General features: G+C 51.6%; 1 protein-coding gene and 2 long non-coding RNA genes across 11 annotated transcripts; 2 read left to right on the top strand and 1 right to left on the bottom strand.

Moving 5' to 3' along the window:
* Positions 1 to 34,966: 34,966 nt before the first annotated feature.
* Positions 34,967 to 36,210, bottom strand: LOC121059356. The gene is made up of 2 exons (XR_005814549.1): positions 35,826 to 36,210; positions 34,967 to 35,554 (listed from the first exon to the last, which is right to left on the bottom strand). It is a non-coding gene; the product is annotated as an uncharacterized LOC121059356 (long non-coding RNA).
* A 317-nt stretch (positions 36,211 to 36,527) lies between these two features.
* Positions 36,528 to 57,760, top strand: CTTNBP2NL (CTTNBP2 N-terminal like). Of its 4 annotated transcripts, none has more exons than XM_040536272.1 (5): positions 36,528 to 36,574; positions 40,260 to 40,367; positions 50,326 to 50,556; positions 52,725 to 52,832; positions 53,673 to 57,760. In XM_040536272.1, exons 2-5 carry the CDS (start codon positions 40,269 to 40,271, stop codon positions 55,152 to 55,154), a joined length of 1,920 nt encoding a protein of 639 aa, XP_040392206.1. In that variant the 5' UTR covers positions 36,528 to 36,574; positions 40,260 to 40,268; the 3' UTR covers positions 55,155 to 57,760. The 4 variants fall into 4 exon arrangements, with proteins under 4 accessions (XP_040392206.1, XP_040392204.1, XP_040392207.1 ...); XM_040536270.1 differs by having other exon boundaries at positions 36,563 to 36,608; XM_040536273.1 differs by lacking the exon at positions 36,528 to 36,574 and adding an exon at positions 36,683 to 36,702.
* A 1,278-nt stretch (positions 57,761 to 59,038) lies between these two features.
* LOC121059421 lies at positions 59,039 to 67,477 on the top strand. 6 transcript variants are annotated; one of them, XR_005814563.1, is made up of 5 exons: positions 59,039 to 59,302; positions 60,526 to 60,714; positions 61,305 to 61,529; positions 63,405 to 65,333; positions 65,419 to 67,473. It is a non-coding gene; the product is annotated as an uncharacterized LOC121059421 (long non-coding RNA). The 6 variants fall into 6 exon arrangements; XR_005814565.1 differs by lacking the exon at positions 59,039 to 59,302 and adding an exon at positions 59,877 to 59,989; XR_005814566.1 differs by lacking the exon at positions 59,039 to 59,302 and adding an exon at positions 60,007 to 60,134 and having other exon boundaries at positions 65,259 to 65,333; positions 65,419 to 67,477.
* The last annotated feature ends 1,702 nt before the right edge of the window (positions 67,478 to 69,179 follow it).

Genomic DNA, 69,179 nt, shown 5'->3' with positions numbered 1-69,179 from the left:
AAATATATATATTTTCATCACAGAGAACCCTTAGAAACACAACAACGTTCCCTGGCAAGTTCGTCCTTTACTTTTGTTTTTTGTAAATAGCTCTGGGAATTCACAAGCTGGTCCGGAGGTGGCGCTGGAGATGGAAACAGCCGAGTGCCGGGGTTTGTGATGGCTCTCTAGGTCTGCCCAAGCATCCCCGGGGAACGGCTGCTTGTGAGCAGGAGGGCTCCCCGGCAGAGGAGGCACTCACGTAGTAGGAAGTGGCGATTAAAATCTCAGCCGTGCTATGTGTAGGGCTATTCTGGGGAGCCCAGGGAAGTTCCGCATATGTATGTGAGGTGCTGTGTGTGTTCGGGAAGGGGAGTGACTGCTGCTGGGCGCAGCTGCTGCGAATTGCTGATCAGCCTGCACTCAGAGCCTGCAGTTCAGAAATATACACAGCAGGAACTCTTACACGATGGGGAAAAAGAAGGCAAAGTCAGATGTGAGTTGTTATCCGTGGGGACCAAAACCACTGACGAGCTTGGGTGTGCTGAGTTTGGCCATCCTTCCCCTCCCTGAGCCACAGCCTGCAGCTTGCAGCAGTTGTGGCAGCTGTGCTGGATGTTTTACCACTAACCTGGCACCCTCCTTCCCCCGGCCGTCAACACACAGCCGCAGCTCGGTGACAGATTCCTTTCCACCCTGTAACGTGTCTCCGGAGAGCTCTCTGCTGAGCATGCAATCTCCCTGGAGTCTCGTTGGCAAAAGTGGAGATTTCTCAAATGAGAGCTGAGTCCAGGTGACGTTGCAGAGAGAAAACAAGGAGGGATTGTCTTGGAAATTATGCTAGACACGCTCATCCTTCCACCACCCTGAAGTTGGAAGTTTTCCCAAAAGGCAGAGAATTCTTCTGGTGCCCAGTCATAGAAGGTCACTGCTGCCCAAAACACGAAGCGATGTTCAGTTCTCCATGAGCACAGCAAGATGGTTTTGAAGGTTGTCAGTTTGGTTTTTTTTTGTCCTTTCTTTCTTGAAGTCTTACCCACCAATAGAACCTTTTTGAAGTCCTTCCCCCACATGCTCCCCAGTGGAAACAAAAGCTCTCGAAGGCACTAGGGAAGCGGTATCTTCTGCAGTGCTTCCCAGCCTGAGGTCCTGCTCCTTCCTTTGGCTGCCTGGGCACAGGGGACCGGGGCCAGCACCCTGGGGGCTCGGCTGGGGTGCACCAGGCGTGGCTCTGCGAGGGAGGGCAGCCACTCGCTGCAGGTGCTGCCTGGCGGTGCCACCACTGCTGTTGGCCCTGAGATGGGGAAAACCCCAGGTTCTGTATCTCAGCTGTAGTCCAGAATGAGTTGAGCTTTAGTGTCGGTGTCTCTGGAGCAGTGCAAAGAAAAGAGGGAAGTGTGTGTGTGAGCTGCCCTGGGCTCACCAACACAGGGCAGTGGGGACACGAGGAGAGGCGCTGCTTAGTGCAGCACGATGGAGCACTCCGTGTGCGTTCCTGCTCCATGCCCATCCAGCTCAGCATTTATCACGGTAATTATGGCGTGTGTTTCCGCATAAACACTTGTCCTTGAAGGGCATTCTTGCTGCTCATACCTTCGTTTGTTTGCTGCGGGACGAGACATGAGTGATGACTCTAGGAGGGAAGCAGCCTTCCCTGAGACGGCTGGGGAAGCCAGAGGCATGCGTTACCAAGGTGCTCTGCAGTGCCTTCTGTTTCATTATTATTTCTGTGTATGTTCATTTTGCATCCGATTTTTGTCTGCGGAGTGTTTTGTTCTCTGAGGTCACCAATGTCAGCAATGCAAGCCTGTTTTTTCAGGCTTTAGACCTTGTTCAGATACCTCCTGAGTAAATGCTTCACATCAGGAAGCTCCCTCAATTCTACCAATAAAAGATTTATTATTAATAGCAATGTTTGGGCTGCAGCAGCCTGCAAAGGCCCCTGGCAGAGACCCGTCACACCAGCCAGCATCATCCCAGGCCATGCCCTCCTGAGAGCAGTGCCTGAGCAGATGGAAAAGGCAAGTGGTGGGTCCTGGAAAGACCTTGGGAAGGATGGAGGGTCAGTTTGCACGTTCCTCTCAGGCTGTGTCCACTTTTTTTTTTTTTCTCTGAGAAAGTTAAAAGCTGATGGAGGTCAGTCTGGCTCAGCTAAATGCAGAGATCCCTCTGTCTGTTGTGCATTTATCTATCATGGGTCTATCTGTCTTAGGAGCTATTCTGCACGTCGCTCAGAGGCAGAGCAAGGAAATAACTGTGTTACTCTGAGGGTGAAAATAACTCTCGACTTGGTAGTACAAGAAGCACTTTGGAATCCTTTGGAAATGACGGAGAGGGAGCAATTCATGGTATTGTTTTAGCAGAAGGTTTTCAGTGATTCCTTTCTGAGGTGAGGCATCTGAACTAAGTAGTTATTTCTTTCCCTTAAACAAAGCTGCTGGGGCTCCAGGAGCGTACTACAGAGGTAACAAAACGAGTGCTGTAGTGGTGACAAAATGGGACCTGCACTTGCTGCACGGCAGGCAGGGAGCAGAAGGGGTGATGCTGCGCTGTCAGCTGAGCGCAGGCTCCAGAAAGGAAAAATGTGCAATCTCTTCATGGACCACAGGACCAATTCCCTTTCCACTTACGGCGATGCAAATGAATAGCAGTGTCTCTGCAGAAAACAGTAACACCAATGTAAAAAAAAAAAAAAAAAAAAAAAAAAAAAAAATCTGCTGCAGGCAGGTTTGCAGAGCTGGGAACAGCTCTCAGAGTACTGCCAGGAAGGACAGTGCCGGAACAAGCCTTGGTCTGGTGAGAATCAATTGCATCGACCTCTTGAAGCACCGCGTTTTCCGTGCTGCCCGGAGAGCGGCTCTGCGAGCAGGTGGTGCTGGGACGACCCGGTCAGTCCCACGCTGCCGCGGCTCGAGGCAGTGTTCTGCAGCGGGGTGTGATCACAGGGGGGCATTTCTCTGGAAGATGTTTGGGGAAGGGGCAGCAAAGGAGATAAACCAGCGTTTTACAAAAGGTTAAACTCAAAACAAGAAAAGGATTAAGTTTTAACGCAAGCTGCTTGGGCAGCAGCAGCCTAATTTGTGCATGCAGCTGGGTATAAAACTGGGAAGCTGAGTGTGCAGATGTGCAATTGGCTTGCAGAAGTAAGCGCATATGTAAATTTGCTGGCTGCGTAACTATTTGTTCTCTAAAACCAGGTCTTTGTCAGGGCTTTAGGTCAAGATGTTTTGCAATGCAGCGCTGGTAACTGCTTCATCTAAACTCTGTTTTAAATACTAACAATAGAAGTTATTGTGGGCTATGCACCAGAGAACTGGTACGGTTTATGCAAATATCTAACATTGCAAATGGAGCTCTGCTACTGAATACACAAATTAGTCTTAAAATTAGCAAATTAGCCACTTAGTTTCTACTTGCATACATTCAAGCATACCCTATAGTCATTAATCAGGGAAAATCCTCATTGAAGCCACTCTGCTTGGAGCTGCGTGGCTAGCCTTTCACCCCCAGCAGTGCTCTTGCAAAAGAGCAAAATTAGCAGATAAATGCTCCCCCTCTTCCGTCCCTGAAACTTCTGCCAGCAGAAATGTCAACACAGCGTGCAAAATTATTCAGAAAACACTTGTTCCTACTGCAGCTGTAAGTTCTGTTATTAATGCTGCATCCCAAGCTCACACCTATGTATGTCCAACAGACCATTGTAGCTTGAAATCAAAATTAATTAAACCTTGTTTACCATTTCGAATTAGTGAGCTAATGAATATCATACCTCTGAGGCATCCATCTTGGTCAAATACATTGTGTCTCACAGCTGTTGTTTTTCTCTAGATTAGATTTGCTCCCGTTTTTATGAAGACGTCTACAAAGTAATAAGCCCTACATTTATCTGACTCAAAATTATAAAATTTTTATTAGCTTCCAAGGAATTGGGCTTTCTACTTTTTACTTGGCAATAAAAGTTGATTTGTTCTATAGCTGCCTGATAGAATACTTGGGTGCTGGCTATTACTTAAATCTAATGACTCTTCTTAAAAGACATTAAGGTTGTCTCCTGTGAGCAAACATACCGGGTTTGTGAAATTACATACTGATTACTCTGTTATAAATGTGGTCACACCTCTGCTATTAAATCTTACCTGCATAAACAATTCCAGCAGACAGACACACTGCTCTACAGTTATTTATACCCACTTTATTAAGGTTATTTTTTCAGCAATAGCACTGCTTTTAAATCTGCCGTGGTTTATTTAGTACCAAGTGACACAGAAATCAGTATGTCAAGTGGAAGCATCACTTTCACCCCTCTATCTCTAGCCACCTGACTTTATTTAGTGCTGTGGGTGATGACAGAGAGCAGAGAGATGCGAGGTAGCAGTCTGTCTTCCCAGAAACCTTTCAGCCGCTGCTGTTTCCAGCAGTGCATGTTTTCCCAGCAGCCTACAGTGCTGGCTGGGAGCAGCACGAGCACCCACCTTGCTGCCAGACCCCCACCTTCCTTCTCGCCCCGCAGCATCCCGTTGTGCGCCGAGCGGCAGGGAGCTGTGGAGGGGCCCTGCTGCAGCCCTGGTCAGGGTGACGGGGACCAAAGCGGGCTGCCCTTGCGCATGGGCTGCCCTTACATACAGCCTGCCAGAGCGCGGCTCCATCTTTTCCAGATGAGCATCCACCTTGAGCAGGCTCAGATGAAGCTCTGCCACCAGCCCTGCAGAGGGGCAGCGCCTCGGCCAGGCCTGGAGCCCGGGTCCCCCCAGCCCACACCGGCTGCACACTCGCGTTGCCTGGTGCCTGTTGCCACGCTACCGGCGATCCCAGTGCCCAGGCGTCCCAGCGCTGTGCGTCACGCTGGTGCTGCGCTGAGGAAAACTGCCTGGATTTGGAGCAAACGGGCTGGTTTGAACAGCACAGAGGGAGCCAGAGCGAGAAGCGCAGGTGGAAATTCACTCCTGGTGCTTCCCAGACCCGGGGAGCGGGAGGGGAGGAGCGGTGCACCGTGTCAGGGATGTGCTTAACTGTGGATGTGACCTTGCTGTGGTTCATCTTTCCCTTTGAGCTCCCCAATAAATCAGACACTTATCTCTGCTTATTGCTTATTTATGACTTCATTTCGCCAGCAGTACCAGGGATGTGCAGGGTCGGGGGGGGTTCTGCTGCCCCTTGTAGTTGCGCGTAGCTCAGCTGCTGAGCGTGCACGTGCGTCTGCGCGTCTCCGCACCACCCTGACTAATCGCAAGAACAGTAGATGATAACAGAAAGGCCCTGCTGGGGACCTGCGGGGTCAGGCAGCAAATGTTACTCAGCCATCTGCTCAAACCAGTTGAACTCCTGTCCTTTCGTGCGTTTTGAGCAGACTTCACGCCCTGGCAGGCAGCTGGTGCTGACAGCACGCGCCCCGCGGCCCCCTGGGCTGCACAGTGGCTGCAGACCCACTCCTGAGGGTCTTTGCCCTCTGTGATCCGTGCGTTGGGCTGTGTGCTTGGGTGGCTGCATCCGGCTCCTCCAGCCCCCTTGGATGTGAGCCGCCCCATCCTGCAGGGTCGGCAGAGAGCAGCGAGGTGCTGCGGCTGTGTTGGGATGCTCGTGGCGGCTGTGGGCGCTCCTGCAGCATGCGGCTCCATCCGCATCCCACAGCAGCTCCGCGTGCCACCACCACATGCAGCCCATGGCACATGAATTCAACACTACTGAACCTCCTGGGACCAGGGAGCCTGGACCCAGGCCAGGCAGGGCCCTGGGCCAGGCAAGCAATTAAACTGGGACACTATAGAAGTCACAGAATGGTTCCTTTTTGTCCAGGGCTCTAAATAGGCATGTGCCCCCCTAATGCCCCAGTACCTCTTGGTGGAGTCAGGGCCGAATGCTGTGTGTATGAGCAGCACTTTGCTCCCCTGGCAGCCGAGCTGTGTGCTGGTGGCGTGGCTGTGTGCGAAGTGACAACCTCGGCAAGCTCAGGCTCTGATTTTGACTTTAAGAGTGCAGTTTGTCCAGACAGGAATTAATTCCAGCAGTCCTCTGCCTGCCTCGTGTGGGAGAGCAGACTAGATGATTGCAGTGGTACTTTCTGGCTTTAAAATCTATGACTTTCTCAGTTCCCTTTATGCTGGATGTAAAGCTGATGAAGCACTGCGGGATGCACAGACCTGTGGATAACTGCTGGGTGGAAGCAGATGGAGGCAGGCTCTGTGCTGCTGTCTGTGTTGCTGTAGCTCAGGGTAGGAATACACATGTCCTCGTATTGATTTTCTGTCCCAAACGTTTCATCTGGAGTTCACAGCACTGCCTAAAATATATATCTGGAGTCTTGCATGCTTCCTAAAGAAGAGAAAATACAAATCACCCCTACGCAGCTGTCTGACTCACAGCCAGCGTAAGAGCCAGCCCTCGGTCTGTGATGAAAGACGCTCTGTAATCATGTCACCGAGCAAGCTGGCCATGAGCCCTCCTAGCCTCAGCAGCACATCTGCTGGCATGGCTCTGCCCCCCAGTCCTGCGCCCGCTGTCCGTGCCTGGCCCTGCTGCCGGCTGTGGGGCTGGTGGGAGCCACTCCTGCGGCGTTACCAGCACCAGATCAGTCAAAGTGCTTTCTTCCCTGAACCCCTTTGGGATTTAGCCTGAGCAGTGGAGGAGACAAGCTATGTGTGGTGAAGGAGCCAGGCTAGCTGGCCCTGGGCGAGCACAACATGACAAAGCTCTGGGTCAGGCACCAAAGGCTGGTGCCTGCGCTGCTGGCTGAGGGACGCCAGCCCCACGTCACCTCCAGCCCGAGCAGCGTCCCCTGGGCTCCAGCTGATGCCGGTCAGGGACGGGCAGGGCACCTGACCCGGGGTGTCTGGAGAGGCTGGAGCACCTCCAGGTTCTGGTACGAGAGTGTGAACCTCTTTGCTGGGTGGCTTTCTCCTTTGCTGTGGTTGGGAAGGAAACCACACAGGGCCTGCTTGGGCTGGGATCTGTGGGGGTCTCTGGTGGATTCTGCGCACTTGTGCTGGCACGGTTCTCAAATCTCCTCTTCATCTACATGCCTAGCCTCCTTTTTGGCATCATGCTTACCATAAAATGTTTTAAAGAGCAAAGGTGAGGTGCGGTGTCAGCAGAGCGCCCGTCGGGGGGTGCCGCTCCTCTGCCACAGCCAGGGCTGCCTGGGGGCTGCTCCTTGTGTGGGAGATTTATCCAAGGGCTGCGGGAGCAATCCACAGAAGTGCAAGAACCAAGCTTCCATTTAAATCCTAAAGCATCACTTTTATGATCATTATTATTTCAAACTCCCTCAGCTTTTCCTGGACTCATTTCCATCCAGAATAATGAGGGCCATATTAGCAGAAGGTGATTTAATTGCAAGAACTTTTGCGAAGCGGGGAGTCTCGTTTTCTTTAATCCAGAGCGCTAGCAATTCCCCACATGCTTATGTTCATTTTAAGAATCAATAAAACACAAACATGTCTAATTACCCTAAAATATTTTGCAAAATCAGAAGTCAGATTAGATTTTGCTTAAGCATCAAATAGAAATTTTAATGTCCACCAGAACTGATATGTTACCCACGGGTCCTAGGATTTTCACTTACATGCTTGATCATACATTATAATGAAGGTTTGTAATAACATTAAAATCTTCTTGACTGTATTTTCTGTATAATTTACTTTTCCCCTCTCTGTACCATAGAGAGTCAAATATAATTACTTGGAAAAAATAATGCACAGCTACTTTTCTTGTCCTGTATTTTGAACTTACTTGCTGATGAATGTCAGCCTGAAATATTTTGACTATTTCATTAAGGTCTTACTAAAAACACCTTAGCTGTATTGTAATTCTTCCGTAAAGGAGGAGAATCACACGCCTGGCCTACCGTTCCGTGCAGGGAGGGTGGCTCTCGGGAGTTATCTCCCTCTGTCCTTGAAAACGACATTGCTGACACTGCCGATCTCTGGCCAGCATTACAGTCCTCTGGACCCCCTCGTCCTGCAGTGGCCCGCGTTCAGAGATGTGGGAGAGATGGGGAAGCTCGTGGCACCTCTTGGATACCCACCTTTGTGAATCCTGTGCATGCCACCAGCAGCAGTGTTGGCTGCAGCTGGGTTCAAGCCCAAGCGCCGGTGGAGCCCTGGGTCAGGGGCGGGTGGGGGCTTTCCCCCTAACCTAGAAAATCCCCACAAGTGTTTTGCTGTCTGTGATAAGGGGTCATGTGTGCATCTCTGTTGCTAGAGGACAGAGCGACATTTTCACTGCCTCCAATGCGCCGTTGTTCCTTCATCCCATCTTGTCATCCAGCTGTGACCTTCATTAGGGCAGTCGGGGACCTGGGGCAGTGAGCTCAGGGCAGACTCCTGCGTCGTGGACCAGGCTCTCGGTGAGGGCGACTGCTGCCAGCCGGGGATGCTGGTGCTCGGCAGGGCTCTGGCAGTCCAGGGTACAGCACCTGCAGCACTCGCTGCTCCCCATCCTGCCCCCCTGTGCAGCCACAGCTCCTGGTGTGGGAGAGCGCTGCCTCGGGCATGCACCAGTCACCTTGCCTTTGCAACCTGTGTTGTTTTCCCTTGAATGCTCTGCCTGCTTCTGCTTGACGTTATTAATCAGAGAACCATATGGCTCTGCTCAGCGCCTGTGATCCCTTTGGTGTCTCTGTATATGGCATGTGACATAAAAATGCTAATTATTTAAATTTGGTACACTTGTTAATAAAGGACTAGTGATTTTGGTTTAACCCTTCCTTGGGGATCTTCCTTCCAGGAGGCTGCGCATGGCCGGGTGGGCGAGGAGCCTCCAGCAGGCCTAGGAGCAGGCTGGGGCTGGAGAAAAGGGAGGGCTTGATTTTTGTGTGGCAAACAGTTTCAAGCAAAGAAGAAAAAGCAGCAAACAGGAAGGGAAAGAAGATAGACTAGAAGCTTTCACTCTCAAATCTGACCCCTCCTACTCCACGAAATAGCAGCGGTTTGGGACCAGGACAGAGAGGCAGATCCAGCGAGCCCAGCACAGCCTGAGCTCCAGCCTGGCCCGGGAGCGCCCTGCAGGCGGCGGCACCTTGGGCTGGAGCCAGGCCTGCAAGCACAAAAGCTTCTCTAGCACAAGGTGGAAAAAGTTGGCAAGTGGTTTCCTCCATCCTGGTGGAAGGAGCTGTCCCTGCCTGCTCTTCTCCCCACAGGCAGCCATCCCTGCTATGAGGTCTGAAGCTTCTTAAGCGTCACTGAGAGTGGACTCACAAGCAGTTTTTTCCAAACAGTGCAAATGAGCCATGAACACCGCTAATCCTGAGGTCGTTTTTACCCTGCACACAAATAATGAGAAGCTGAAGAAGTCACCAAATGGCTCCATGGACACTTACTTCCAGCCAAGACTGGAATCTGCAGCCGTGTGAATTTATGGGGTAGCTCAGTTCCCCACTAAAATTTTTATGAGTCGGTATCTTCTGGAAAAGTAATGGGGAAATGAAGCCCGAGAGGCCCAGAGCCTCGTCCTGCTGCAGCCGGAGGAGCTGGGACCTGCAGGGACGTGGCCGAGGAGCAGCTGGCAGGGACAGAAAACAGGAAAGTGGCTCCTGACGGATGCAACCAGCACAGACTTGTGTTTCAGGGTGCTTCGTTAATGCTGCCGAGTACCTGAGTGTGAGTCAAATTTGTCACGTTGCTATTAGTCTTGGGGAGCAGAAGGTTGTGATTCATGTCTCCTGAATTTTTGCTCTGAATAAGATTAGTGCAGCCCAATTATCACCTAATGAGTTGTAAGCAGCTCTTCCAGCCTGATGCACAAGCCCATAAACTTTCAGGGCTAAAGCTGCAGCCACAAGTGTTTTCTGTCATCACCCTCAACATCATTCCCAGAAGGAAAATATAAGCAGTCACGTCCAGGGAGCCTTTGCCTCGCTGTCCTTAGGACTCACTAAGCCCTGAGATAACTGGCTGAAGAGATAACCAAATGTTGTGCTGGGTTTCTATAAAGCGCGGGTGACCCTCATTTCCTCATGCCTCCATCCCCTTAATTGCTTCATTCTCCTCCAACCTCTGAGCTTGTTAAGCCCAGTGGTTTTGCTCTGCACATCACAAGCTGTTCCTGTTCTTGAAAAGATTCAGTTAAATGCCTTTTGCTGCTTTTGTATTGGAAATTTATGCAAAATTTATAAACAAAAAAAGTCCTGAACAGAAATCTCACTTTTTTCTTCTAAAAATATTCAGAGCAGGACTTGTGGAACATCAGGAATAATGACTCAATCCAGCTACATTTTCAACAGTAAGGAGAAAAAAAGAACCTCTTGAGAACGGCACGTTGAGAAATGACTATATTAAATATAAAAAAGAAAAAGAGTGTGTAAAACTTCCTAACTTATTAAATTTCCTGCCACGGGCCTATTAAATGGGATGGAAGGGAGCCGCAGAGCCCTCGCGAATGCCGAGCAGGGCCCTCCTCCCGCTGCCCGGCCCCGTGGTGGGGATGTGACATGTGACAGGGACCTGCGTGTCCCTGCCATGGGGCCTTGTTCTGCACCCATCGCAGATCAGCCACAGGGAAGCTCGTACCGGCCAGAGGGGAGAAGTGCAGGAAGGGAAACTTGGAGGAAAACTCCGCTTTGGTGCGGGGCCAGCGCCCAGGAGCGCCGAGACACGCAGCAGCCTGACGGGGGAGCGAGCTTTCTCGGCTGCTGAGTGCTGGGCTTGGCATCACGAGCCATGCATCGCATGCTCGCTCTGTGCTCAGGGCTTCTCACTACAGGCTCAGTTAAAGCAAAGGATGCCTTTGCATTGCTCAGAGCACCTCACGTCCATCACACCGAAGAGAAACACAGCTAGTTGTGTCATTTCTGAGGAGAGGAAGGCCTTAGAGAGTTGGTGCACTAGGAACACTTGTTAATTCTACTTTGGATTTTTTTTTTCTTTATTTTTTTGCTTCAAATTTTCGTTGGCATTTACAACCTTTGCCAAGATCAGGACATATTTCTGAGCCTGCCCATCGCTGAAGATCCCCCGCTCCATCCCGGTGTGCATCGTGCAGAAGCATCACTCCACAGCTCGGTGTAGAGGGCACCAGGAGAGGACGCAGCCGCAGCCAGCAGAGCGGCCACGCCGGGGGCTGAACAGCAGCACACCTGGGAACCACGTCTGGACACCGAGCGTGCCAGGAGCGGCACCGCGGGGCCGGGCCAGGAGCTTCCCTGCACGGAGCGGGCTTCGCTCTGCTCTGTTTGCCGTTCTCCTGCAAAACAGGCTGCCTTGTCAATATTCCCAGCAGGTGCCACGCGCGGGATACGGCAGGTTATTTATAGCCAGTTCATTTTCATTTTCCTCCTAGCAGGGATGAGATCCTACACAAAGATTTCGCTCCTCAGGGAATCTGTCTCATTTCCACCCCAGGAGAGCTCAGCGCCTCCCGCCAGCGAGCGCCTTACAGAGACGTGAGCCGGCAGCGGCCTGGGGCTCATGGCCCACTGAGGGTTTGTGCTGCTGCCGCTCCTGCCTCTCCTGCAGCTCCACTCCAGTTCCCACCACTGCTACACTACACTCCAGTGCCACCAGATGTGTTGTGGTGGCACCACTCGTGTCCCTGTAGCCGCTGGGGACGTGCAGCTGGGCAGTGCCAAAGAGCTGGGCCCTGGCCACTCGCTGCAGTGCGGCACCCAGAGAGCATCCTGCACGCTCTCTCAGAAAGGTCCTCCATGAGGATTTGGGACTTCTTCACCTTTTAGTGGCCGGCATGAGGCCACCCGGGCTATTCACTGAGCATCTCCAGCTGCCTCTCTCCTGGCCAAGGTCTGCAGCAGCCGGCAGCGATGCCCGAAGGAAAAGGGACCCAACTTTCTGCTGCCCGACCGCAGCGGCGGCACCAGTGTGCCCGCACTGGAGGGGTGCCCAGCGCCCCCAGCACCTCCACCAGTGGTTCCTCTGCAGTTACTATTAATCTGTTAATTGAGTACATTATTTACAGAAAATATGGCAGTAATGGCTTATTAATTACATGTAATGTCTCTCAATGGCAAATTATTTTATAGCCTGTAATGTGGGGGAGATGTTTTTCAAACATTTTAAAGGTCTGATTCCAGTTTTAATCCCAAGGCCCATTTAGGTTTTAAAGGGCTGATGCTAAAACAGGCAAAACATGCAAAAATAGGAGCAGGATTGCAGAAAAGCTGGTTAAATCCTTCATAAGTAAAAGACTGACTGCAAAATCAAATGTCAGCAATCAATTAGATGTTCTTTGAAAACCCGGGCTCTTGCAGTGACTCGGAGGTGACGCCCAGCAGTCCCCATCTTCCCTCCCCATCCTCTGACCTCCAAGCAACCTCCTCAACCACAAGGGCGAGGGCCGGGCCTGATCCTGCAAAGCCTCTGGGCAGGGGCAGAGCCAGCCACAGGATCAAGCCCGAGCTTTGTAGACCAGCCCGGCCCAAGCTCCGTGTTTGCTGGGCGAAGGGACCGGAGGCTTTCACCCTCCTGAAGAGCTTGGCTGCCTTCAGCCACACAAGGGGTGCCTCGAGCTGAGCCCCTCGAACGTCAGAGATCTCAGCCATCAACCTGAGCAGTGCCCTGAACAGCTCCACCAGGGGGTTCAGGAGCTGCAGGACTTTCTCCTCTATGGTAAAGTATTGCCTGGGACCAGATTTTTAAACTTCAGAAGATGCAGACAGGCACCTAATGGAGTTTTCAGAAGTCCCTGACTCTCATTGATTTCATGCCTATCTGCACCTTTCAGGGCTTAAACATTTAGGAATCTGGCTTCAGGATCTCTGTTGCAGCATATTTTGCCAAGGCTTTTATTCGAGTTGTTGGGCCAAATCCTCAGATAACATAAATCACTGACACAAGTGGAACTATGCTGATTTGCACCAGTCACAGACTTTAAATTAAAATTTAATTGAAAACTTAAACTGTCATTAATTTTCAATGAATGGCTTTTGCAAGAATGCAGCCAGATCTCCACCGGTTCAGTCTCCTGTGCAGCAGGCTCTAACAAAGGAATAAAGGGATGCTTATTACAACAGCCATGTGTGGTGTACTCTGATCCTCTGTCTTTACCTTTCCCTTCAGTAACTGTCTGCTGGCACATTCTGTGTGATCCTTCATATCAGGAGATCAGTTATTTCCATGCAAATCTCATTAGTTATCGTCATCCTCTCCTACAGTGTAATTGACTTTCTGGCACCTTGGCTCTATCATGGCTTCCCCAGCTGGCTTTCTATTAGGTTGCATCTTCTATTAAATGTTGCCCTAGAAATGCAAGCAAAAAGCAGTAATTTACAAGATATGTGTGCGTATGTGTGTGTGTGTGCATATGCCTGTATGAAGACACACACACAAATATGTTTGTATATACCAGTGTATTTGTTTTAATAGTTTAATGAATTGATGTTGACCTTGGACAAGGACTTCTCACTGCTTGTAGCAGGTAAATATTTTGCTTGGATTTCTTTTAGAAGTAGCTTGCAATTCTGAAGAATTCCCGAGTACAAGTAACATAACGTCTGCACCTGCTTGCCAGGCTGACTCACTATAAAAATTGGGTTGTTTGTCTGGAACTCGTAGTACAGTATGGGATACTTTTATTCTATAGGCATATGATTTCCTGACTCTTTAAACTGAAGCAGAATCACATAATACAACATCCCCACACACTAAAAAATAGCAGAATACTGAGCGTCATTATTAATTGGCTTTGATTTAAACCAGCTGCCAAACGAGAAGCAAGAGTCAACAAACTGAATGCCAGCAGTAACACCTGGTGATGGTCATGGAGAGCCTTTGGGGTCATTGGGCTGCAGCAGCTCTGCCAAGACCTATGCTGGTTTGGACTGCAAAAAAAAGTAAGTTTTGGGCTCAAAAGTATTTAAAGAAAGATTTATGTTGAATCCGTACCTGTGCTGAAAGTATGATAAGACTTTTCTGTGGTTCTAAAGTTTTCCAAAATTGTTGCATTTGTCTATGCATACTTTGTATTTCTGTGCTGAGAGCATACTAGTGAACCAGTTTGCTAGCAGGAGCGTTAATGGTAACAGAGACTATTTTTTGTGAGGATCATTTGCAAGTGATTACATAGGTGGCTATCTTCACTGAGTCTCAAGAAATTACTCTTCTAGGTAAAGTTTACCTAGGCAAGTAAGAAAATACAGTCCTAGGAACTAGGATCATCTAAAAGGGAAGAGGAACGTGTCATGCAATAGAAGTGTTTCCTGTTTAAAACACTGAGATTGAGCAGCTGAGCAAGTGTATGTAAATTATAGAAGAGAATTGTGAACTGAAATAACTTAAAAACCACAGTCATTGCTGGAGGAAAGCTCTGGTTGTTAGCAGGTAGTCTCCGAACAGAAAGCTTCAGGGTTCAAACTGTTTGCTGCTGTCCTGCCAGCACCGCTCCCTGTGCCCTGGTGCCTGCCTCTTGCCGCCCCTCTGCAGTGCAGCTATCTGGAGCATAAAGGCACACGGAGCGTGGGATGATTGATGTAACAAATGATCTAATTTCCCGATCGGTTAATCCCAAATTAAAATCCTTGTGGTAAAATTTAGGTCTTTGCATAGCATGAAGCTGTGTTTTAAAGAAGAGCCCTTCATTATAATGAACTGACTCCCATTAGCAGGGGAAGTCAGCACACAGCACCCCTCATTAAGCACTACCACTGCTCCTGCAAATGAAGAAAAATGCTTTAGCCAGCATGTAACCGGACAAGGGAGGGGAAGCACAGCAAGGGCGGCAAAGCTGGGATGACTTCAGAGCAGTGCAATTCAGTGCAGCAGCACCCAGCAACTACGCTGATGAGGCTTTAAAATAACACAGATAAATTTGAGCTGAAATTTTCCTAGGCAGGAAGTATTTCTCACCTTCAAAGTCTGTGCAGGACTAACTTGGTATAAGCTCCCGAGGAAGGATGGATGTTGAGAGGCAGAGGTCACAGGGAAGAGCTCCGAGATGTGCACTCCGGCGATAATTGGCGGCGGGGGGAGCAGGGCCCTGAGTAGAGGCTGCAGGTGAGAAGGGCTGGGGCTGCCTGCTCAGGGGGGCAGCAGGTACAGGGAGGTGAGGATCCTGTACTGGCTTGTAAATGTAAATGCTGAATTATTTAATTATTAACAACATGTTGATTTGCCTGGAATGGCTTCCCAACAGCTGCATTTACAAACAGCAGGCTTGGTCTCTGCCGTATAGTTCTGTCAGTGGTTTTGGCCCATAGAGGCAGGTTTTAGGATGATCTTGAGATGATGCATTTGTGGGGAGCCAGGGCAGACCAGCTGCAGTGTGAAGGCAGCTGGCAATGTCCTGTTAGAGGCTCAGTGTTCCGTGAGAGCCTGGTCAAATCCTGTCAGGTGGGCTGTGCTGCTATGGATTGTCACCTTGATTCATACTAAATGCAGAGTAATCAAACATAATAATACCTTTAGAAAATGGCATCTCACAAACTGTTTTAAACACGTTTCCTTTGGGTTCATTTTCATGCTCTGCCAGTATTAGGGTCAGCACTTTGAAGCCAGGCAGCAGCAGGGTTTGCTGACCTTTCAGGCTGCTCTGCTTCTCGCCGGCTGCAGCACCAGTTCCAGAGGAGCTGCAGTGATCGTCCCCACCACCAAGTGCGTGAGGCTTCAGCCCCTGCACCCAGCAAATGCTCAAGCACAGGAATTATTTCTGTCTTCCAGCTCAAGCTGGCTTGTCCATGCAATCTGTTCTCTGCTGGTACCCGCTCCAGGAGACAGCTTTAGGATCTTCATCATCAGAGACAAACTGTGCCGAAGTATAGCTGAGAGAGATAAAATGCAGTTGTCTCTCTCTTTGATCATCTTAAAGGGACTGAACTCTGTTTGTAAACTGCCACTCACTTTTGCTGCTTGAAAAATCCTGATAAAATGCCTGGAGGTGCTACCAGAGAGATGATGAATGTAGGAAGCCAGTAGTTTGACTGCTTTTAATGCAGGGGATGAATTAGGACCTGGTGAATTAATGCCTATTTCTGGGGGTAAAAAATAAAAATAGAAAAGTAGAGAATGAGAAAGCATTTTCATGCTCAACAGTATGTTATGAATGTTACTTGCCTGTATTTCAGCATGGCCTGGGCGCTCTGTCCAGGCTGCCTGGCCCAAGTGAAGGCTTGTCCTTGCTCCAGGCTCCTGCTGTGTCGCTGCAGCCCCCCCAGCTGTGTGGGACATCCTGTCCAGCCCTGCTCTGCTCGTGCCTGGCAAAACACAGCATTGAGGGGACTGGTCCCAGCTCACGGGTCCTCCTGCCCTTCATCACAGAGCCTGGAAGCCCTCTGTGCTGCAGCGCTCAGCCTTGCTCTTCCTCTTTTAGATTCACTGAGGCATTTTAGCTGTATTTCTAGTGATTTGACTGTCGGTTTTAATAAACAGATTAAACAAACAGGCATGTGCCAGCCACCCTTAGAGCCTATCACTTGCTCGAACAGTTGGCAGATTTAAATACTGGGTGATGAATTCAAGTAAAGCATTTCTGCTGATTTGTTAATCACAGTTGTTCCTGAAGTAGTGGGGCTGGAGCAGCAGGGCAATGTGAGGGCTCTGGCAGGCTCCTCGGTCTCGTTAGCTGCAATCAATAAAGCAAATCACCCCCAGGGATGGATCACTGTTCCTTGTGCAGACCGGGGCTGGCTGTGCTGGTGCTTGTGGCAGGAGGAGCAGGGAGCCCCTTGGGCTGGGGAGGGAAATGGGGTCCGGGGTCACAGCCAGAGCCCACGGGGAGTTGGGGTGTCAGGACTGTGTAGGAACTGCTCATGGACTTCAGGGGTGAGGCCTGTCCAGCTCATTCTGCATAACCTCGGGTAGTTAAAAGGCAGCAAACACACATCCTGTGAGCTCAAGGTGAATATTTGAGTCCACTGGCAAAGAGGACTGGGAGAAGCAGGTCAGGGTGGGACAAGAGCACGTCTGCTCATGCAGCAGTCGCTGTGCCTCTTCCTCGTAAGACTAGTGGCTTGTTTGCTTTTTGAATAAAACAAGCCTTAAATTTCTTATTTGTCTTCTGCAATAAATTCATAAATTGTACTTCAGAATTTCTTTTGAATAATTTATAGAAAGTGCAAATCTCATTAAGCGGTAATCACCTGTGTGTTAGGAAACTGCATGCGGAGCAGCAGGCTGAAGTACAGCAGCGGTTACAGAGGCTCTTTCGGAGCCCACATGAACCTTGTGGGGTGCTACAAATGTGGCTTTGTGTAGCCCAAGGCATGTTTCTCTCCTGATGTGTGAGTAAGAAGGCCAAAAGTTCCTGGAATTCCTTCAGTTGGCCTGAATATCTCCTTTAATAAAATAAATGACCGAACCCACAGATACATAAGCCATTATTCTCTTGAAGCACTGTGTGTCTGGCAGCACCTCTAGGTAAAGAGGTGGGTGAGCCTGTAGTAACCCCATGTTGTAATATGAATTACGGCAGATTTTTGGAGGGCTGGCCTAACGTTTGGTCTTCACATCCCTCTCGTAGTGCTTGTGCGAAGGGGCTGGCTGCTGAAGGCCCTGCCCCCCTAGACCAGCAGTGAGGGGAAGGGCTGGAGGGGTGGCAGCGCACGTACGTGCCCTCTGCAAAAAGGAGGGTGGAATTAGATGATCTTTAAGGTCCCTTCCAACCCAGACCATTCTGTGATTCTCTGATATTTGGTTAAGTTCTGTTTTAGCCTGCTTTTAGTCTTCTGTTTTAGCCCTTAGAGGAGAAAAAGGCCTTCCTCCACGCCGGGACAGGGGCTGCTGATGTGTGGGGATGGGGACTTCTTGCTCCAGCCCGTCCTGCCTGGGCCCTTGCTCCAGCGCTTCTAGGCAGGCTGAGCCTGGGTCTGTGCAGTGTGCCGCTTGTGCGAGCCCCTTCGCAGGCAGAAGTGCCCCCCCCAGCGTGAGGCTGTGATAACCTTTTGGATGCCACACTTAGCAAGCTTAGAACATAACCCGAGCTGGAGTGCAGCTTCCCCTTCAGACCACTGATTTTGGCAGTCCTCAGCACAAACGTGAACAAACCCCAATCCAAAGGCTTCCAGTGTAAGGTCTGTTCTGTATTTCCCAGTGCCTGCACACGCTCATTACTCACCCCAGCTCGTTCAGAGCAGCAGTGGTGCGGATGGATTGTGCAGTGAAGTCAAGGGCAGGTCAATGGGCCCCCCACCACCGAGCGTGCCCATCACCTGCCTGCCCGTGGTCGTTAGCAAGGAGATCGTTACTGCCCTCTCCTCAGGCTTCCAATTCTTACCCAAACTGTCCAGTTATATTTAAATTGCTTTAAAGCCATTAGAGATAATCAATTGGCGTTAAAGATCTGCAATTCTCAGCAATCAATGTGCTTGTCTGTCTGCAAAGTTTTCCTGTGCTGAGGAAGTTTCTCTGTGCCTGTGTGCAGGGTGGCGGCTGTCATTGTCGCTGTCACTGGGCTCCAGACTTGAGTCCCTGGTGAAAGGCGCTCTGCCCACTAGGTGGAGAAAACAGGTCTCTGAATCCCTGAGAGAGAAAAAGAGGGTGAGAGCTGATTTACACATCCAGCAGGTAGGGATATGAGGAAAAAAAAAAAATCAAATTGATCAAAAAATTAAATATTCATAGGACATTATTCATTAAGATTCATCTTGCCAAGTGGGTGAAATGAGGCAAGGGAAGAAATTAGCTTGCTTGAGAGTGTCAAAGTGATTATGTGATTAAATTGCAATTTATAATTTCTCCTTCAAAAATGTTACTCCTTGATTTGTGTTTCTGCCCCCTCTCTATTTTTCTTGAAGTCTCCTTTTATGTGTGTATGATCAGTAAATGTGAAGGGCTTGTCCGAAACAAAAGCACTCAACTGTTGCTGCACATACATGTGTGTGCAGGGCCAGCAGCCCCTGTTCAGGTGCCCGCCTGTCGGGTCCTGCGGCTGGCCCCATGCACCCCTGGTGTCACCCCCTCGGTTTGTGTGCTCATCTCTGCAGCCGCGGAAGAGAAGCGAGCCCCCAGCTCCTCATCCTATTCCATAGCATAGCCCAGCCTCACGCTGGGTGCACAAGGAGTTTCGGTGCAAAGAGAAATGGTTTCGGGGCTGGGGGCTGCAGCTCCTTCCACGTGCGCAGAGCTCACCCCTTTGGCATGTGCCTGCCCGTGGCGGGCAGCCAGAGCAGGAGAGAAACCTGCACTTCATTCTGATCCAAACAAGTCAGCTGCTGCTTCTTGTTGTTGCTTCTAATCTAGAAAGGGAAGCAATTTCTTTTTTGCTGCCCAATAAAGATTTAGTGGCGTACGTTGGTGGTTTGGAGGAAAAACAAACAAACAAAAACGTATTAATTCCTGGCTTGTTTATGAACAGCACAAGGCTTTCATAGGTTAATTAGTTCAGGCAGGCTTTTCTTCAAGTGAATGAGCAGGCATGGTTTTATAGCTCTCTCACCCCATTTATTTGTTCACTTTCTGTTTTATTTGGAAATACACTTACACAACAATAAATAAAATCAACCATGACAAGGCTTATGTCTGCACAAACATTTAGGTCCTGCCAAGGCGGTAACCTGCAGAGCGCTTGCAGCCCTCACCTCAGCAGCATCTGGGTGTAGTGGAGCAGGGGGCAAGGGGTGGACAGGACCAGTGGTAGGGCAGCATGGTCAGAGGGGGCTCTCCTGCACGGGGAAAGCCCCAAAATGCAGAGGCTGCTGCTTGTGGTGAGAAACTCTCCTCTCTGAGCCTCCCGTGTGGGCTCTGCCCGGCTCTGCTGCTGGCAGTTCATCTTTGCTCGCAGCTCCCCTGCTCTGATTGAACTGTTAGCGGCTGCTCTGCTCCGAGGAAATGAAAAGGAGTTAACCTTGGCTATTGTGCCAAGCATCCAGCTCATGACGAAACTAAACACTTCACTGCTCACAGGGCAAACATCGGGATGAGAGCAGGAGCACGGAGCCAGAGGAGGCTGTGGTGAGGAGAGCGGGAGGGAATGCAGCAGGCTTCCGGGAGGGCTGTCCCCTGCAGGTGTTGTAGGGCTCCCAGTAGCTGCTTTTCCAAAAGAAACTGAGATGGGAAGGGGTATAAAATATCTCTGAGGCTTGCTTGCTGCTGGCAGGAGCGCCTCTGGCTCATGGGCCTGGCTGTTTCCCTGCCCCTCATTAATAGCATTGCTCTTGTAATTGCTTTTGCTTTAATCATTACTCTGAGTCCCAAGAGCATCCCACATTTATTGCCAAGCCATCGAACTGCCAAATCCTGACAGAGGAATGTGTTTTTCTGAAGGAGTCCGTGCCCTAGTACAACAACATATGGCACTGACCTTTTGCAATCACAGTCATAAGAAAAACTATTAACTGCTAACCTAAAGGCTGTGTTCTTGGACTGGGAGGATGACAGAGCTCTGCCTGAACCAACACAGCATGAAAACACACAGGCTGGTGCCCTGCAGTCAGGATATGGACACAATCAGTGAGCAGAGACCTGGAAAGGAGGAGGAAATCCAGCGGTGCTGGGGGGGCTGGCATCGCTTTTAGAAGCACAGTCACAGAGGTGTCAGTGTCTTCTGCTGGGTTTCCCCTTCTCTTACTTTTTCTGATGCACACAGACAGCTACAGTATGAGGAAGGTGACTGAGGAACAGCTTGGGCTGGAAGCATCTGGAATCAATGCCCCGTGTCATTTTGGGGACTGTGTATAACTCGTGTATCCCTTGCAGCCCCTTCTCTCACCCCTGTGATGGTGGAGGAAAAAAGTCACTTCTGCCTACCAGAAACCTGAGGCCAAACACGGTTCTGACCGTGGTGGGGCTGGGAGGCACCCTGGTGCCGACACTCAGCAACAGCATTCACAGTTGAAAGTGGAGGCACAGCAGAAAGAGGTGACAGGAGAGAGGGAGAGGAATAAGCCTGATATATCGCTGAATCAAAAGCAGAACGCTCCCTGAGTCCCCAGCACAGAAACCTAATGAGACTCTCTAATAAAGCATAGGTTCAGGCTGAGAAAGTTAGAAGTAGAACAGTGGGAACAGAGCTCAAGGAAAACTCAGCCCGATTAAGCTGCTCTAAATCAGTTTACTTGGTTGTTTCTGCTTCACTTGCAAGACATCGTTATAATTACTTGGCATTGGCAAGCCATTACTCAAAGGTTCTAGGCCAGGGTAGCAGAAGACATGATTGTCTCATAAACCTAATGAGCCATATTGATTACCAGAGGATAAGGACCGAGCTATAAACAGCCTATATTCTTTATTTGTCTAGTTGTTAGATCTGTATTTGCAGCCTGGACCTGACAGTGAGTTATGCAGGGATGCGTGCCGTTACATTGCTTCTCAAATAATGCAAGGTTTAGCATGTGCTTTGCCTTCTCTTGTAACCAAAATCGATAATGGATGGAGAGTGAATTTAGACCCGGCTTTGATTGCTGTCTCCGTTTAAGAAAATGCTGGTGGAAAGCACAGCCCAGTGCATTCACAAGCTATTGTTGGTGGCAGTTTAGGAGTTATAATACTCATAAAGTAATCTTCAAAATGAAGGTCCATTACCAGTTTATAGGAAGGCAGCTCTGCCTGCCTCTGCCCATTATAGGAGGAAGTATTTGTGGTGTGAGCGAGTGCCACGTCCCTGCTTTGAAATTCGATGTCTGCTTTCAGGATCAAAATAAATCAGTAGAAAATTGGAATTGGTTCAGTTATTGAGATCAGCTAGATCTGTCTGAAGAACACATGCCACGGTTGCACAGAGCAGCTTTGGCACCAAACCGGTTGCTTCATTTGGAGCTACTGGGCAGCTGCCTGGGCTGGGGCCTTCCAATGCTCCCAGTGAGACAGCCCCAGTGCTCAGCGGGGCTCAGTGCCTCCAGCTGGTGCTGCCTGGCACCCTCTGGGCATCAGCCTCCGCTCCTCCACCAGCCGGAGCTATTCGGACATGGGCTGCCTGCTGCCCCGTGCTGTCGATGATCCCACACGAACACAGAGCAATGAGAAATGGGTTTTCTGAGCGCAGGCAGGCGGCACACTTGTGCGTGCGACGTGTGGATCAGCCCTGTTCCTGCTGCCCCCCCGCCGGCCTCTCGAGCGTTTTGCTGTGCATTTGGGGCTGGGGGGCTTTTCCCCTCACCCCCTCCTGGTGCTGCAGTTCCAGGTACAGAGGCTGTCCCAGCAAAAGTAGTGCAGGTGTGGGTGTGCTGCTGGTTCTGTAGCCAGCACAATTCGGCCTCTGGGCTCTGAGGGAGGCACGCTGCATTTGTTGCTGGAAATTACTTTTTTAGTTTGTTTGTTGTGTGGTGTTTTTTTTTAAGCTGAATGGGAATTGAAAGACATGAACTCTTCTTTGCTGGGCTGTGCAGGAGCATAGCTGTGCATGAGCCCCCCCCAGAGGGGGCTGCAACGCTGACGGACACAAACCAGCTCCATTACCCTGCAGAAGGTGCAGTCCTGCACCCCTGTTGGGAGCTGGGCGCTGCGTGGAAGCATGTTGGCTTTGTGATGTACACTATCCTTGTCTGTGTCCATGCACAGCCCAGCCACCAGATGAGGCGGTTCCTGCAAAACCTCGGACTGGGGATCCTGGGCTGGCACTGCATGAGACTTCTCAGGCCCCTGATGTGGTGCTGGTGCCATTCCCTGTGACAAGGAAGAGAGAAAAACAGGATTTCTCCAGCTTCAAGGGACGCTGCAGTTGTATTTTATAGATAACAAGCAGTCAGCATTGTTGCTTCTTGCAGGCAGGTTAATCCCCTAAACTTGAAATGTGTTTAATCTGGAAGTAGGTATATTTGATCATACAAGGAGGGAGAAAAAATAGGAGCCCCATGCAAATAGGAAATTATGCAAATTACCCTATATATTAGACTGATAAAGTTTGTGGTTACTATTTCAAGTCACGTTTCCTGAATGCAAATTCTAAAGTAATCCACTAAATGTGCGCAAGCCTGACTTGCATGACAATACCAGGCCAGTCCCCACAGCACTTGGTGCTGTGGGGCTGAATCTTTGCTCCTGGCAGAAGCGTCGGGACATTTATCCGAATGGCCTCCGCACCCCGCCCCAGCCTCCTTTCTTCTTGCTGAGTAAACTTTCATCAGAGAGACCATGAAGCCAAGCCTGGAGGGTAACTTCTTTTTATCCAACAAATAGAAAGGGTGAAGCCATCAAGACAGCAGCTTTCCATTTGTATTCTCCCTGTTCCCATCGAGGATCACAGGCTGATGGAGAGAACGCCCTCCAGCTCCCATTATTATATTTTATATATACACATTTGGGGCTTTTTCCTTACCTGTCCTCCTCCTCCTCACCGTGTCCAGGAGGGGGTGACATGGGGAGAGGTGATGTGCTGCATCACACAGACCATGGGCTGCCTTGGCAATGGCCCTGAGATTTACCTGTGTTGACTTTATGGAAATTTGACCTCTGAGCTCCCTTTTGCATTGGTGTTTTTTCAGGAAGATCTTTTAGGTGGCTGCCGGAATAATTACGCATGCATGCTGGCAAGCCCTGGGACTTTCAGCACTGAATTAGCAAGGACTCGAGCAGGCTGGCCTGGAATTAATAGGGGTGGCCACACAAGTGTCCTCTCATTATTAAACTGAATGAGTCATTTTTTTTCAATGAACTATTATATGTTCTAGAGAAAGGGTTTCCTGTGGGTAATAAAAACTCAGCTGCATTTTCTCAGCAGATGTAATAAAATGAGAACTTGACCAAGTTCTGGAGCAGCGTCCAGGCTGCCATCCATCACTTGTGAAGAGTTTTGAGCTTCTGGTGCATGGCAGAATTTGATGCTGCAGTTTCCTTCCCCACGAACCAGTGATTTCCTGAACCATGTGAAAGGTTTGAGAGCCTGACTCCCCTCTCACTGATTTAATGTGATTGTGACTTTGCTGAAGTGCAAGGTAATTTATGCTTTCTGGGAAAGGAATATTCACTTACTGAGAGTTTTAAACCTTATAGCTACCAAATTGAAACAGTCACCCCTTATCTTTCCCAGGTATTTCTCATGAGTACCTATAATGCATTAGCCCATTCCCTGTGTTGTTCATATTTTAACAAGGACTTGCCCTTACATTCCATCTCCTGCAGACGTCTTGTACAGCCATCCTGCTGCACCTCTGCTTCTCTGCCTGAAAAATGGAAGTAATCATAGCCAGTCCCCATATTAATTTTTTAAGATCTAAAACCAAAGATTAAGAAATATTCTTTAATGCTTGGCCCTGCTGCTTCCTTCTGTATTTGAGTTACTGAATGTGCTAGGGAGAAAATACCAGCCTTGAGTTTTACTGCTACTCAGGCTTTATTTGGGTTTGTTTGTGTTCAGGAATGTTCTTTTTTCCGCCCTCTCATTGCCTTTGTGAAAATAGCAAGTGCCTGAGAGAGGGAAAACTAAATATGTTCCTGGTGGTTATATGCTCTGTTGTTTGTCTTGCATTTTAGTCTTTGTGGAGCGTGCATGTGAAAGGGCTCTCGATTTCCCTCCCGGCGACGTCTGACAGCTCTTTGCACTGGTTGTGCCGTTCTGTGCTACGCTTGCTGGGTCTCATTTCCGAACTGGAAATGGCTGAAGGCGAGCAGCCCGTGCCGCTTGGTGGCACACCTCTGGGCTGGGGGAGCTGCTCCTGCCAGGGAGCAGGGATGGGTGTGCCAAGGGCGAGGCCTTAACATCCACGCTGCACAGCGTCAGCAGCAGGTTGGAGCCCTGACGTAGCACCCGTGTGCAGAAGTGAGTGACATTTCCTGCCCCGCGCAGCTTGCGCTGGGTGTTACTGTCATTGCTTATTGATAGTGCTCAGCTCTGAGGCTTGGTTGGCAGAGGGACAGGGAGCAGGTTCCTCAGATCCTGGCCCGGTGTGGTGATGTCTCCTCTGCAGAGAGGCGAAGCTGCAGGTACAGCTCGCTCCTCAGCACATCACCTCCAGCACCGGCTGCTGGGGGTGTGGGACGGCTGCCATAAAACAGGCAATTTTCATACACAAAATGCTCTGCCAAGCTCTCTGATACAGTGCATTTCCACCTGAACTCATCTCTGGGGGAAGCAGCCTTTCCGGTTAATGGAGGAGAGGTTTGATGAGAGCACAGCCAATTTGCATGGATCAGAACACGAGGCCATGGTGTTAAAAAGGATCTGTCTGTCCTCTGCTGCACATCCCTCATGCCGTGGTTTCCTCGCAGTGCTGGGGAGGGCTCGTGGCTGGAGCACCGGCTGCGTGGTGGGGTCATGGGACTGGGCTCCCGGCTCCGCTGCTTCTCAGTCTGGTCCCACATCCACTGCTGAGCCCTGACTGGGGATTGCCCGTGGTCTGCCGGGACGTCCCGGTACCCGGGCATGGTGATGCACAGGGTTGGGATAGCAGCGGCATGCAGCTTCCTGGGCTGGGGGCTGCACTCCAAGGTCATATAAAGAGCAGACTATCTGTATTGGCAATTTGAGAACAAACTGCACTTGGACTCCTTCCCAGTGAGAGCAGAGCATGTGAATGTCAAAGGTTTCTGAAAGCCAATAACCAGGGAAGCGTGTGCTCTCGGCCCTCCCTGCAAACTGGGGGAGGAGAGGCAGAAATGTCAGATGAGCAGCTCTGATCTCGCTTCCCACATTCACGTCAAACTAATCCCTAATTGCCTCTCACCTGCATGAGCCCACGCTGCGGGACTGCCAGGCTGGGACAGCTTGTGCTGGCAGAGGTCTCAGTTAAAGAAGGAAAAAAAAAAAATCCTGTGAAAATTCACTTCTTGTTTTCTGCATTGCTGAAGGGCTGAGAGCAGGAGGGTCAGTCCCTCTCTTCCACTGGCGGAGCAGTGCCGGAGGTACCCGTGCTGTGAGCGGTGCTGGGTGCAGGGATGCTGAGCATGGTGCGTGGTGCTGGCCGGGCAGGGCTGGGGGACGAGGGGCCCCGGGGAGCCCCCACCTCACTGCCAGCCCCCATGGGCCAGCTCCTGAATGGCGTAATGTGGAAGGGGTACGTGTGGTCAGAGGGTTTGAGGGGAGCAGGGCCTCCAGAAATCGCACTTCTCAGCAGCCCCCGGTCTCTGAGAGCTGCGGTTTAATCGTGTATGAAATCACATTGATCTCATAGCTGCCTTCCATAAGTTATTTATAAATGGAGTCCTAACACAGGCTGGGGCTGCTATTATTCCTCCTGACTGGCCTCATTGCCTGTGGCCTTTAAAATGTTCCTTTCCCATCCTCCTCCTCCTCTTTTTTCATTCCCCCTTCACAGCTCAGATGTAATCAAAGCCCCTGCAGCAGCAGGACCCGCGCTCTCGGTGACTTTTGCTCCTCTGTCAGAGCTGTACTAGCACTGCCTGATGTCTGTCGTGTTCCTTGGAAAAACAGGGGTCTTTGAGGCTCTTGGGATGAGAGATGTGCTGGGAGCAAAGGAGGGGAGGGCGCCAGGCGTTAAGTGGCTCGTCGATGCCACGTGTTTGCTTTAACCTCTGGGGCCCAGACTCGCAGGGAAATGTCTAACCGGTCCTGCAGCGCTCCTCCGTGTCCTCCCTCCGCTCAGAGGATGCTGCTGTGAAACATTCAGAAAATTCTCCCAGGCAGAAGCGAAGTCTGTGTGTTCTCACCATCCCAGACAGCTGCTCGTGGTGTGGCTGAAGCCGCAGCTTTATAAAGAAATGTCTTGGGACGAGGAGGCTGGCTTGGCAGGGCAGAAGTGCCATGTCCCTGCTGTGTCCCATCGCTCTTTGTGCTCCTGGATGCACACAGCCGCTCTGCAATTCTGTCAGAGGGCTATTTTGTTGCAGGACATACTTGTTGCATATATATATATATGTGAATGCTGCTCACCAAGTAGTGCTGAAGTTGATTACAAACAACATCGCAGGCCATGACTGCTGTGCAGGGCTGGAGGGCGCTGTGAGATGCCGGGGGTTAGGTACCCGCTGCCTTTTGCTGCCCCTGGGGTTCCCCGCGGCCGGCGATGGGCACGGGCAGCTGCCAGTGCCAGGGGGTGTGGGACAGGGTGGCCACGGCAGGGCTCGGGGAGCGGCTCCCCGCAGCATCAGCCCGGCCGGACAGAAGCTCTGCAGGGCTGAGACGCCTCTTTCTGCGTGCTTTAGGTGACAAATCAGGGATACAAATGTGGGCTGGAGAAACTCTGCAAACAGCCAACACATTGCAATATTTGGGCAGTGTCTCTGGAAGAAGCACTTTACAAAAAGTGCGATGAAGCAGTGGCTGCTTCACCGGCAGTGGACCAGCTGCTTCTGTTGTTCTTCCAGCCGTAAAAAATAGCCTCGATATTTGAGAAAGCGTCCTGGCCGCAGAGACACCCAGCTCTGCTCCAAATCCCTCAGCAGGGTGGCAGAGCTGCTCTCGCTGCCCAGCACTAAGCCGGCAGCAGGAGGTAAATTCACTGAACGAGGCACAGGCTGGGGGCTGCTCAACCTCCTCCTGTCCCCAAACCGCTCAGCACCTCTGCATCTCAACAGGAGCAAGTAATGGGAAAAAACACCTTGCGGCATACTCATCCTTGTCTTAAGTAGGCAGCAGTGAATTAACATCGAATTTTTGGTGGTAGTGTAGCTTTCCCTGCTCGGGGTGAAGGAGGAGGAGTTGATGCAGAGCAGTTGGTCACAGCAGCCTCCTGGAGGACAGGCTGCTGCAGAGCACTGCTCTGTGTTTTCTTTCTGCCCCATTGATCCCCATTAGGAAAGCCCTCGGTGCAGCTCTGCCTGCTGAGAGAAACCCTTCTAAGCACATTAACATAACAGCAGAGCTGGCACACAAATAACTGACAAAAGCCAAGAAATGCAGAGTCAGAGGGAGCTGCTGGAGGATTTTGCTGTCGCTGGCAGACTTGGCACAGAGGGCTCAGAAACGTAGAGGCAAGGAAGGAGGCGATGACCAAAGTGTTCCTGTGGGCAGAGGACGCTCCATGAAGGTGCCAGTGTGCGGCCTGGGCAAGGTGACCCTGGGGCCTGGAGTCCCGCACGGGAGCGGCCCCGCAGAGCCTGGGCTCCCAGCTGGGCTGGGGAAGGAGTCTCTTCGAATTCTCTTCTAAATGAATGAATTTGCCAGCTGTTAACCCTTAAATGGTCGCTGACAATGAATGCTGCTGGCAGGAATTATTACTCAGTAACGTCCAGCATCCTGTCCTGTCTCACTTTCAAAAGCGAGCAGGATCCCATCCTGTGTCCCGCAGGTGGCTAGAGGAGGACCAGGACCTCCCGGAGCTCGGCCGCGCTTGCGCAGCTGCACCAGGCTGCTCCCAGCGCTGTCCCCTCCTGTGGCTGTTGTTCCCTGGGGACTCGGGGGGGGAGGCTCTAATAAACCTGTATCTTTGAGGGGCTGGAGGAGCCTCGCTCCTGTAGCATGGTTTGGAAGGCCCTGAGTATGAGGTTTTTTGGTACAGGTACGGGTGTGCGCCTCCGAGGGTGAGGCTGGGACTGCAGCTTATGAGGGGAGATGCCTCAATCCTGAGCGCTTGTGGAGGTGCAGTGAGATGGGTTTCAGGACACCTTATTCAAGGCTTTCTTGAGCTGGTGCAGTGGCCGGTGAAACGCCTCGAAGCCCCTGGCTGCCACCTGCCCCCAGAGCAGTTTGCACGTGGCTGCAGCCCAGGGGCACCGGGATGCTGGCCCCAGCAGGATGCAGCCCCCAGGTGCTGAAGGGTTGCAGCAGATACTGGGCTTTCCCCGCCAGATTTGGGATTCAGAAACTCACAGGTCTGGGCTCCAGATTCATCTCCCGGTTTAGGTGAATTTTGTGCCTTCGTAGTAAGAAGCTGCTCAAAACAGAGGAAATTCGAACTCCGCAAACGCTGCTCCCTTCCCACTCCTCGCGCCACGTCGAGGCTTACCAGCTGGCGGAGTTTGAGCTAATTTCTTCCTTTTCAATGTTTGTGTGTTTGTTCCAGTGCTGGTAGGTGTACTATGTGTAGTACAATTAATCAAGTGTCAGGATGCTTACAGCCCTGTACAGGCATCTTTTATTAACTGCTATTTAAATTGAGATAGCTTTGCTGGTGTAATGGGCTCAGCCAAGCCTCCCCAGCCCAGCTCTGAGCTGCGCAGTGAGCCTGGGAGAGCTAAACCTGCATGTGAATTTTGCAGAGGGAGGTTTTTTTTCCTCCTATTTTAAATGCAGGAAGAGATGTTCCAAGGCTTCAGACAGTAATGTAAAATAATAAATGAGTTTCCATAAGGGAGAAATATAACAAACCTAATGGGCTGGCAGGAGCAGCGGGGCTCAGCGCTCCCCAGCTGCTCTGGGCACAGCGGTGGTGCAGCTCCCCCCAGCCGGGGCTGGAGCCTGTGCCATGCTGTGCCGTGCCATGTGAGCAGGCTGCCTGGCAGCCAGCGCACACAGCCCAAACCAAGAGCATTTCATGCAGATGCAGCACAGACAAAAATTGAGGCTGGGTCCTTTCCCCCAGGGACCCCAGCTGCAGAGGGTGAGTGGTGCAAAGCCCACCAAAGGTTACCTTGGCCAGTAATTCTAGAAAAAAATAATAATAAAACAAAAAAAACACTTCTGGAGTAGAATATGTGTAAGGAAAAATGCTGGTGAGTGCTCATCCCTGCTCGGTGTGCCCTCCACAACACACCGGCCCCCAGGGATTTGTGGGGCCCTCTTGCAAAGATGGTGGCCCCCAGCAATTGCTCCAGCTATTTTCTCATCATAAGTATCTCTATTAAAGAAAAGGAAAACTCATTGTGATTGCAATGTCCAGTTGTCAAATGTGGTCAGCCTGGAGATCAATCCAATAAAAATGGAAAACAGGGTGTTGGGGGGAGAGAGGCTGGCAGGGACGAGAGGAAGGTTTTGCTTGGAGTCTATAATTAAAATGCCACAAGAGGTTTTCAGGACACACAGCAGCTCTTCCTATTTTGGCGAGGAGATAAAAGCATCTCAGTAAATGCTGACACTCTGGAAACATTTCACCATTCCCAGGATGGTTGGAGAGGCTGCTTGCAGAGCTGTCCCCAGGGTGCGGCAGGGCCTGCTGGCTGCTTACCTTTGTGCTCAGCGTTTGAGGCGAAGCTGCAGCGTCCCTGTCACCCCGAGTCTTTGCCTCCTGTGGGGAGGCAACGTGGCTGCTGCAGGGCCTGGGGCAGCTCTTCACTGGGGAAGGAGGGGGAAAAGCAGAATCTTGGCTAGGAGGGCTGTCCAGGTCAGTGCTGCCATCAGTGTCTTGGCGCAGGGATGCCCCAAGCCCTGGTGGAGAGCGGGTGTGAAGTGGCCTGGCCAAGCCCTGGGGGGGCAGTTTGCATTGACTTTACAAACCCAGGTTGCTGCAGCTGCAGTTTCTGCCTTTGCAGGTGATGCTTTCCAAGGGTGGCTTCACCCAGGAGATGGTTTTCGAAGAGCTGCGTCCAAGGAATACCGTTCTCACGGTCAGAACAAATTGCTCTTGCAGACAGGATCCCAGGTGCTTGCGGTGGGCTGGAGCCTGTTTGGGGTTCCTGGGCAAGGTCCGAGCCGGCTGGCAAAACCAGAGAGCTCATTAAGTTCTCACTGCAGAGCAGCCAGCCAGGGCGTGCTCTGGAAAAAGCATTTGGTGAACAAAGGAAACCAAGCACTACCAAGTCCGTGTACTAGTTAGGTTCAGCTCTGTTCCTCGCTAAGGTCCAAAGTCTGAGAGCTCTGGTGCCCAACGGGAGGGTTGTGGATGTACCAAATTACAACAGCGTTTTTGAGTCCCTTCAGGAACATCACAGGAAAATGTGCACACCGTGTCTTGGCAGGCCTGGCACAAGTGTGCCTGAGCTGGAAAATCCTTCCTCCTTCCAGGGAGCTGGAAATCTGCTCCCTGCTGCCCCGCATTGCGGGGGCGAGCACCAGGAGGAGTGGGGCTGCGGTGGTGGAAGGCACCGGGCTGTGAGGACACTGCGGGCAGGAAAACCACGGCGTTAATATATCTCTCTAATGTTCTGTTTAGTTTATCTTATGCTGTGGAGAAGGTCTAAGATTGCAGAATTTGTAATTGGACCTGGAGATACGCTTGGATTTATGAGCAAAGATAAGTTCTTCTGCCTCAGTCTTTTACCTGCTGTTATCTGAGTCTGAGTCCCAAAAAGTGACATCAATTGGCTTGAATATTTCATTTAACATGTAACCAAATACATAAACATGAACTGTCACTATCTGGCTACCAGAACTAGAAAAATGAGGTTAAAGAGTCCCAAAGCCTTCTCCATACAAGGCAGGTTTATTGTGATTTAAAAATAACAAATTGATTTCTTTATGTGCTCAAGGTGCTTCATCCATAACACACTGTGAAGGCAGGTAGGTGGGACACAGGAGAAATATAGCCTGTGAGTAATGATGAGAGTAGGTGCCAAGAAGAAATACATTGTTCAAAACTTGACTAGGTTGAAGAAAGGTTGTTTTTTATTCAAAATAAAAATAGGATGCAAAGGAGAAGAGAGCATGCTCACCCTCTGAAGTAACTGATGTCAGCAACCCAGGGCCCCAGACAGCGAGGCAGCACTGCAAGCAGAAAGAAACTTTTTGTTCCCCCCAGATTGCTCAGTAAAGGAACAAAAGACAGATTTGGATAACCTGTAATTACTGCATCTGCTCTGCAGATGTTTGCTTAAGTTAATAAAATAGAAAATAAAATAGAATCAAAAATAAGATGGAAAATGCTGGGTGAAAGTAAACAGCACTCCTTCAACTTCGCATCATTCAGAAATAACAAAACGGGGTACGAGAAAATATGCTAACTGCCACGCTTCAAACTGCGTATCTTAAAAGTGCTTTTCATCTAGGTGTAGAAACTGCCTAACCAAGCATGACTGATTTGGGAACTGGCTATTTTTAGTGTCCCTTGGGGATTAGGTTATTTGTTGGTAGAGCAGCTGCCTCGCGGTGCCGAGGCAGGAGGCTGCCTTGTATTCAGCCCGGCTCAGTGCTGGGCTCCCTCCTCCTGTAAGTCCATCCCAGTCTGTGTCCGAGGCCTCGCCACAAAGCCGGGGTCCCCCTCGCTGCTGCCGGGGAGGTAGCAGGAGCACCGTGCTCACCTCTGGCGTGGAAATGTGGTTTGCCCACGTATCTGTGACTTCCTTCAAACGCAGCGCACTCCCCAAGCACAAAGGACCCAGGCCTGTGACCACCACGGATGCGATCATGCTCCTGCTGAAATCCCAGGGGACGTTACCGGAGCAGATGGAGGTCTCCATTCAGCTGCCCGAGATGGAAGAAGACTGAATGTGCCCTCGTGGATTTGCTGCTCTGAAACCACGTGCCTTGCACCATCGGTGTGAAAAGTGGTACTGGAGAAATAGCTCAGAAATTGCTGTGTCGGATGCAATCACGCTGTTATCTTTCCAAAGAAGGAAGTTTATTTCTGCGAGCAAAACAGATCTATTCAGCAAACTGTGTAGAGTTTAAGCTGTAATAATAGACTGGTGGAAAAACATGTAATTTGCCTTCATCTAATCAAGAAACCAGGACAGAGTTAAAGCAATATATTTTTTACCCGGTGGCAGCTGAAAAAATTGGAGCTTACTCTGTATTGTTTTGGCCTGAAAATAGGATGCAGAACCCTTCTGCAAGTGTTTTACCATTAGCGAATAACTCATGCATCCAACTGTACTCTGCATGAGCTATGAGATCTGCACGCAAGCTGGAAGTCTTGCATCTCACGTACTGTATGCAATATCAGTCACGACTCTTCAGGGAGGGAGCTCTGCCTGAATTAGAAAAGAGGCAGAGAAGGGCAGAAATGCAGATAAGATATTAGCAAGGCTTGTGTCTGAAGAGGTCCTAGCTAGACTAGGACTGGTTTATCAAGGAGATGATGGGCAAGGGAAATATAACAGGAATTTGCAAGAAGCTTTTGTTTTTTGGAGGATTTTTTTCGGTGTTTGAATGGCTTCTGTGTAACAGAAAGCACGTGTGGGTGCCACTGCTCTAGCCTTGGGCACTGGGTTTTCCTGGTCTCGTCTGACACCAAACCTGTGGGGTTGACGGGAGAGGGGAAACGAGCAGGAGCCCAGCCTGAGCAGGCGGGGTCACGTCCTCCTGACAACAGAATGTTGTCAGCTTAAAGTGAGATAAAGCCTTCTGGCCAGAAATTGAAGATATTCAGAAAACCACAACGCTGGCACGGTCACCCCTGACCCTGCTCATCCAAATGCAAAGTGTTTTCATTCAAACAGGAAGAAACTTTCTGGAATTTCGGATTGGCCGTGGAGCTGATGCTTATGAACTTATTTTGCTATTTGGAATAAATTGGTTTAATATATGCCTTTTATAACAAAGTGTGAACTGGAGGACTATTGCAGAATCCTCTCTCCCTGGTTCTGTCACTGAGCAGAACATCTGGACTCCTTTCACTAGGACAGCCTGCTTTCAGACCATGGGTCACGGCACCTCTGGCAAGCTTATATCTAAGATAAGTCTGCTGTCACTGCTGGCTAATAATGTTTCGCCTCTAGCCTCTATTTGATGCAATTTCCACAAGCCAGTTCTGGATCAAGTGCGGTTTGTTTATTTTTCTTGCATGGTCCCTTGCCAAAATGATTAATCCCCATCCTGGGGCTTTCGGTGTTTTTTCTGTACTTTCTCTAAGAATCACCACTGACAGATGACCCCAGGTTGCAGTTGCCTAGCACACGTCTGTGGTCGCAGGGACGGACTCACGGGGGAGGGCTCGGGAGTTGCTGCAAGTTTTGGAGGCAAGGACCCATTCCCACGGCCGTGACACTGTGCAAGTAATCGCGTGCTGCCTGCTGCCCCCCCGCTGCCCAGCCTGAGGGAGGACATTCGGCACCCAGCCAGCGCAGGGAGCAGCCTGTCCTTCCCTGCTCTGGTCCCAGCTTTCGTGCTTCTCCTCGCTCTGCCCTGCTTCCCCAGCTGCAGGGGCAAAGACATCGAGCAGGGTCCCAGAGCTGTGGCGAGCAGTCATCCGTCAGAGAAAGCAATTTCCCAATGCACGCAGCACAGGGTAATTCAGCAAAAATGAGACCGTGGGCTCTGCTGTTTGGTTTCCAAGCGTATTTCTGTTTGCAGCTTCTGTGTGCCCTGGCCAGGTAAGAGCAGCGCCTTGCAGAAGGAGCCCAGCGAGGGTAATGAGGTGGCAAACAAACGCCTGCTCCTTATCAAAGTGTTCAATCACTGTCGGAAAATTCATCTGCTGAAGTAGCGGCTGCTGGAGTGCATTTCCTCGTCAATGGAGCTTCAGGAGAGCAAGGTGGCATTTCTCCGTGCTGCCGGTAATTGGTATTTCAGGGGCAGCAAGAAGAGGCCTCCCTGGGCCCCCGTGGTCCAGTGAGGCCAGGAGCCATGGGACAGTGCCGGGGTGCCTGCACTCAGCTCCAGCCCTGCCACAGCCCCCGCACCCCTGGGAGTCCCCGGTGCTTTTCTGTCTGGTGCTCGGTGCTCAGGGGGCAGCGCAGCCCTGCCAGCAGCGGCTCCTGGTCGCGGTGCCAGCACCAGCCCAGTGCCCTTTGTGCCACGTCTGTCAGAGGCAGGGTGCACGGGGGACTGGGCTGGGCATCTCCTTGTTAAACACCGGTTCTGAGTCAAGGCGACAGTGGATTGTGCCCGGTGAGTCGCTTTTCTTGGAAATTCAAGTGCTGAGATAGAGATGTGCCCATCTCCTATTGGTCTACTACCACCCGTACTGCCCGTGCTCTGCCTGACACAAAGGCCCTTGCTATTTCCCTTTGTGCAAACAAGGGATTGGACTTTCAACTAGCATTCGTCCTCCTTTAGGCTCTAAAGGACTCACAACTCCCATCTTAACTCTGTGGACCTGACCAGAAAGCTTTTGGCTTTTTTTCTTTTTCTGTTTGTTATGCCCCTTTAAGTAGATGTCAATTTTTGGCTGCTGCTGCATGCAGCGGGTGAATAAATGCTCATGGAGAGAAAGAGCAATTGTTTGGAAGTCACCCAGCCTGGGACAGTCCCCGAGCTCGCATAGACTGGCACGGGGTCCCTGACGGTACCGTGCAAAGACTTCATCTGCTGGCTTCGTGTGAGACAGCACGTGCTGTGCAACGCTGCTGGCGTGGGAGTCATTACTGAAGGCACAATGTCCAGCTTGTTTGGCTGTGGCGTTCAATGAATGTGTGTTCCTGAGGGGCCTTTAAATACAAAGAATATACTGTGATTTGTATGTACAAAGACAAGAAAATTTTATCTCCTTTCAGTGTAAAGTATACTTCAGCAGGTACTTCCATTTATCAGAAATATCAACACAATTTTTTATTTTTTGTTCATCGAAAGAATTAAGTTACTAGATCAAAGTTGCACGAAGGATGCATCGAAAGCAGTCATTTGGTAACAGCGAAGAAATCAACTTCCCAAATGGGGAATCTCCCTCTTGTGTCATGAAAAGGACATTTCCATGTTACCTTTGGAAAAGTGATGGCTGTTAAACCTTACATAAGCCTTCCTGGAGTGCTGAGGAAGCCAATTCAGATGGAGCTGGAGAGCCAAGGAAAGAAAGAGCTACACTTAACAATCCAGGCTGCAGATTGCCTGATTGGAAGAAGGGTTTTCCAAGCATTCTTCGACCTGTCGCTGTTCCTCAGCGGTGCTCTCTCCGGCCGCTTGGCATCCTCCACTCGAAGGCAGCCCTCGGAGAGGCGGGCAGGGGGTTGCGGCCGGGAGCCCCTGCCCTGCTGCCGCCCGTGAGGACAGAGGCGAGCAGGACCAGGGGCAAGGGCTCCTGGCTCCTGCTGCACGACACAGACCCAACTCACTGCGCTTCCTGAAAAAATGCCCTTCAAAAGCAGGTGCTGGGAATAGCTGTCTCGCTCCCAGGAGCGCCCTGAAAGAGGCAGAATTAAGTGAAATTTGTTCGAGTCGGTTGTTCAAAGCCGTTTTGTAAGAGCTCTTCTTTCCCTGCAGCAGCTTCCAGGGCGCGTGCCTGTAGCGCCCGGCAACTGGGCACCAGCTCGGCGGCCACTGGCCCCACCGGGGTCCTGCCCCCACAACCAGCCGCAGCCCCCCCAGCACCGCCTGCGCCAGCCCTGAGCGCCTGCCAGCCGCGGGGGGGTCGTGCCCGGCCTCCCCTTGGCACGGCTCTGCCGCTTCCTTACCGCGCGGGGCTCAGCGCCCGCCGGATGGGGCTCGCCGGGGCCCCGGCCCCGTTCCCGGCCCCCCCACCCCCCGTCCGTCGGTGTAGGCCGGGCCGCGTGCTGCCGGGGGCCGTGCTGAGGGCTCGTCCCGTCTGTGCCGGGGCGCACCGGGCACCGGGCCGGGCACGCGGTCGGCATCGCCCCCTGCCGCGGCGTCGGGCGCTGGGTTTGGAAACCTCCGCTGTCAGCAACCTCCGGCACCGGCAGCTCAGGCCGCTCCGGGCCCCCAGCGGCGGCGGGGGAACCGAGGGGGGCTCGGGGCTGCCCCAACAGCGGGCACGGCACTGAGCGGATCGGGCCGGGCTCGCACCGGGACCCCCCGGGCGGGGCCTCCACCGGGGAAGGGGGCGGGGCCTCTTCGGGGCGGGGCCTCGGTGGGCTCCGGTCCCGCCCACCGGGGCCGGGGCCCCGCCCCCAAGAGCCCCGCCCCGCCCTGCCCGCGCCGGAAGTGACGCGCCAATCACGGCCGCCCGCTCTCCCCGCCGCCGCCGCCGCGAACAAAAGGGATTTTCAGCCCGCGCCCCGCCCCCCGCGCCCCGCCCCCGCCTCCTGATTGGCCGTCGCCTCCGCCACCGCCCGGACCACGCCTTCGCCCCGCCTCCCCCGCGGCCGATTGGACAGCAGGCGGGCCCGGCGGCGCCTCTGATTGGCGGTCGTGCCGTCCGTCAGCGGGAGGGGCGGAGCGGCTGCATGGGTTGCGGAGCGGCGCGGTAGGGGCGGCGGCGGCGGCGGGGCCGGGGCCAGGTCGGTGTCGGGGGAGGGGGCGCGGGGAGCTGGGGAGGGGGCGGGGGGCTCGCTCCGGGGGGCCCGGCCCGGCGCTGCGGGAGGGTCGCGGCAGGTGCGTGGAGCCTGGCGGGGGGCGGCACCGGGGGGCGGCACCGGGGGGCGGCGGGACCGGGACCGGGACCGGGACCGCCGGGGGGGCCTCGCCGTGGCGCCGTTATGGGGCCGCCCCGGGCAGGCCCGGCCGTGGGGACCCGGCCCGCGAGGGCGCTGCTGGAGCGGCCCCGCCGTGCCCGTGCTCCGGGGCGGGGCAGCGGCCGGAGGCTCCGTGAGCGCAGCCCGGCGGGGAGCTCCCGATCCCGGTCCTGGGGCGGCTCCCCGGTGCCTCAGCGCGGGGCCGCGCGGTTCCGCCGGGCCGGGCCGGGCCGGGCCGGGCTCCTGCCTTGTGCCGGTGCTGGCAGGCGGCTCCCCGCAGCTCCCGGGGCGTGGGCAGGGGGCTCCCGGCCGGGCTGAGGGAGCCTCCGGGCCGGCAGCGAGCGCTTATCGGTGTTTGTGCTCCGGCCGGTGCCGTATCTGTGCCCGGGGATTTGTTTATCCCGTCAGGGTAAACAGCGAGGCCTTGCGGTTTGCGGTCAGCCCGCGGGGGCGGCTCGCGGGCCGGGCCGTGAGGGGCTGGGGGCGCCGGGGGTGCTCCTGGGTCTCGTCCCGGCGTGGTAAAACTGCGGGGAAAAACCGCGTCCCCCGGACAGGGCTCCGAGCTGAGGGCTCAGCACCCCAGTAACCCGCACGCGTCGGCTGGGGCAGGGCTGGGCCGGGTGGGCTTTTATTTAAAAAGCGGGACCAGAGACGGAGCAGGGGCGTGTAACCGGGAGGAGGACCGGGAAGGGCGGCTCAGGAGACCGTGGGGCTGGACGGGCAGGAAGGGAGCGGGTGTGGGTGCAGCAGGGCGTGCACAGATCCGTGCTGGTTGGTGCTCTGGGCCACGGAGGTGTTCGGTTCCTACCAGATAATAACCCCGAATTCACACAACTTTTCCCCTCGAGTTTTCCATCCGCCTGGCGTTGCGTGCCCCTATAAAGCAGCACTCGCCCCTATACAGCAGCACGTGTGGTTGCTGCGGGGTCGCCCTAACAGGTGTCTGAGATGTGCTGAGAAGTTCCCTGTACGTCGGGCAGGACACGGCTGTGATTCGGTGGGGTTTTAGGGCAGCGACTTTGCTCGCAGCGCCTGCTCCCAGCCCGGCCTCAAGCACCCAGGGGCCTGGTGGCACACGGGGACGCCGAGGCTGCGCCCTCGAGGGCTGCCTGGTGTGTTGTACGTGGCTCCTGGGCATGTTGGCTCCTCGTCTCCTTTTCTGTCAGTGTTCGTGCAAGTGTGGTTCAGGACAGGATTCGTTTGTGTCGTGAAGCTGATTGAAGACGCAGAGCCGTGTTAGGAACAGCAGGGCTGCTTTCTGCGGCACGGTGAGGTACGAGGCACACGGGGCACTGAGGCTGTGGGGCAGGAACGGTTCTTGCCCGGCCTTACAGCTTGGAAGTCCCAAGCCGCCCTCGCTTTAGGAGCATGTCTTTTGGTGGCTGATGGAGAGATACAGCTGCAAGTGTCCGTGTCAGCTCTTCTTCGGAGCAAAGCGCAGGCTCTGTCCTGTTGGAAGCCCATGTAAAAATTTGCTGTCCTGCACCGCGTAACACAGTCAGATGGCATGTTCCAAGATCTCAAAGAAGAAAACTTCTCTTTTTTAGTTCTGGTTTATTGCAGCACGGGACTAATACAGCTTGAGGATCTGACAAAATTGTTGCTTCTTCCTGGCAGTGCTGATTCAGTCCTGGTGCCCGCCAATCTGCCCGACCAAGGGCTGAGGCGGTGTCACGGTTACACCACGCATCTCCTGGGGGACTTCGCGCCAGCCCAGCAGGCAGGTTAATGTATTAACATTAATTTGCTTCTTCTGTTGTACTCGCTTGTGTAAGACGAGTTGTTGTAAAGCACGCAGCCTTCGTGCCCCAGGAGCCGGCCGGGTGCGCGGGGTGACGTCCTGCACGGCTGCTGGGGTGTCGGGGGGTGGCTGGGAGCCAGCGCTGCCAGGCCACTAAAACGTGCCTTGGGTCAGTGTCGGCAGTTCTCTAAAGTACACTGTCACCAGCTCCTGATCAGGCTTCTTTGAAGTCCTGGTGGGTACGTGTGGGTTTACCAAGCGCCCGGCTGTGTGCTTTCCTCTTCAGCATAGGCGAGTGGGTCTGTAACAGCACACAGGCAGCGCTCACAGGCGCCTGCTGTTGTCCGCTTCGGCTGGTTTCAGAACACCCGCAGCACCTCAGTCCTGATGGCATTCAGTGAAGCCTCACTGGGCAGCCCTATCCAGAAAAGTCAGTCAGAAACACTGCTGTTTTACAGAACTTCGTGTAAAGTGCTGCCTGAAGCAAGAACGTGACTGCGCCATGAGAAACTCCTCTAATTAGCAGAAGGGACACAAAGTAGATTTGTCATTTCTCTTGCTGTGTGAAGGCTACTTATTGCTCTCTGCAAGCAGAACTTTCTGTTCCCAGCAATTGGAAAACTGCTTTGGCATGAGCAAGACAGAACTTGCATTTGTGCATAATTCTCCAGAGGCACAGTTATGCAAATCCGTTGTGAAGTAGCAGCGACTTCCGAAAAATTGGAGTTTGGTTGAATGTTTTAGCTGGGTAGGCTTCTCTAGTAAAGGCGAAGCTAACCCTGCGTCACTTGCCGTTGGAGTTTGGGATCTCTGAGCAGCTGCTTCATCCGGTAGCATTTTCTGATTGATTTGAAGGGTGGCAAAAGATGGATGTGACTTGGACTCAGGAAATGCATACTTGGTTGTTGTATGAAGCAGGAGGCTATATTAGCAGGAGGTATATTTCCATCAGAGACAAGGGTTTAGTACTTGAAATGATTGCCGTTGTTTGTTAATAAAATAATGTAATGCAGAGGCTTATAACGAGGCACTGTTCAGTGTATTGGCAGGGGGGAGAAGCAGCTTACTGTACGCGGAGTTCGGGCGATGGATCTTCGTTCTTGTGTGAGCAGTAAAATTATATTTAATAAATGATGGTGATATTGCAATAGTTTGGAAGAGTAGTAATTAAGTGTGTATTCTTTGTGGCATTGATTTTTTTTTTCTTTTGTAAAGTGGTTTGGGCCCGTTCCACCATTAATGCATAATGGCCTTCCTAAGGAACGCGCTGTAGCACTGAAACGTGAACTTTGCCATGAAATTTGTTAGGTGGCCTGGCTTGGGCTGCCTTCAGCCCTGCTCTTTAGTGGCAGCGTGATGTTTGCAGCTGTACGATCCAGGTGTGTTACCTGCTGTAGTGTGGCTCTTAAATATCCGTGCTTTGCCCCTCTCCTGTTGACCGGCTACTTCTTGGCGAATGTCGTGCTGTCATCTTAGCCCTTACGTTCTGCCTGCGCCATCTGGGTGTGCATCTGTTCGTGACCCTTGGGGAAAAGGTGAAAAATGACTCTTCTGCAACTGGTCCAGGAAGCTAAAGAGAAAATGTTTGCATTATGTATTCTCCCCTTCCCCCCCACCCCACGGCAATCTGTAGTCTGAAGAACTGGAAGCTGAAGTTAAATAAATATATGTCATAACTTAGAGTATTGATTTTAATATACGGAGAAATGCCTAATAAACTGTCTTCCATTTTTCAGGTTTTCAGGATGAATCTGGAAAAACTCAGCAAACCAGAACTACTGACGCTGTTTAGCATTCTTGAGGGAGAATTAGAAGCGAGAGATCTCGTCATAGAAGCCTTAAAGGTATGTTGTAAGTACCGTGATAGGAGATAAAAACAACAACAGTACTGTTAAAGGTTCTGCAAAGTGCCTGCATGCAAGGTGAAATTCGGAAGCAGTGATTTATTACTGGTACAGGACCCTGTGTCAATATCGGTAGTATTCAGTAATAAATGCTGTATATCATTCTGTGTCTTCAAATTCGTTGTTGTAAGCTTCCTGCAAGAAGCATTTCAAGTTTAAATGCAGCATTATGCATGTGCTTCCATCCTTTCTGATAAGGAACTGAGTACTTGAGAAATGAAGAAGGTCTGCTAGACTTCCTTTGTTGGTTTTGTTCTTATTAAATAAGGAAGGCTTCTTAAAGCAGAACATCTTCTCGCCCGGAGGGATCACAGATTAGTCCTTCAGCGAGAATAACGTCACTGGAATAAGGAAGAAGCAGCCACGGCTTTGTATTAAACTAAGCCACTATAAGCTGCTGCTGCTGAGAGAAGCAGACTTGTGTGCCCGGCTGCTTATTCCTTCCCCTTGCTGGTGCTAGCAGTAATGTAACCTTCCAGAGCAGCTGATACCAGCTGAAACTGACCCATCAAAAAAGTTTGTTTCAGCCCCGTCAGTGCGAGCACCGGTGCTGGGACAGGACTGGGGGCGGCGCTGGGGCGGGTGGGACCCCCGCAGGGGCAGCTCCTGCGGCAGGAGCCCCCTTCCAGACGGTGCCAGCGCTGCGTCCGCTTCCCTCAGCTGGGTGGCGTGGGCTGCGGTGCAGTCTGTTGGGGATGAGCCTAGAAAGTATCTCAGAGTGTGTAGTCTGCGTGTAAAGCTGCTGCTTTTTGAAGGATGCCTCAGTAAGTTGGCACTCGGCTTCAGTAAGATGGAAACCTATGCAGAATATCCCTTTGGCCTGGTTCTTCTTGTTTGTTTTCCTATTCGTGGGTTGAAAACCTGATGTCTCTTTGGCTGTATCTCGATGGCCAGAAGCTGTAGTGCCTAGGAGTAGATCTGGTCCCCCTGCGTGGCGAGGAGCTTGTCTTTCATCCTTCCTGCCCCAGGACTTCGTGCCCCCCGCCGCGATTAGCCCCTGGCAGGCTGCGGCCGTGCTGGGGAGCGGCGATCGAATGGCACTCCTCAACTGCTGTAACTTAGGCGTGGGGAGTTCTCTGAACCCTTCTCCATGATTTCCGCAGATTTCCGGGGTGCGTAGGGGGAGGGTTGAGTGCTGAAGAAGCTAATTTTCATCTGTGATTTGGGCGTACCAATCGGAGGTTGCATCTCTGTGCTCTGGCAGCTGTAATTACGGAGTGCGGCGATGAGCTCGGCTCCTCCCTGTCGCTCCTGCAGGGCGTGCATTAACGTGGGCATGTTCGGTGGACCTTCCGAAAGGGATAGCTATTCCTGTCTTGTCAGGTTGCATGCAATGAGATGAAAGTGTTCTTGTAAGAATTAGTAAGGTATTTTGCAGATTTGATCCATTAGTAGTCATATATATATACATATATAGATAGCTCAGTAATACTTAGAGTTGAGTACATACAAATCCTTTTCTAAGCTGGACTAGTGGTTAGTTTCTAAGCCTTTTTTTTTTGTATAGTTCGTACAAATAATAGTTAATCTTTCTGTTTTGCTTGTTAAAATTACGACATTCAAAATCCAGATGGAGGATAAGAATTGTCATGCGTCTGTTTGAACAAGATGCAGTCCCTGTACCAGTATATGTGTTTTTTGTAAAACTGCTGATTGTTTTCACATAGTAAATTTTATGCTGACTGTTTCAGTTCTTGCAGAGCAGTTTTCCAATTGGTACTGCTTGTGATTTATTGTGGCCTCAATATGAGAAGGCTCTTGGCTTCCCTCTGCTCCTTTAATCCTGTAATACTTTGCTTTTGCTATCATAGTGTTATAGTGACCTTATATTTTTATTAGATGTATCTTGGCAATTTGCTGCTATTCTTTAGGTATGGTAAGAGCAAAATACAGGCTTTGGTAACATGTATTTTACTGTACTGTGTATTGCCCAGGACACTTAGAGGATGCTAGTGCAAGTCTTTCAGCGGAGCACGCACTGGGTGTATTTCCTGGTGCGTTAAGGAGGCTGCGTGGTACTAATTGTGGTGTTCCACTTCTGGCCTTTTGAACTGTTCTTAAAGTAGTCCTGTTTAGTGAACTTTGTTACTGTCTGATCTCTGAAGATAACAAGGTCCCATAAAGAGAATCTACTCTTACAGTATGTTTTTATGCCCCCTGATTCTGGTAGTAGATGTTTACAGAGCTGTTACACAATTTCTGATAAAAATGGCTTTGCTCTAGTCTGGTTTGCCTTAAGCTTCCTTATGGTTTTCCCAAGTAGGAAAAATATCCAAAAGACCTAAATCTGTAATTAGGAAGGTATTTTGACAGGAGAAAGAGAGATGCCGTCAAGTACAAGTGTAGACGATCTGTTTTCTGTTGGAGGAATGCTGTTACCCTCCCGGAGCAAGGGACTTCGTAGAGGCTTGGCTCCTCTCCTAGGGTCAGCTTTCTGTGTCACCAGAACGTGCTCCCGGACAAGCATGGCTTTAATACCACAACGTGAGATGCATGTAATGGGGCACGGAGGGACTGATGGAAAGGAATGTAGCTCCGTTCCACAGGCTTTTTATGAGCACCTTCCAATAGTGCAATGCAATTATCTTTTCTGTTGAAATTTAACCTGCAATTCCCTCCTGCACGAGAAGTTCCGTATGGTTAAAATACCCTTTTGACATCGATTGTCAGGTACTGGTAGCTCAGAAGAAATTAAATGAAACTGTAACCTATGCTTGATAATTGCAGAGTATAAAATACCGAGCTAATCAAAAGTTAGTGCTTTTTTTTTTATTTATTTTTTTCCCCCTTCTCATCCTGAGAACGCCAGGAAAGCTGGAGGTAGCAGGAGAGGGCGGTGAGAGCCTCAAGCCGGAGCTGGCTCTGGCCACGTGCAGCCTCCCAACACAGCACGGGGGCTCCTGGGGGTGCGGGGCTGGCGGCCGAGCGCCGCGTCCAGCAGTGCCAGCGCGCAGCAGGCTGCCTGCAGGTAGGAGATGGTGTTGCCCATTTGGTGCCTGGGGCAAAGGGAAACAGCAGGAGCCACGTAGCTTTTGGTGGCGGCCGGACAGAGCCTCAGCAGCCTCCTGGCCTCGCAGCGTGTGCGTGTCCAGCACCCAGTTAGGGAAAGCCTGGCTGCGCTGCGCTTGTCCTTTGTTTGCTGATAGTAGCTGTGGTAACAGCTTCACAGGGCTTCTCCGGCTGGAATAGTTTTGTGTGTGGCTGTAATTAAAGGAAAACCCACCTCGCTAATCTGTTTGCTCATCTTTTGATAAACGTAAGAATGCTGCCGTGAAGAAAAGGCTCTCTAAGGCTGAACCAAAGAGTGAAGCCCGGAGCCTTTAGTTTGAGCCGAGCCCTGACGTGCGCCGTGAGGAGCGGGGACATCGGGGGCTGGTGGAAGCGTTCCTTGGGTTCGTGCGTGGAGAAGTTGTCTGGCCGTAGCCTCGCAGCTGCCTCTGCTTTGCTTGGTTGTTGAGTAGTGATTTCGGTGGCTGCAGTCAGCCTTCTTTGGAGGCGTGATAGCTTTGCGTGAAGCACGTACATACGTGGGAGGAGGCGGCGTGGAACCTGAGCACAGCGTGGTCTCAAACAATGGCAGCGTTTGTCTCCTGCAGTTCCGTTACATATGGAGACGGCAATGGTTAAAGACCAGAGGTTTGTCTACCTAGTTCAAACTTAAATGCTCCTGACCCCTCCGGATTTCTGAAGCAGACCCTATGTTATGTTGTAGGGAAGGACAAGCACTTGCATGGAAAAAGATTGCCTTAACTTGTAAACCTGTAATTTGACTGTAGTCCAGTCTGCAATAATTGATATTCCTGCGTGCTTAAAGGAAAGCATTTAACATCTGGCATTTAGCAGAGAGAATCTGTGCATGCAGATTGCAAGTCCTAAAATAGTTTTCTTCTCCCTCGTGGTATCGGGCCGCTTGCTGGCTGGCACCAGCCCCGCTTCGCAGCGTCAGAGCAGAGCTGCGGGGCCTGCCCGTGCAGAGGCTGCCTGCTTTGCCCCTTCGCTGCCCACCCTTCCCTTCGGCTGCCCCCGCTCCTCTGCCCTTTGTCCCTGCTCGCCCTGCCGGGGGTCTCTGCACGGCGCCCGGGGGCAGCTTCCCTCCGCAGCTCCTGAGCCTCATCCGTCAGCTGCTCGGGTTCAGATTATAAAGAGCCGTTGTTAGGTCACCTCTAATTAATGCCTCTCCCTTACTGTGACTTGCCCTTGCTGTCTTCTCTGTTCTTCTGCAGCTTTCCTTTTTTCTTCTGCATTGTTTTAATTGAGTGCTGCTGGGCCTTTGTGACAGGGAGAATCGTCTGCGTGCCTTCGCCGTGTCCCTGCTCTGACTTCCGATGGCCATTCGGATCGGGTGTTGCTGCAATCCAAGCTCTAGCATGAAGGACTAAGAGAGCAAACTTACTGTACTCAGAATATTGTTTTCCAGTGCTCCAGTTTGCTTCCTCAATTTTAAAACCCCATTGAAAAAAAGCTGTTTTGCCCGAAAGTAGCTTCCTGTCCACTGCATAAATCTCAATGTTCTCCTCGGAGCAGGCCTTAAATCTCATTTCTTATTGTGTTCCTTTTCCTGTAGTTATAATCATGTTTAAATCATCCAAAAAAACAGATGCTGTCAGAGTTGCATAATACTAAGGGCTGGATTCTCAGTCCTTACTGCCATGTAGAAAGGATTACATGCATGAAATATAGGTTAGCTTTCTAAAACAGCACACCATGATCGAAAACAATTCAATATTTAAACAAGCCTGTGTTGGTGTGTTAGAGCACCGGGTTCCCTCCCCCCTGCCCGTTAAGTGAGAGTTCTCTGTATGTTAGCAATGAAGTTCTGTTCACTTCTGGAAAACAGGAAGCAGCTTTCTGGCGTGTTCCTTAATGTTAAGGGCTTAAGCGAATTTGGAGCAGAAACTGTCTTTTGTGCTAATGAACTGTCTATTTTGTGGGAGCTGGCGTTCGTAACTTTGCTTCTGAATTCAGTAATTCATTCTATAAAGCACTATTAATGCGCTCCAAATTACGTGTCCATTTGTCAGTGGGTTTAGAAGCTAAGTTTACGGCACAATTTCAAAACGACAACATCTACCTCTTGATTAAGTAGGCAAAAAAGGTTCAGTAATAAAGAACCTGATTACGGATGCTAGTGTGTCCCAGGTGGGACAAAACGGGCTTTTTGCACAAAGCAGCTTAGATCCAGCAGGGTTCCCATGCGCCCGCTCCTTCCAGAAGACAGGCTTCCTTGCAGCTCTTCTTGCAGGTTTGGGGAAAACTTTGTTTTTCTGCCTTGAGGCAGCCCTGCTCGCCGGTATCTTTTGGACAGCCACTTCCCTGCTTCGTCGCAGTGCCCAGGTAGGTCCTGCCAGAGGGACGCTCTGCGTTTCGGGCTCCCAGCTTGGAGCCGAGTGCGGTGTGGGTCCCACGGCGTTGGTGCACGGTGCTCAGCCATCGCTGGGGACCTGTGGGCGCTGTGCCGCTGCTGCGGCTCATGCCATCTGCACTTCCAACCAAAGGTTCCCAGAGAAGGAAGCTGTGATTTTGTGCTGCTTCATGTTTATCGCGAACGTTTCTTACGTTTTTCGAAGCTGATAGGCCGTGTTAGGCGGGCAAATCTCGTTAGCTGTCGTTCAGCTGGTTTGTTGGCGTGGTGTACTGATGGCAGCCGGGAGACGCGCGGTGTTCAGCACCACGGCCCCTGCTAGGCATCGCTCCGGGGCTGGAGCTGGAGCTGACGTGGGGCCGGGGTCCTGCGCCGAGGTTTTTGTGCAGAGCAAGGGGTCCCAACCCAATTCCCTTCTCGCTGGCGGCCGTGACTTCAGCGTGTCTTTGTTCCCAATATCTGGCTCTGGGGAAAGGAGCTAATGAGGAAGTTGAAGGCAGTAAGAAGCTATTTAAAGATTATACCACTCTGCAGCATAAAGGAGGAACTTCTGTGCGTATTATTACTGGAGAACTGCATACGCAGTAACTACGGTTAATTAACACCGTGTTTGTGTTGTGTCCAGGGTTAAATCCCGAACCCTAAAATTACAGGGAAGAGCAACATTCCGCCTTCTGTCCAGAAAAACACTTAAAGCAAGTGCTAGAAATTCCCCGTTTGAAGTTCCAGTAAAACAAGTTGTAAAGCTTTTTGAAGGCAGAGAGAAAATGCTGTCTCATAAACAAGGTTTCAATAAAAGGAAATCTTTAAGAAAAAAAAAAAAGTATATTATGGGAACCATCCAGCCCAACGCAGCTTAGAAATCCCAAGAGGAAACAGTAGCTTTTCCCTAACAAAGTGAAGTTCTGCTGTGCTGGTCTGCACAGGAAGCATCTCTTCACTGTTGTCAGATACTGCTTCTGCTCCAAAAGTCAGAGGGAGCCCTTTCCAAAACGGACTAGCCGTGTTCAGTGACCCTAGCAGGAGCTAAAAGCCAGCGAGCGTGTGGGACCCCCCCAGTGCCTACTTCTTCTGATCATCGGGAGTTTTATTTGGAGGAGTAATTTGCTTGCATAGCTGCTGCCTGTGGTTTTGTTTCTTTGGGGTTTTGTGTGTTTGTTTCTTTGTTTTAAGAGCTGCCCAAACTTAAATTTTGACTTTTTTCCTCTTGGCGGAGGGCAATATAATCATCCACAAAATTGCCATATAGTTCATTTAGTTGCTTTCAGAGTTCGAATTTTTTTGATAAGAAATTAAGCTTACATGTCTGAGATGGTGGAGATGAAGGTACTGAATTAGAGGAACTTCTAACTGTAGAAAATTGCGTCGTCTTTCGAAGAGCAGCTCATCTTGTGGGATCTGTACATGTCGTCTCTGGTCTTCCAGATCCGATTTTCTGCTGCTGGGTTAGCAATGCTTTTTGTAATGTTGTTTGATTATTACTGAGGCTCGGTCTCGTGTCGATTTATATGTTACAATAGGTTGATACTGGGATCTGAGATCTGGGTTGATTTTATTTCCATGCTGGGCTCATTAATAGCAGATTTCTCTTGCATCATCAAGTTGCTTCTGTTCTGAAAGTTAAAAAAAAAAAAAAAAAATGTGTTTATGCCTGAATTCCAGTTCAGACAGGACAAAATCAAAACTGCTGGAGCTGTTTCTATGTAAGCCCCTAATCCCCAGCATGACTGGGGGAGGTCGAGCTGAAGAGGTGCCCGGGCGAGCAGCATCAGGCAGGGAGAAGCCCCACGCGCGTGTGCCCATCCCGAGCTGGTGCACCAGGAGCGGTGGTGGTGGCCCCGCGGCCACCTCGGAGCCGTGCCGCCCAGCGGCCCCGTGGCACGGAGGTGGCACACAAAGGCTGCAGGTCGGCGTCTGCGTTTCTAGTGTGTGGCGGCCCGAATGCCCAAGCGGTGGATTTCGTTCTGTAAACTCGTTGTAGCCTGTGTAGGATGGGCTGTTTAAAACTTTTCGTGGTCTAGACAGCTTTAATTAAATGTTTATGCTGTGCTGGCTACTAAAGAAGAATATCTGGACTTCACGAAGCTATTAATGTTATGATAGGCTCATCTGTTTGTCATGCTAGTTCAGGAAAACACTTAATTGCTCAGAGCAGCGAGGAAGGACTTCTCGTTCTTTCCCAGGCAGGAAACAAACCTCCCCGGCTCAGCTCAGCCGAGCTCAGAGCTGCCTGGGAGCGAGGGGAACCTCGACTTTTGTCAGCGCTCACAGAAAACCAGAGGTTATACGTACTGGGTGTGAACTTAATTGGTGATAAATCCCAGTTCTTTGGGCTTTTATTAGAAAGCAGCAGCCCAGCAGGGAGCTACCCGAATGTCCTCCCCCTCGCGCACACTGCCGGCGCTGTGCCAGGAGGTCTCTCCGATGTTTTCCTGCGGCCGTGCAGTGCCCACCACCAGGTGGGTTTGGCCCCGGGGAAGAGCAGCTCGTCTCAAAGCAGTTTGGCAGCTGGATGAATGTCCAGTTTTGTATTCGAAGCCTTTTTAATTCCTGAGTCACTTAGAAGTGCCCTACGCGCTTGCAGTGAGGTCGGGTTGAGTCACTTTTATAAATACTTTGGAAGAACTGAAGTTTCCCGCCCTGCCACAAAATAAGTCTGTAGTTTTTCCTGTGATTCATTAAACCATGGGTGGCTTATTATCCGAGGCTGCCCTCCCATTTCCAGGGCTGATCCTTTCCTTCCTCTTTTTATTTAAATACATAGAACAATATCTTCAGCTCTGGCCAAACACATGTAGCACCAAGCCGTGCCCACCTTTCCTGAGAAGGCAGCAGGGCTGTCTGGCAGAGCGAAGTGTTCCTCTGTATTTGTGTGCTGCAGGGGTTAAAATGCAACTCCAGGTCAGTATCGGCGGACAGCTGTCTCTAACCAGGTTGGGTCGTGGAGGAGATATGGAAAGAAAGGTGCTTTTTGTGCCTCTGGTCAACGTAATCTATACGTTCCCCCTTTGAGGGCAGTGCTTGACTTTGACGTGTTTTTTCCACGCTAATCCCATGGTTCTGTCTTGGAATATAGACAGGACCAAAAAGTCTCCGTCAGCTATTTGAGTAAAGATTTTTTTTTTTTAACATCTGTGTGTTCACAAAGGTTTGTTTTGTTTTTTAGGACTTCTCAGTAGTCGTTCGGTAGGATAAGGCCGTAGCATCCTAACCAACAGATTTCCAGCTGGAAGGGATGGCTCTAAATGTAGGAAACGTAAAGCTTAGGAAGTGTGAGTTTCTTGAATTCTTACATGTCACCAAAAGAAACCTAATCGTTCCTATCTTGCTTCTTGAGCCACTAAGCTTTGTTTAGTCTGGAGGAGATTAGTAAGGATTTTATTAACAATTTACAGCTTTCTAGGTTATTGTGAGAGTAAAACTCTTTAATTGCTCAACATGAAATTCTTTGATGGTGACATAATGAAAAAAACCAACACACAACTGCTCTCCCACCACCACATCAGTAAATGATTAAATCTCTCGGTGAGCAAGGACCTGATATTTACCTTTTGCAGTGGTGGAATGGAAGTGATGGAGGCAGGTAGCTGTGGTATGAGGACGTTAGGCTGAGTGTACTCTGAAGAGGCTGTGTTTTTAAGCCAGACTTCCTTTTCTTCTCTTCCTAGTTTGCGTGAGGCCACTTGGCTGAAAGGCTTTTTCAGCCGGGGGACCAGTGAGAAATGAACGGTGCACGTGCTCCACATAGCTGCCACGCGCACACACTTGGCTGTCACAGGCAGGCACGCTCAGACATCTGCTCGTGTTCCAGTTGTGGAGATACGGGCGCTTCTCGCACGCTGTTTCAGGATCCCCGTCCCGGAGAGCAGGAGGGCTGGAGGAGCGGTGGCGAAACGGCGGGGCCAGCCGAACTGGACTCACTAGCACACTTCTGTTCCTTCTCGATTTTATTGTCTGTGTCAGTGGGGGACCATCAACCTATGTCCATTTTAAACATATAAACGAGGGGGTTTATCAGCTTGGAGCCTAGCTGAAACTTTAAATGTTAACAGCTTAAAAATCCTTTCTGATGGTAGAGGGAGTGTTGTCCTCGCCGTGCGTTTACCTTTGGGTAGTCTTAACTGACTTGATGAGTCTGCCGTCAGAGGAATGGTTTGGGCACCTGCTATGAGAAAGCTGTGGTGTTTGTCCCCTTGGTGCTGCCCCCATGAGAACGGAGGGTCCAGGTGGGCGCTGGGGATCACGCAGGTGGCAGGAGCTGCGCTGCTCCTCAGGTCGATCGCTGGGCCAGCTTCTGTCATCTGAATTGCTCTCTTGTCCTTGTCTGCTAACCACGTGCCTTTAACGTGACACACTTGTGGTTTTTCCTCTCTAAATACACTTATAGCAGGTAGTGGGTTATGTATCAGGCAGTGTCATGATTTCTGTAAGTGGAAAAATAGGGAAGGGATTATTGATGATGAACAATTTTCTTTTTTTTAGCTAGTTTTGTATTTTAAGTATGTTGAAATGCAGATTTGTTTTATTTTATCACAGGCCCAGCATAGAGACACCTTCATTGAAGAGCGCTATGGAAAGTACAACATCAGTGATCCATTGATGGCTTTGCAAAGAGATTTTGAGACCCTGAAAGAGGGGAATCATGGTGAAAAGCAACCAGTATGCTCCAATCCCTTATCTATTTTGAAAGTGGTGATGAAACATTGCAAGAATATGCAGGAAAGAATGTTATCCCAACTAGCTGCTGCAGAAAGCAGACACAGAAAGGTAAGTTTTTCCTCAAATAAGGTATTCAGAATTTAATAGTTACATTTTGAAAATATGTTGACGTAAACAAAAACTCTTGAACGCCTTGAGTTTTGGTAACTGAAAGGAGTTTTCACCTTTATTTAAACTTCTTGTCACTCAATATGATGCAACTGTTAGGCTCGTTAGTTTGAGATTTGAAAGGCATACAAGATGTCTTTATTAGGGCACACAGGAAAGGAAGTAGTTTATCCACAACTGGGAGGTATGGTACTTATTAAAATGTAAGAAAAGAATTTCTGGAAGGTTGAATTCTCAGCAAACACATCACTGTTTACCACCGTTATCTCAGAAAGAGCTAGTACCAGGTACTTATGGGAGTGCACCCCTGGAAGTTGGGCTTTTCTAACAAGATAGGACTTGACCAAAACTAATTTTGGCCTCTTTAATGGATTATCTCTTATTCTTCATATGTAGCTTGAACGTACAGTGACACCAGTGAAGTGCCTGGGCCACATGTCAGACTTTACTTCCTCAGAGGTTTGCTCACCTGGCATACGTACCTCCATTTGCTAGGGGAGCATAAAGCCGCACACGAGTCTGAGAGCAAGAGTCCACTGACCTCAGCTTCTCGGGCTTGCTACAACAGCTTCTCTTTATGTGACTACTTAGCTTTTAAAAAACAAACAAAAAATCCGCGTGTTTACATGGAGTTCTTTTTGTCCTGCAGTAAATTTGACAAGCCAAAATGATTAAAATACTTGTCCCTCCTGTATAGTCAGGGCACGGAATAGTTGTCCAAGAGTGTATCACTGGAACCCGCAACTGGGAGGAGCCCTCCTGAGTCTCTAACCACCTGCACTGCAGCACCATGTCTTAACCTCTTCACATACTTCTGCTCCATCTAAAAAGTAGCTGGGATTTTTGCTTTACTTGCTTTTACTTGCATCAGTGGCAGACTTGTATCTAGAGGCTAGCTTTTATAATGTCAAATTCAAGTATATTTTTGGCTACTGTCTGCCTGAGCCAGTACCATCTTGGGTGTGGTTTTTTGTTTTTTCCAGATGTCACTCTTGCTTTGATTAAAACTTACACAATCAAATACGAAGATACCAAATACAAGTAGTCACATTTTATTTCTAATCAAAAGGTTCAAAGTTGAACCCTCTGTTCCATTGCTCATCAGTGCATGGTTTGAAGTTTATTTTCATGTGATCTGTTGATGGGGACAAGAGCAAGGCCGTCCTTTCAGGCTGTGAAGAGTGTGAAGCATTTCTGTCACTCTTGTAAAGAGGTTTCCTTCTAAAGAGGTTTCTGTCGCTCTTATAAAGAGGTTCCCTGGGTACCTAAAAATATTTAAGCATTGTTTGGAAGCTTAAATTGCAGGAAGACTGAGAAGCTACTAAATCCCTGGTGAGTGTGTTTTAGGAAAGCCTAGAGTTCTGGAGGTGAGATGCAAGCTCCCCCCAAGAGACACTCTGCCTTATTTGGCTTTTTTTTGTTGAGTTAATAGAATTTCAATTATTCATGTAATTCAGCATGAAAACTGAAGGAGCTCCTTAACTGGGTCCTTATGGCAAGCAGTTTCATTTCAAGAGCTCATCTTGTTCTTAAGTGGAAGAACAAATTAATGCTCTTTAAAATAAACTTTGCACTGCAGTCCTCAAATCTCCTGTAAGAAACTGAAGGAGAAGTCTGAGTGTGAATTACTGCTGGAACTGCAGCGAGGATCATCGCTGCGACTGTAACGCCCTGTGTCGCCTGGGTGTGTCCTCCCTGGGGTAGTGCATCTGCTCTGCTGGCTCTGGTGTTAAAGGTCCTGCCAGGAAATTCTGACGAGGGCACCCTACTGCCAGTGGCAGTTGATGGGAACTTCTCGAGGCTGTTTGCAGCTGGGAGGAAAAGCACGCAATTTGGCTACTGGGTAATAAAACGATTTGTGAAGGGTGCGATGGTGAAGGGTGTGAACTTCTTTCACAAACTGGCTCAACTATACCAAATAATAACACAGTGTAACTTGTTCAAAAGCTGCTTTTATGTGATTTCCGAGTTGAATTCGGATGTCAGGCTGCAGTGGTAGCACTCCCGTGTCACTTGGCTTTGGGCGGCGTGCGGAGGCGCCGCTCTCCCCGCGCTGTGCGGCTCGTGGGTGCGGCTGGGTGCTGGAGTGACCCGAGTCTCTTTGGCAGGTGATCCTGGACCTTGAGGAAGAGAGGCAGCGTCACGCCCAGGACACGGCGGAGGGGGATGATGTGACCTACATGCTGGAGAAGGAGCGGGAGCGGCTCACCCAGCAGGTACGCTGCACCTCAGTAGCTGCTGATTACCCAGCCCACGGAAACCCGGGGCCCCGGGTGCTCAGGCAGGGTGCTGAGCTCGGTACTGGTGTTAGATCACACCTTCACATGTAAAGAATATCAGGGGCCTCGCTCCTCTGTAAGGCTCTCCTGTTTTTTTTTCATTTTGATGTGAAAAACAACCTCATTTCTCTGATTTTTTTTTTTTTTGACGATGAATGGTGGTAAAAGCCATTAATAGACAAATGCTTTGAAATCTTTCTTTAGCCTGAAATCTGAGAAGTTCTCAAGAGCAGGGCTGCGCTTACAAATGGTAACGCTTTCTAGCACTCAAAAATCAGAATAAGTCGTCATGAAAGGTCTCCCGGTGTGATTGCTCAGGGATTATAATAAATATTTAAGCTGCTGTTTTCTCTTACTCAATTGCTGCAGACTTTAATAAACATATGTAATGTATCAGCATTTCAAAGCCCAATGCCTTTAAAAGGTAAACCAACAAAGTAGTAAATGAGGTGGAAGGAAATTTTTGTTCAGATCACCTGTTCAATCAGTGCGTGGCAGAACGTGTATATCCCACAAAGTGCCAAATGAGTATCGTACGTGATGTAACTACTCACAAGTAATAATTCGTAATAGATGTGAACTGAGTTGCTTGTCATACAGGACTGTCTTACAGACACCTGGGGCAAGAACCTCTTTCTTTCTCTTAGGCATTGCCATCTTTTACTGGGGAATGTCTCCAACGTGTATAGTAACCCCATTAGCTTTTGGGGTGCTACACGTCATTTACTTTCAGGAGGTTTTGTGGTTCCTTTACAGCTTTTCTTTGTTGTTTTCTAGTTGGAGTTTGAAAAATCCCAGGTGAAAAAGTTTGAAAAAGAACAGAAGAAGCTCTCAAGCCAGTTGGAGGAAGAAAGGGCTCGCCACAAGCAACTGTCTTCCGTGCTTGTGGTAGAGTGCAAGAAAGCCACTGCCAAAGCAGCAGAAGAGGGTCAGAAGACAGCAGAATTGAGCTTGAAATTGGAAAAAGAGAAGAGTAAGGTGAGTAAACTGGAGGAGGAGCTGGCATCCAAGAGGAAGTGGGGTTTACAGATGGAAGCACAAGTAGAAAAGCAGCTCTCGGAGTTTGACATTGAAAGAGAACAGCTGAAAGCCAAGCTGAACAGAGAAGAAAACCGTACAAAAGCACTGAAAGAAGAGGTAGAATGTTTGAAGAAAGCCCTGAAGGAGCTGGAGGCTGCTTGCCAGGAGCACAGTCCTACTGAGCCTTTGCAGCCAAGCCCCTCAGTGATGTCCAGAGGAGTTGCTACTGACAGTCCCGCAGTGAAGTCTGTGTCTTGCCAGACGGAGTGTCCACAAGCAGACCGAGCAAATCCTACCAGCACCAGCAAAGCTGTGCATACCGTGTTTCCCAGCCCTACTACACCTACTCATTCCTATGCAAAATCCAATGGTCATTGCAATACAGACATGCAAACGGGTAGCGAGCTGCTGCAAACAAATGCAGCAGAGAGCCAGGCTCAAAAGGAGAAATCTGCTGGTACAACACTAGAAAACACAGTTGAAAATGGAAGTTCTCCTGTAAGAACAGAGTCACCAGTGCATCTGATGTCCCAGCTCCCTTCTAGTGGGGTCTCCCTGTCTCCCAGCAGCACAGCTGCCTCCTCTCTAACACCTTCGCCCTGCTCCTCACCGGTTCTGACTAAACGCTTAGTGGGAGCTTCAGCAAGCAGCCCTGGTTATCAGTCATCCTACCAGGTGGGGATCAATCAACGTTTCCACGCAGCTCGGCACAAATTTCAGTCTCAAGCTGAACAGGACCATCAGTCAAGTGGTTTGCAGAGCCCACCGTCAAGGGATTTGTCTCCTACTCTAGCAGACAACTCTGCTGCCAAGCAGTTAGCACGCAATACAGTCACTCAGGTTCTTTCCAGATTCACCAGCCAGCAGGGAGCGATTAAACCTGTCTCCCCTAATAGCTCACCTTTTGGCACAGACTATCGAAATCTGGCAAATGCCGTGAGCCCCAAAAATGAATCTGGTCATTCTCCAAGCCCTGGCAAGGTTTCCAGTCCACTAAGCCCATTGTCTCCTGGGATTAAGTCACCAACCATTCCTAGAGCAGAAAGAGGGAACCCTCCACCCATTCCTCCAAAAAAACCTGGCCTCGCTCAGTCGCCTGCTGCTCCTGCTCCACTAACCAAAACCTCTTCTCAGGCGTCCTCTCTGGGTGCCCCCATGGACGTGGCAAGTAGCTGTTCTAACAATACTGTAGTGTCAAATGGCAAAGACATGGAGATACTCCTGCCAACTAGCAGCTAGTCTCCAGAAAATGTGAATGTGACATTCCATGGCTTAGCGTCCTAGAGCTAAGGCACTGGTTTTCGACTCCATGTTATTTATTTCCATAGTAGCAGAATCTGTCTGTATAAAGCATTTAGTATATTTTTCTTTTTTAATAGGTAGGAAAATATTTTTGTTTATGAAGAAACCTTAACTACAGCTATACAGTAGCCTCAAAATGTCTCATGGCAACGGTCAAATCAAATCAAGAACAGGAACCATAATCATGAACTGGGACCTATCTATCAAACTAAAATGGGACTGAAATGCTACTTTTAAATTATGCAGAAATAACTTTTGCAGACTTTTTACTCCAGATGAACATTTTATATAAAGTGCCTGAACTAAGCCTGCAATATGAATGTGATTCTCTGAAAAGGGTGAGGAGGGGGACCATCTAGCTGCAGAAAGAAATTCTTCTCTGAGTCATGAATGTTAAAAACACTGTTTTTCGTTTTAATTCTTTCCGTTTGCTAAAGTAAGTTAGCAAATGTGCTACCAATTCTGTAAAGTGACCACCAGACTGATGCAGCCAGCCACACTTTGTGCTTTAGGTCTTGGCTCCTAGGTATTTTAGGAAGCATACACAAGTTTCTTGGTGTGAAATTTAGCAGTAATCTGGATTGTCCAGATTACTCTGCTTTCAATATTCATTGTCCCAGCAGGTTTTTTTGTTTGTTTGTTTCCTATAGCATATCCTGTAGAGATGCCTGGGTGCTTTAAATGGCTAAGCTCTAGTTTCTGGTGTGTCACCTTTTAATTTTCAAGTTCCTCAAGCATTCTACTGTTGTGTGTAGAACTTCTGAGAAAAGGATCTTGCTACTACTTGACAAAGATCTTGCTATTACTTGAAAAACAAAACACTAGTCCATATGATACAGTTTCCTTTGCAACAGTAAAACAGGATCTTCTACTATACACAAAAGCAATAATTTTATTCATCACGTGCATCAATGGTGTCCAGCTGACATGGATTTTACACACTAGTTTTGGGATCTTGTTGGCTTTCACTGGCTGCTACAAATAGAGAACCAAATCATTACTGTCATAGGTAATTGACTACGTATATGTGTTTAGGTAGTTTCACACGTACCTATTAAATATACAACACGTTATGAAAATCTGTATTCTTGAGCTTCTTCCTAATATTAAGAAAACAAGGGAATTCTTTGAGATTGGAAAAAAAAAATCACTTAGAGCAAGGAATTGCCTAAGTTTGAGGCAAATCCTATGTAGGAGAAGTTATTTGGGCCCAAAAGGGCAGTGGCAATGGATTCTAGTGCAGAAACGTTTGGTACGAGAAGTGTAGTCCTCACTGCCATGTTCTGCCTATGCTGCCCATCACTCCACAGCACGGCAGAGTTGGTTTTCTGAGTCATCGTGGTAAGAAGTGCAAGACAAACATACCACAGATCAGTGGTAGAGGCTGAGAGCGTAACCCTGGGTTAATTATCTCAGGTGTTGTATCTGAACTGATCCTAAACTTAGAAACATTCAGCGTTTCCCTCTCACCAGTGTCAAGTTACGCACTATAGTTTCCCACTGCCAGCGATGCTTTCTCCTTCATCGTTTTTGAATATTTAATCAAACAAAGTACATCCCACTTCCCTGTAGGAAAGATCCCTGTGGCTGCCGGGCGGATGCACTGCTGGACGTGGCCTGGAAGCTCCTTCACCTGGCAGCTCCTTCAAGCCCTGAGTCTTGCTCTGTAGGACATCACAGCGCTTGTGCTGCTTTGGAGTGGCTGTTGTCTGAAGTGCCCCTGCTGTTCTTTCCCGTGCAGGCAGATATTTAGGCTAGAACAAGAGGTTTTTACAAACCTTTTAGTAGCCTTTTAAATTGTGGTGTTACGTGCCATGGTTCCTAAACCATTGGAAGGGGCTACATATAGGAAGATGGGCAGCCTGGAGATAAGTGGGCAGTGGCTTTTAGGGAAGCGCATTTATTACTTTTTTAAGTATTCATAGCAGATTTTTTCTCTTGATGAGAGTAATTCTGAAAACTGATGGGCAGATGAATTTAGGCTCACGTATCACTGCCGATTCAAAAGTGAGGCTTTTGTATACACTGCTTTAACGTGTTTCTTTGCTTTTACATTAATCTAAATTGTATTATCCCCTTTCCTTATCAATAGCTCTATAGAGAGAGATGCTATGATGAAGTTTATTAGGAAATGCACTGAGTACTGGTTCTTCTAAAATATAATACGGGAAGGGGGTGTGCAAAAGAATGTATTTTTGCTAGTAGCCTATCTTCTGAGAGAAACTAAGCACAAGATATTAAAATGGATCCAACTAATTCAGTAAGACATTTAGAGGTAGTATTTAACTGTTGATGTAGATTCTGTGTGAAAGCAACTAAATATTTCTTCTATAATTCACATCTGTTACAAGCAGAAATTGTTGCAGAGTTTGTCACTGGCTAATGGAGTATAATGAAGTGCAAAATGTACACACTAGTATTAATTCATTAACACTTGTAAATTTGTAAAGCCAAATGTACCAAGCTGAACTCTTTAATCATTTTTATAGCTGACGGCATTAAACGTGTTAAACATTCATATTATCAATAAAGGATTTTATTTTTAAGATGTGCAAATTGCTTAAGGAAATGTTTGGAGTTGTGACGTGGGGCCGTGTGTGGCTCAGGGCTGCCTCGCACAAACCTGCCGAGAGCTGGGCTGGCGCAGGGATGCGGAAGCCAAAGCTTTAATTTATGCTCTGCAATTTCAGAAAAATTTCTATATAACAGATAAGGAGCAAGTGTTGCTGACCATCTTCTGGGCTGTATCGTTTCTGTCTCTCTCCCGGCCCGCAGCACAACGCTGGATTTCTCTGTGTGCTCTGTCCCCACAGAGCAGCACTGCGGGGGCTGCCCCATGCCGCCCAGCCCTGCCATCAGGGAGAGCCCACGGCTCATCGGCTCCTTAACATTACGCCTCAACAGCGACCTGGTTTTCTTATCTTTGCATCGGTTTGGCTGAACAGGTTTTGCAGCAAGCTGGAAGAAGCTCTTTGTTCATCTCTTCAGGCTTGATGAAATTTCCGAGGAGTGCACCGAGAGCACTAGTGCGGGCCATGGCCTAGTCGCACGCAGCAGCCGCTGAACAAGCTCTCCTTCCTTCCCCAGCCCTTCCTTCCTCCAACGCCTCAGCCGGGAGCCCTGCCCGGGCAGGAATTTGGGGTGGTACCTGGGCGTCTCGGCCACAGCCCTGCCTGCTTTTTATAGCAGCAGAGGTGAAGAGGGGTGTGTGCGAAGCTGTTGCCCGAGTCTGACTGCCTACAACCCCTTCTATAAACAATAATGTGTGCCCTACTTTTCCCCTGACCCCTGGCAGGCCACGCTGCCCTCAGTGAGCATTTGGGTGGTTCTCTGAGCTGCGGGTGAGGCCGGAGCCTGCTCACAGCGCTGCTGCCAGTGAGCCCAGCGCCGAGTCCCTGCTCGCAGCCATTTTCTATGCACGAGGGAGGGAGTTGGTCAGTCCCTGGACCACAAGGCGCCCATTCATCCCCCCGAGACTTCCACACGGGCCACGCCCGGCCCTGCCCCAGCTGGCAGCCCTGCGTGGGGCCGCTGCTTCACCCGGGTACAGCTCCCAAGCACAGTGCAGCAGGCCTGGGTCCGGGGTGTGCTGAGGTTCCCTCCTCCCATCCCAGCCCACCCAACACTCCCTCCCCAGGCAAGCCTGCCAGCTGCCCGCGCACGGCGTGGAGACGCCATGTTTACTTGGTGCAGCAAAGTTGAATGTCACAGACAGGCGGCAAAAGCAGTGACTCACTATTTCTGTTTTGTCAACAGCCTCCTAAATCTTCAAGACTAGCCAGCTCGTAGCCCCGCCTGGAATCACCTAGCTGGAGGCTGGCTATTGTGGAAACGTGGGGTTTATGGCAGGCAACTGCAAGCTGCGCTCGCCTCTTGGCGTTCCTGCCGGGAGCAGGGCCCCTCAGCAGTGCCCGCAGCTTATCGTGTTGGTGGGCCGCCTCGATGCCGCGTCCCCCTTTGAAGGGAGATGGGATGCAGCTTCGCTTAGTGTGCTTGTTTTCCTGTTCCCCCTGGAAGGAGCTGCACGCACGTCCTCATGGTTGTAAGCGGGCTGTGCCAGCGGGCTGGCGTTAGCCCAGCTCCTGGTAAGCGTGGAAGCTGCTGGAGCAGGGGCAGGGCTCTCCCGCAGGGACACGCGCTGTGGGTGCTGCTGCGAGCAGCGAGTGGCCTGGGGAGATGGCGGCAGCGCCAGGGATGGAGAGAGACGAAGCAACGAAGGCACTTGGGGCGATCCTGGCCCAGATTGTGGGGGCGCGGCAGCACCCCCAGAACGGCGCCAAGGCCGAGCCCCCCCTTACTGCAGCACCCAGGGGCGGTCCTCAGCCCCCGGCTGTCCTTCAGCATCCCCCGTCCCTCAGCCCCCAGCTGCCCCTCGGCCCCCTGCCGTCCTTCAGCCCCGGCTCCAGAGCGAGAACCGCCGCGGGCTGCGCGGCCCCGGCGCTGCGGGAGGGGGGGGGGGGGGGCGCGGAGCGGGCGCGGGCCGCGGGGTGGCGCCGTCCGGCCGCGGGGCTGCCGGGCCCGGAGGCTGCGCTGCGCCGCGCCGCCGCCAGGGGGCGCCCGGGGAGCGGGGCCGGGGAGCGGGGAGCGGCCGCGGCGGGGCGGGGCGGGGCGGGGCTGGCGGCGGCGGGACCCCAGGCGGGGGCTGCGGGGGGGGGGCGAGCGGTGCCCGGGGGTCCCCTCCAGGAGGGTGCCGGTGGAACGGCACAGAAGCACCCAGAGAAGCTGTAAATGAGTCGGCTTAATGAAGCCAGGCGGCTTCTCCCATGGTGCAGGTGCTTTGATCGGGTCAGTTAATTGGCAGCAGAGGACGGAGCCGATTTATTTGCCCAGCCGTGGGGGGGGGGTGGCTGCGTGTCTGCACCTCTCCTGGGGCTGTGAGCCCACGCTGCGGGGTCCAGAAGCCGTCCCAGCGCCCAGGTGTGTGCGGTGCCCCCTACAGCCATGCTGTGCCGCATAGAGCATTTGTGGGCTGGGGGTGCCCGGGCAGGGAGCAGAGCCTGGGGTAGCGGTAGGTGAGCAGCCCGTGGGGAGGAGCAGCTTGCTGGGGGCTGCCTTTTGGTGTGGGGCTGAGGCTCTGTCAGGCACAGGAGGGCGGCTGTCCCGCTGCGTTTCTGCTGGGGAGAAGCTGCTTTCGCTTTGGTGCATGGCCACCACGCAGTGTCGGCTTCGGGGTGTCCCAGTCACAGGCCTGCGCTCTGTCTGCATAACCTGGCCCCCGAGCCAGACCTGGCTCTCTCCCCCCACCAGGGTGAACGCAAGCAAGGGAGCCTTCAGGTGCTGAGGGTTGTGAAAAGTCTTCATGCCACAGGTTTAGTGGAAGCAAATGTGCCGAGAAGCTGAGATCTGCTTGCCCCGCTCTCCTGCCCTAGTATTTCAGCCTCGACCACTGCGGCTGGTATTCCCTGGGGAGCCATCCAAGTGCCCCATCCACCATCACAGCCTCATTCCACCGTCAGCTGCTACCACGACCATCAGAGCAGCAGGTTAGAGGCTCCAGGTGAATTGAGTTGGGGGCAATCCCTTGTGGGACAGGGAAAGTAGCAAGCACAGGGCTAGATTCAGAGGCTGAAATGCCCTGTTCCTGGCTGTCAGTCCTCTCCTTCTTGCACCTGGGATGTATTTCCTGGCACTGTCCTGCACCTCTGCATGCAGCTTCTCCTGGTCGGGGCTGCAGAGAGCTCTTGCCCTGCAGGTACAGGGCCCTAAAGTGCCTTCAAGAAGTCAATGCATGTGGCCACAGCAGTGTTCATACTGATATAATTGCAACATAAATGGGATTTGGTTCATCTAATTAGGATCTGGTGGATATCCAGCTGAAACATACTCCCTTGGAGCTGCACAACTCCAGCTCCAGCAGGCCTCTGTCCCCTGCTGCCATACTCTGGTCCCAGCTCTCAGGTGGGTCTGGGTCCTGCAGGGCTCACCCACGTCGGCTGTGCAGGGCTCTGCTCCCCTGGCTCGGCCGCAAGTACCGAGATGTTCTCTGCTGGGTGCCTTTCTCCAGGGCAGCCCCGCCAGGAGCGGTCTTCCAGGGTGATGCTGTGAGCTTCCCTGTGCTTGGTGAGGTTTTCTCTTTGTCCTCCCCAGGTTTCTGAAGGGCTTCAGTGCCTGGGAGCCACCAGGCTGCTCGTGCATCACTGGCACCAAACCCTGCTTGGAGGCTGTGCCTGTGCCACTGCAGCACCCACGGCACTCAGGAGTGCAGAGCGGTGACAAAATGCACCGAGACAGCCGTGGGGCCTGGCCACCGGAGTGAGCACAGAGGGCAGGACCGGGACCCTCCTTCCCCATCAAACCGCAGCAGCTTCCCAGGTAGGGAGCCCTCAGCATGCAGCCTGCCTGAGCCCTGCTGAGCCCCCTGCAAACACAGCCCCACTGCAGGCTTGGGAGGCTGTTAGGGTGGGTGGGGGGCAGCTGAGCTGTGGGGCTGCCTGTGGCTGTGTCCCCTCGGGCAGCCTGGGGAGCCGGTGCTGCCACAGCTGCCTCTCGTCCTGGGCAGCGCAGGCTCTGCCAGGTGATTAATCTTTTGTCACGGGGGGGGGGGGGGGGCGGGGAACAGGGAGAACCAGCCATTAATAAATTTCCAGCTTAGGTGGTAACTCCACTCTCCTGTCCCCGCTGGTAAACATCGCCCTTTTGCTAACTGTGCCGGGATGCTCGGTTGGGCGCAGCGTTGCTGTGATTGTAAGGGTGGCTGGGGGGCAGCGCCGGGGCGGGCGGGCAGCGGGACCGGGGTCAGGGCTGTTTGACGAGGAGGGGTCGCCATCGGGAGGATGTTTGTTTTTGTAGCAGCTGGATGTGTCTCGGGGAGGGATGGGAACGTCTTCTGTCACTCATGGGCTGGAAGGAGGACTGGCAGGGCAGGGATAAAGCTCCTGACAAGTTTGGACTAGCAGGCGAGTTGATTAGCTGAGAGATGAAAATTCACAGCTCTGCTCTCGCAGGGGCCGTGAGCTGCTGGAGATGTGTTTATGCGAGGGGAAGGCACCCTGTGCGTGCACAGCCCTGCTTCGGCACAGGGCAGGGCCCGGCAAGTGCCTGGGTTCGGCCGTGGGCTCCCATCACAACCCTCTGCAGCACCGTGTGGGGCTGGGTGCTGCAGGGACCTGGTGGGCAGCGGGAAGGGCATGGCCAGGAACTGGTCTTTCATCGCTGGTCTAGAGGAAATGTGGATTTGTCTTCAGCTTGTAGATGGTCACAATGCAGAGAGCATCTCTAAAGGAGGGTTGGAGCAGGAGCATCGCACCACTGCTGGATGCTTGCGGGGCCCCTGCCCAGAGCACGGCTGTGGCATTGTGGTCACAGCACCCAGAGCCCCGGTGGCCGCTTCCCTGTGAAGCGTCGGGGGCCTGCGGGTGCTATAAGTGGGATGGCAGCACGCCTCGTGCAGGCAGGGCGCAGCCATTCCTGCCACATGGTGCCTGTTCAGGGGACCAGGTTGAGATCAGGTTTAGAAGGATCAGAGCAGCTTTATGAAACAAAGGTACCTGGGTGCTTATGTGGGGGCTGAGAGGGGCTGCAGGGAGCTGAATTGGGAAGGACACCCCAAGCAGCAGGGAGCCCTGCGGGATGGGTGCGGAGGGGACCTACACAGCCGCTTTGCAGGTGGTGGTGGGTATCCGGCTGCTCCCCGGCTGGCCTCTGGGTACACGGCCCCGGGGACACGGCCCCGGGCACCCGGCGCTGCCTCTGATGTTCACTTGCAGTCGAGAGTGAAAAAGAAACCCACCAAGGCGAGTCCGAGCCCTTGTCAGCTGATAGCTGTGCTCTTGTTGTGTCTGATGGCGCAGATTATGTGATGATAGACAGAGATAAATGTGTACAGCTGGAGGCAGAATAAATCGATGCTAGATGTTGTATAATTGTCTTGAAAATAAGGTAATGACTGGCTCTTGGAATGCTTTGATCTTATCAGAAAGACAAGGAATACACTAATGGCTTTAATTAGACTTTGGGGATGAAATGAATTCAGTCTCCTGGGTGAGCTGTTTTATGGAATTGACCATTGGTGGGGGGTAGAAAGGCTTTAATCAGATTTAGGCTCTTTAATACTCACGATGGTGTGTGTCTGTGTGTGATACATACCTACTGCTATGCACGTTTTGGCAGGGCTCTGCCGGCTACATGTGCTTGGGCTGCCTCTGGATTTACGAGTCTTTCTGATGTGCTTTACCCTTTGTGTTTGAGTTCCGCAGGGCACTGTGCCATCAGGAACTCCAGGGAGGTTTCTGTAGAAGAAAGTGTATTTTTGTGCCTGGATGTTCAAGCCGAGCATCTCTTGGGGAGCAGCAGTGTCTACTATTTTTATTTATTGACTTTTAAAGGAGAGTTAAGAACAATTTATCAAAAAGCAGTGGAGAATCTGGTAATTGTTTAATTTCACAACAGCAGGGTTATGGCCTGATGCTCTGGCAGCACGACAGCACGTTGGCCGTGCTTGAGCATCCAGAGTAAGCAATCATCAATTACCGCTCCGTGATTATTACATGCAATGGCTACAGTCAAAGCAACGGAAAAGCTGCTTATCTCTCTAGGAACATATCTTCGTGTCGTCCCCCAGAACATGTGGAAGAAGCGCTATTTAATGCGGGAGGACGAGCAGCATCTGACTCAGCGCGGTGACTCACCGGGCCCGGCAGTTGCTCATCGCCCCGCGTCCGCGGTCCAAGTGTCTGCGGAGCTGGGTGGGGTGCGAGCCCCGGTGGGCTCCCAGCCGGCTGCGTCCCGGGACTGGGGTGGGCGGGGGGCCCCGGAGGCTGCGCGTGTTGCAGGCTGCACCTGACCTTCTGCTGCCGACGGCTTTTCATGGCGAAGCCGGGCTCGGCTCTGAGCAGCGGCAGCCGCGGTGCTGAAGCTAAGCATGCTGCAGTTATTCTTTCTAGGCTGTGTTTGCCCTCCCCGTTGTAACCACAGGTTCAGATTATTTTGGTGGGTTGCCGTTAGCTATCATGTTTCCCTTATGTTAATTTGTTGGTCTTAGATGAGCTCCCAGAAAAGACTTAATAACAAGAGCTGTAGCCAAGGAAAGCACAGCCTCGTCCGGCAGTTACTGTGCAGCCAAATTATCTGCCCGTACCGCCAAGCCTCCCAGCACGGTGTGCGCTCCTCGCAAGTGGCGGAGGGTTCCTGGCTGGCCAGACGGGAGCACAGCGGCACCGGGGCTCCCCAGGCAGGAGCAGGAGGTGGCGGCAACACTGCTCCCAGCTCCGCTGGGTGTGAGCAGCAGGGGTAGGTCACAACGCCGCTGGGGATGGAGAGAACTGAAGCACTGCAAAGGATGCTGCGGCATCGGCCTCGGGCAGCGAGCACCGGTGCCTGGGGATTCTGGCTCAAACTGTGGGACCGCAGCAGTGACCCCCCAAATGAGTGGGGCTGAGCCTCCTCCTTCGCTGCAGCCCTGGTGATGCACCTTGGCACCCGTCCTTCTGAGAGGAGCGGCCCTGGAGCAGTGTGGCGGTGCCAGAGAGGAGAGTGAAGTGGCTGCTTGCAGTGTGGTCAGTATGGGGCTGGTGACGGGCACCTTGGGGACACGGGCAGCTCAACCAGTAGCAGAGACCAGGCACCCTCCTCCCCACATTGCTGCCTCGCAAGAGCCATGCCCCTTGCTCTGTTGACGCAGGTTGTGACAAATCACCTGTGTGTGTGTGGAAAGCTCCTCACCTGGGCACAAACACATGCTTAGTAACATAATCTCTTAAAAGCAAAATCCCAGAAATTCCTTTTTCTTCTTGGAAAATGTTGCCTGGGGGAGAAACTCATAATGAAGGATGAAAGCTTAATCCTTGAGGTAGAACAGGACTTTGGGGAGGGAATGAGTATAAACATGACAGTTGTTGCTCGGCGAGTTGGAAAGAAAGGTGAGGGGATAAAACCTGCACCGGGAAGGACGGCGCGGGTGGTGCTGCGGCTGCGTGACCAGGGAAGAGCGACCTGGCGGTGCTTCCTCCCAGAGGTGTCACATTTATCATTTAAATGTGCCTGTGACAAATGCACAGGGTTATCTTGGCAACTTCAGGCACAGAAAAATGTTGTGTTTTGAAGGTGGAAGATGTGGGGAGAGTGAATTACGCTCCATACCTGTGTAACTCATGGAAGGAGACAGCCCTGCCTTACCAGGTATTTGCTCTAGCAACATAGGGAAGGGTCTTTAATCAAGATCAGGCTTTGACCACTATAAAATAAAATACCAATGTTTTTACAGATTTATTTTTATGTTGCCTGCCAGCACCCCTATTTACAGCCCAGAAGACATGACAAAATGCGGAGGTGGAAGCGCAGCGTGTGTGCAGGCTCCTGCAGCTGGGCACAACCAGGATAAAAAAGGCTGGGAAGAATGGCACTGCAGACGGCAGCCCTGCCCTTGCACACAGGCACCGCTCGGACCAGTCACAGCTCTCCAGCACACACCACGTCCTGGCTGGGCTCCACTCTGCCCCTGCACTCACCGCGGTCACCGCAGGGGCTGCGGCACTGCCCAACGGCGGTGGAGCCAGGCAGCGAGCGAAGAGCTTTGCCCTGGGCTCTGCGCAGCACAGCAGGGCGCCGGGCTCGGTGCTGGAGGGATTTCACATGGGTGGCTGCTAATGCACCCACTGCATGGCCACCTCCCCGCCCACGGCATCACTGCGCCCGAGGCTGATGGAGGCAGAGAGGCGGAAACTGGATCTGGCCGCACAGGCGGTGACCCCACGCACTGCGGTGAGCAAGGGGCAGCCGGGCCCTCAGCACCACTGCAGCCCCTGGGGAAGCTGCTGTGGTGCCTGCCCACCATGCCTGGTGTTCTGGGGCCCAGGTCCTGCCCGTGGAGTTGGCTCCTGCCCCAGGGGCTGTGCCCACCACAGTGAGTTTTGAGAGTGCTTGGTGCCAGCTCTGGGGCTGCCCAGGAGGCCATGGTCACCAGCACCCGGAGGAGATGGTGCAGTTCCTCAGGTTGTCCTGCGGGTCCCAGACAGCTAAAGCCCAGCTCAGAGCTGTGTGTGTTCACCCTCAGGCTCAGGGGGTCACAACAGAAAAGTTTCCCAAGGAGTCAGTGAGGGGGATTTTTGCAGGCCAGAGGTTCCCCTTCCCAGCTCATGGGGGGGGGGGAGGGGGGAGGGGGTCAGGTGCTTGCTCCCAGGACAGCATCCCTAAACCATCAGCGTCCAGTCAGAGAAGGACGAGCGCAGTCTGCTTCTCCTGTTGTTTAATTCAGAAAAGGAGCAGAGGAGGTGGGGTTACACTCTCCAGAGCACAACCTGCTCTGGGTTTGCTCACTGCGCAGCAACGGTGTTTACGGACTCAGATTCCAAACCTCTCCTTTCTCAAGGCTGTGAAGATGTATTTCCTCTTGTGCCATTTCTCCTTCTGGCAGGCAGGCTCCCAGGTGTGTCTGGTAAATGTCAAAGTGGGAAATAAAGTTTTTCACTGAAAAAAAAAAGGGGGGAAAAAAAGAAGTGCAAGTGGTGCAGGGTAAGGGCCAGCCTGGGAGCAGCGGGCAGGCAGCACCACCAGCCCCGGGCATGGCCGCTGCAGCCCCGGGGGGGAGGAGGGGGGTGGGGCGAGCAGCTCAGGATGGCTGGGACTGCACCAGGCCCCGGCAGGCTGCTGTCACGCTCGCCCTTTGTTTTTGTCGAGCACATGGGTGGAAACAAGAATACTGCATGCTTCAGCCATGAGGCATCCTGAGAGCCCTGGCTCGGTGCTAGCACTGTCACGGTCACCAAGCGCCAGCCCTGGGCACGCTGCAGCCCGGCTGGTCCCTGCTCCGCAGCCAGGCTGGGCGCTGGGTGCTGTGGGGGCAGCACTGTGGCCACCGTCCCACAGGGGCAGCCTGAGCACCAAGTAAAAGCACAACATGAGCCGTAACCATGGCCCAACACGTGCACGTCACACTTGGCCTTGTATTGCCTGCCCTGTGTCCAGCCCAGGTTACTGCAATTTTCCTGACGAGTGCGAGCGTGTGTGCCTGCGCCTCTTGGCTAATCTCTGAAGCCCTCATATTGCTAAAACAGATGACTGTATTTATCTGAAGTGACTAATGGGCGAGTGCATTCCTGGCTCCACCATCATCTGGTTCTCGTAATGTCAGTCATGATTAACACTAACAAACACACTCCAGCCTCTGCGGCTGCGTTGCACGGCAGTCCTGTGGCGGTGGCACTTGGTCACAGCCAGATGGCTTTTGGCAACCTCGCTGGTTTGCATACAGATGCTGGCACCAGTGCACTCGCACAGCCAGCTGTGTGATGCGGCATCGCATGGTGAGAGCTGCTGCAGTGCTGTTTGGTGACTTGTGGTGCAGTTTGGTGAGATCCAGTGCAATGCAGCGAAGTTTGGTGCGATCTGGCAAAGTTTGGTGAGCTCTGGTGCAATGCGGTGACATTTGGTGCAAGCTGGTGAAGTGTGGTGTGTGCTGCTGCGCTGCAGTGCAATTTGCTGCGCTCTGGGGCACGGCGATGTCATCTGGTGCAAAGCGATGCAGTTTGGTGCGATCCAGTGCATTGAGGTGTGGCACAGTGCAGTTTGGTGTCATGTGGTGCTGCTTGGTGGGATGTGGTGCTCTTTGGTGGGATGCAGGTTGGCGCAGTGTGGTACAGTGCTGTTTGGTGAGTGGCAGTGCACTGCAGGCTGAGGCAGTGCAGCTTGGTGCAGGCTGAAGTGACACGGAGCAGTTTGGTGTGACGCGGTGCAATGCGGGTTGGGTTATTGCAATGCGGGGCAGTTTGGTGTGGAGCAGTGCAGTAGGGGTTGACGTGGTGTGCTGTGCTGTGACACGGTGCAGTGCAGGGCCACCAGCCCATGGCTCCAGGTAGCTGCGCCCCCACCTGCTCACTGGTGCTGGGGCTGTGGGCGGCTCCCGGGACACGCAGTGCCACCCCCAACCCGTCCAGGAAACTGGTTTCCCAGCGAAAATTAGATGTTGACAAAACAATGTTTTATTCACCCAAACAGTTCTGCTCTTCGTGGAAAATATTTGCACTCAAAACATGGCCCCTCACACAAACAGCGGGGAGGAGCCGGCCCAGGAGTGCCGGCAGAGGCGCAGACATGCAGCAGAGCTGCGGTGCTGGCACTGCGTGGTCCGACCTCGGACCAGAACAGACACGAGCCACCCCCGGCACCTGTAGGAGCTCCCCTGCAGTGCAAGGCCTCCACAGGCAGAGGTGAGGATGGGGACAGGACCAGGGCCACCCACCCCAACTGCAACATGGGGAACGGGGCCACTGCAGGACCTGCACCCTGCACAGGGGGCAGCGGACGGCCCGCAAGCTGCTGGGTGCCTCCTGCTGCTGCCCCCAGGCTGCCCAGGATGAGGCCAGGGCTTCCTGCATGAGTATGTAGCTTAGGAAGACGCCCCCATGACTGCATAGAGCACAGGGCTCAGGTAGTTCATCCCTGCAACATTTAAAAAAATAAAATAAAAAAACAAGTCAACAAACCCAAACCAAACCCACCCACAAACCACAACAAAGTAACAAAACAAACAAACAAAGAAAAACAAGAAAACACCACAGACCACCACCACCAAAACCTGATGTCTCTAAGTCAAAACACGAGCCTGGTCCCCCTGCCAGCTCTGTGCATGGGTTAAGGACACCAATGGGGGCAGGCAGCCACAGTGCAGCAGCAGTGCCGGCACAGGGAGCTGTGCCCCCCTGCCAGCCGCAGCAGCATCGCTTCGCCTCCAGCTCCCGGCCCCCTGGTTGCCCCCAGCGGGCAGCAGCAGTCAGGGGCCCACGCTCGGGGACCCGGCTGCAGGGGAGCGCAGGGGTGGCCGTGCCATGGCTTTGCCCCTGGAGCAGCGCACAACCTGCCCGTAGCCTCGTGTGTGACCTCCCAGCAAACACAACCCCACAGACCGTGGGAGCCAAGGGGCTGGGCACAGATGCTGCAGATTAGAAAATTAAAAGCTGGGAGGTTTCTGCTGAAGACATTTTTCCGTTCATGAGGACATGGGGTGGAGAGGGTGGAACATGGGGAGGG

This window comes from Cygnus olor, chromosome 24 (genome assembly GCF_009769625.2).
Source record: "Cygnus olor isolate bCygOlo1 chromosome 24, bCygOlo1.pri.v2, whole genome shotgun sequence".
Lineage (NCBI taxonomy): Eukaryota > Metazoa > Chordata > Aves > Anseriformes > Anatidae > Cygnus > Cygnus olor.
The sequence above is the reverse complement of the archived record's forward strand: the minus strand, read 5'-3'. Positions and strand labels throughout refer to the sequence as shown.

Excerpts from the sequence above, each read along its gene's own strand:
- CTTNBP2NL (XM_040536272.1), top strand. The coding sequence starts at position 40,269 with ATGAATCTGGAAAAACTCAGCAAACCAGAACTACTGACGCTGTTTAGC. Across the intron at positions 40,368-50,325 it reads TCGTCATAGAAGCCTTAAAG|GCCCAGCATAGAGACACCTT; the intron begins GTATGTTGTAAG and ends ATTTTATCACAG. Across the intron at positions 50,557-52,724 it reads CAGAAAGCAGACACAGAAAG|GTGATCCTGGACCTTGAGGA; the intron begins GTAAGTTTTTCC and ends TCTCTTTGGCAG.